Below are 72,089 nucleotides of genomic sequence, written 5' to 3'. Positions count from 1 at the left end.
AATGGCTTAGCCCCACCATGAAAAATGATGTTAAAGTAAGCTAAATAAAGTCTGCCAACTCGCGCGGAGTAAATTGCACAGACAGCAGTTAGTAAGATTGATTTCAGTAGCCACGGTTTTGAAAACTTTTGTCACGTAGTGATCGTCTTCTCAATAGAACATCTTTGATAACGGCGTGGTGTTGTTGCAGGAAGTCCCGACGGAGAATACTTTTGCTGTAGTAGGCTACAGGGGTGCACATAACTGGTACGCAGGTTATGTGCGTAATCTGAAATGCGTACCGTCACTTGTGTCACAAAGCGCATTTGCGTACCGACGTACTTGTGAAGCTTTTCCAGAAGGCGGTTAGATCACCGGACGACAGAGTCGGTCTCCGTGTGCACAGACAGGGCTGCTGTTAACATCGGTCTGTACAACGGAATTGTGCCAAAACTACGCCAACCGGCTGCGGAGGGAGACTCCCCCCCTTCACTGGAGAACTGCGCTAAAACAGCTGATCACAACGTTCACACTCTGTGGTCACGAAGTACTCCACTAGCCGCCCCCCCCCCTCTGTCGACTTTCCTGAAGTACTCCCCCATTGATATAAATCAACACGTAATGAATTAAGACCCCACGGTTTGATGATTGATAGGTGTGTGGGTTGTCTTTCATTTTGACACGCAGAAAAATGTTATAATAAACATAGATACTGTATGTTAAATGGATATATCCGCCTTCTTTCATTTATCTGTCCATTCCCACAACAATATACATAAATAAATGGCATATATTGGACATAGTTCGAATGGTGATTAATCATGATTAATTAATTTTTAAGCTGTGATTAATCTGATTACAATTTTTAATCGTTTGACAGCCCTAAAATAAATATGAGCACACATTATCTCACAAGCAAAAAAACCCTCCTTAAAACAACAGTCAAGTGTACAGTCCACTGTCAAAGACCCAGATGCCTCAACAGGCCATATCCAAATTGCATTGTCGGGCAAATGGATCTTTGATTGCTAACTGTCCGGAAGGTGGGGGCTCTCCATCTCCAGCTGCCGTGTTTGCTACCAGCTGGGAAAACGGAATGGGGTGGTTGTGTTTTAGGTGTAGTTTAAAATGCGTGGTATTGCCTGCTTTTGTCGCTACCTTTTTTAAACAAATGCGACACACCGCCCGGCTCATTCAAGTCAGTTGGTTCGCCTCGTTGATTTGGCTTGAATCCAAAATACTGCCACACCGGAGAATCGAGATGTGTAGTTAGGTTTTGTAACCAATTCCATTCAACTTTAAATTCCCCGCGAGTAAGTCACACGTTGTCTCCCGCTTGTCGCTATATTATTAATTTGGCTGCTGCACGTGCACGTGGAGTGTCCTGACCTGGCTGTGTGTCAACCCCGCCCCTCACAGCGCGCGTGGCCAGCAGCCACAGCGCTCCTAGCTAAAATGCTGGTCACATCGGTCACATCCTTATGTAAACGGCAATTTATCGAGCTCAGAAAAGTTATCGAGTCCATTTTTATTTATCGTACGATAAGTCAATTTATCGATTATCGTGACAGGCCTACTGACAACACAGACTTTTCCCAACAAAGACGGGAAGTTGCATCAGGTCGAGGTGAAGGTCATCGAACCAGGAGGGACTTCACTCTTTCTTAGGCCTGTTGCAGAGATGGTGCCTCTTCTCCCCCAGATCGTTAAGTAATGGAAGTGTTCTAGATTTGGGTGACGTGTATCACGCCAGACTGGACTATTCTTTGTGCCTATTGTGCCTAGTGTGGTCCCTTTAAGAATCAGGATGACATCATCAGATGGGTGGGTCAGGTGATCATTAGAGAGGAAATAGGCAAAGCATGGCTCTGTGAGCAATGTGCTATTGTTTGTAAGAAATCCAGCTACATCTGCATACGTCTTAATGCCTTTGATCGCATCGTATGTAAGTATTGTTTATGTTTATGTTATTAACAATTACAGGTGATTATTTTTAGAAAATATTGTATTCTGTGGTGTTTAATGCTGGAGATCTTCCGAGTTGTCTCAATATTGTACAAAGTTAATGCAAGGAGAGTTAAATGTACAAATGGTTGATTATATGTTTAAAATATGATGCCATTTATAACTGTTTAAGTTCTAGAATTACAATAAATACATTAAAAATCTTACGGTAAATATAACAAGGCAATTCAATTCATGTTAAAGCTGCGTTGATTTATATACATTGTGCATATTTGTGTATGTAGAAATGATCATAGAATTGATTATATTTTGTCTTGTTTATTTTAGTTTCACACCATCTTTATACCATTAAACCTGTGGGCAAAGGATTCACGTCTTCAGAGTCTTGGTGTACGGAGGGAGTTTATCTGGCTGTTAAGCTATATGCACTACATATACCGGGGACAGCACAATATGTATATATATATATATATATGTATATATACAGTGCAATAAGCTTCTCAGTGCAATAAGAAGCTACAGGGACGTTAATCTACGTCGGTAATATTAACTTTATTTAATACAACATTTACGGTACAAGATTTACATCATTACAGCCCATGTAGTATAATATTTTACAAATGATGAATTACAGCAAACATATGCAATATATCCATTATTACAGCTCCGTGGGATGGCAGTAAGGCGACATGGTCCGTTCTTATTGTGCATCCATGGGTAAAGATAAACTCATGTAGTATTGAACACGTAACATGAACGTGCCGGGCGGCGCGGTCCCGTGGGTTTGATGCGCGTTCATAATGCAGAGGGAAATAACACTCAGAATAACGTTATTAGCACATTTTACAACTTGAGGAACGAATGTTTTTAATAAGGGCTATACAAGTGTTCATACTGGGTAGTTTATTTAGTTTAAAATTATCCAACGAGTTACAGACCACTCTTTCCCCATGTAAGTCAATGGGAAAAAGTGTTTCCGGGCCTGGCAACCAAACGGAAGTGTAGTACCGCCGTTTGGCCACCACGAATATTTTCATCTGAGTCCCGTGCACTTCCTGGGGGCTTGGTGTCGGGGGGGAGTGTTGGCGCCGTCTGAAATCCACCACCATCATTAGAGATGAGGACAACAATGGCGGAGTCGTCAGAGAACTTCTGCAGGTGAGAGGTCGCAGTATTGTGGGTGAAGTCTGCAGTGTACAGGGTGAAGAGAAACTATATATAAACTGCATTTATTAACTGCTTTTGCAGTCTTTGAATACCTCAAAGCGTTTAGATGACAGGTCAGCATTCACACACATTCATACAGTGGCAGATACGGCTTTAAAAATGAACCTGCTCATGAGAACTGACCTCCACACACACTCACGCACTGTTGCCCATGCCGTAGGGAGATATTGGGGTTAAGTATGTTGCCCGAGGACAAATAATGTGACCTCAGGGGCTGGAGAGTTCATCCAGAACCTTCCAGTGAGACCACCACCATCTACTGAACTCTACTGAGTCTTTACACCTGCAACCAACAGCTGCTGGACTCCAGGATCCTCCCCCTCCTGCTTGGGGAATGTGGCCCTGAGACTGAGCAAGGCTTCTCCCTCCTCCTCACCCGCCCCCCCCCCCCCCCCCCCCCCCCCGTCCTCCTGCTGTTGTACTCTGCAGCTCCCAGGTGTGAGCGAGTGTAACCGTGTGAATGTGAATCAGAATGTTGTTGAGAAACACGGCACACGCTCGGATAAGCTTCCCGGCATGAATAAAAAAACTAAAGAGGGAGAAAAAAAAAACCTTAGGTGAGAGTCCCAGGAGAAATATCTGACTAGATTTCCTTGTCAAACCCCGGGGAATCCAATACTGCTTATTTTTGCCGCTGTATCTTCTTAAAATGTTCAACACATCCCCAGCTGTGTTAGCATGTACAGCAAGTCCTGAATCCTGCTGCTCCACTTTAAATTAGTTGGCACATCAGCGGTCGAAGCACCAAAGAGAAGCCGAGTGAAGGCGGCGTCTGTAAACACTGTTACATAACATGTCTGTGTCTTAATTGGCCGGTGGAACAACAGACTCAATTTCTCTCCGTGTCTCCATGTCAGACGCAGTCGGGACGCCAGCCGGAGACGGACAGAAATTCTCAGAAAGGCTTATGTAACTCGTCGTTGTGTAATTGCCTCTCCGCCTCCGTTCGGCCTGTAATTGGATGTTGGTTTCCTTCAGAGTCGTTGCATCACCTCTGCTTGTCCACAGCAGCGTGTCACAACCCCCCCCCCCCCCCAATAATCCCAATGCAGACTCCTCTAACAAAGCCGAAACAAAGGATGTTCTTTACTGCTCTATCTGGAAGCATTTGGCAGTAAAATGATACTGCTGTACTGTAAACATAAATATTATTTTTATGAGATAGAGGCAGTGTTGGTTTGTGTGCACAATTATTAGGCAAGTGAGTATTTTGACCATATCATCATTTTTATGCATATTTTCCAAATCCAAGCTGTATAAACTTGAATGCATAATGGATTTAGGCATATTAGGTGATGTGTATTTGTGTAATGGTGGAGGTTATGACCTGAGGAGATCAACACCCTATATCAATGTGTGCATGATCATTAGGCAGCTCCTTTTCCTCAGGCGAAATGGGCCAAAAAACTGATTTAACTAACTCTGAAAGTCAAATATTTTATTCAAGTATTTCAGAGAGATGCAGCACTCTTGAAATAATAGTTAACAGGGGTTGCAAGAAATGTGTTGAGAAAAAAAGACGCAAATTACGTGCCAAAGATTTGAGAAGAATCAAATGTGAAGCGACCAGGAACCCATTATTCAGCAGTGCTGTCATATTCCAGAACCGCAACCTGCCTGGAGGGCCCAGAAGTACCAGGTGTTCAGAGACATGGCCGAGCTGAGGAAGACACATGAGGTGAAAATCAAGACTGGTCCAAGAAATGTCTGAAGACAGATCTTTTAAAGGTTTTATGGACTGATGAGAGTGACTCTTGACGGACCAGATGGATGGATCAGAGCTCCACCTCGACTCAGACACCAGCAAGGTGGAGGTGGGGGTCTGGTATGGGCTGGTATTATTAAAGAGGATCTAGTTGGACCTTTTCAGGTTTTAAGATGGGCTCAAAAATCAACTCCAGAACCTACTGCCAGTTTTAATAAGACACTTTCTTCCATCAGTGGAACAGGAAAAAGTCTGCATCTTTCATGAAGACCATGATGAAGGACAATGCGCCATTGAATGCATCGAAGTACTCTACGCGTGGCTAAAGTCCTTAAAGATGAAATAAGGACTGGCCCCCTTCTCGTCTGACCTAAACCCTTTTGAGAAGTTGTGGGGCCTTCTTAACAGGGAGATTTACGGTGAAGGGAGACAGTACACCGCAGGTGAAAAGTGAGATGGGAACATTTTCGTTTTTCCTTTAGTTGCATAATAATTCTGCACACCAATAGTTGCCTAATAATTCTACACACATAGATATTTTCCTAAGAATGCCAAAACCTCACTTTTACTTTCTTATATATTCAGGTTTGAGGTTTATTAACATTTGGGATTGACCGGGAGCACTGTAGTTGTTTAATAATTAAATGAATCCTCAAAAATATAACTTGCCTACATCTGTTCACTCAGTGTAGAAGTACAAATATTATCGAATTAAAATACTAAACCATATTACTTAAGTTGAAGTACAAAAGTATCAGCATCAAAATGTACTTAAAGTACAAAAGGTAGAGTTCTCATTTTGCACAATGGCTCATTACAAAATATATAAAGTACAGAAGTATAATCTGATAAATGATCTTAACGTATCAAAAGTTAAAGTACTAGTTATGCAGAATGGATCTTTTCACAGTATATATATATATATATTATATTAATATGGTTCGTATCTTATCCTGTTTTTATAGGAGCATTTTAGTATGGTAGTTGGTCAATGTGGAGCAAATGTAGAAGTACTGTGTGGTTAGTACTACTGTACTGCGTTATACCAGGGGTCTGCAACCTTTACAATCAAAAGAGCCATTTTGCTTTCCTTCCAGTTTGGAAGAGTTTTTATTTTTCACTCCTGAACTTTAACCTTGATTTGGATTGCAAACATCCACATATGAAACACGGCAGCTTGATTTGTGGTCTAAATGCTTTCAAAGATATTTCAAATTCTGTGTGTACCACTGAAAAAAACGTGCTTCAGTCAAATGAACTGAGGAACGACATGTGCATGCTAAGTGGTAATGACTCATTTATAAAAAGATGAATGTTAATTTTTAGCCATCCTCCACACACAGCTCACACTGCGCAGAATAATAATCGGACATTTATCGATCCCTGTAGAGAAATTCTTCTTCTTGGGCATGGTCCACACAGAGGTCAGAGGTCAGGCTCAGCAGCCTTGGAGCTGGTTAGTCTCTTGTCTTTTTTTCCCCAGTATTGCAGCATCATAATTCAGCAGCAGATCCTGGGAGCTGCAGCCCAGAATAAGTGACCTTTCAGCCGTCCAGAGGCTCAGATGCACTGGTGTGTTCAAACAAGCGGTGAGATGTTATAAAGTACATTTACTCACGTATTGTGTTGAAAGAGGACATATTCTGCTCATATTCAGCTTCATATTTCTATTTATATATTTAGTGTCTCTACTGTGACATGTCTGCATGCATTAATGTTCAAAAAGTTCTTTATTTTTTTTCATACTGTGTTGTGCATCGGCAACTGTGTTAAATGTTTTATGTTAGTTTAATTTTTTATGTTCCACTTCCTGTTTTGTTTTGTTCCAGGTCACTTTACTTCCTGCCTTGGTTTTTTTCCCGCCATCGGCAGTGTCTGCCCCGCCCCTGATTGTTTCCACCTGTGCCCACTTACCTCTTGTATATTGTCCTGTCTCCCCTTGTCTTTTGCCAGATTGTCTTGTGTCTTATGCCGAGCTTTCCAGCGTTTACAGACTCAAGTTACCGTAATAGTCTTTGTCCGCGTTTAGAGTTATAGTAAGGTAAGATCAGGCAGTTGTATTTTTCTAGTTTTTGGTTAGGTAAGCATTAGTGTAGATTATTTATTGTATGTATTTTTCTGGATCTGCTGATCCTGTGATTTTGGGTTTCATCACTTATTTGTATCTGAAACTACATATCAAGTAAAGACTCTTTTTGTATTTGAATCCTGTGTCTGCCTCCGTGCTTTTGGGTCCACACCAGTGGTGTAGTGGGCGTTGGACGCGGGGGTACGCCATACCCCCACTTATTTGAAGCATGATTTTTTTAATAGTCTAATAAATATAAAATCATTGCCAGTGTTATCAGTTGCAAGTGTGTAGGCTATTTTTTGTAATAATGACGAAAACATAATAGGCAGATTTCACAGTAATTATAATAAAAACGTAGCTCAAGCATTTATGCAACTTGATTTAAAGCGTGTGTGTGTGTGTGTGTGTGTGTGTGTGTGTGTGTGTGTGTGTGTGTGTGTGTGTGTGTGTGTGTGTGTGTGTGTGGCTGGTGTGTGAGGGGCAGCACCATGTGCGTGTAGGGTGACCAGGTGTCCCGCTTTGTGCGGGACTGCACACACAGCATTTTTATTATTTGTCCCACGTCCCACAAATTGAGACCATGTCCCGCATTTGAGTGACAGTCGCGCAGAAATGCCGGATCGGTTCGCTGACGGCCAGCACCGCCCTTTATTATTATATTGTCTAAACGGCATCATGTAAGTTGCGCTGACAGGCGACACAGAGGTCCACAGTGTACCCCCCCGTTGACAGTTCACGAGCGCGTCCATAGTGTCTCCCGTCCAACAGGGAGGTGTTCCAGGCACGTCCAGCTGGGAAGAGGCCAAGGGGTACCACCTAAAAAACATTGCCAGAATCCGGCCTTCTCTCTCTGAATCTGTGGCAGAAACCCTGGTACACGCCTTCATTACATCCCGTCTGGACTATTGCAATGGAGTCCTGTCCGGGGTTCCCAGAAAAACCCTGGATAGGCTCCAATATGTCCAGAACTCTGCCGCCAGGCTTCTCACCCATACCAAGCCATGGCACCATATCATCCTCATCCACCTACATTGGCTGCCGGTCAAGTCCCGGATTCAATACAAAACACTCATCCTCACGTACAAGTCCCTCCATACCCTCGCCCCCCAGTACTTATCGGACCTCCTCCATCCCTACACCCCTACTCGGAGTCTGCGGTCCTCAGACACGGGCCTGCTCTCCATCCCCCGCTCTCGCCTCCGAACTGTTGGTGACAAGGCGTTCAGTGTTGCGGCCCCCACCCTCTGGAATGCACTTCCTGCCGAGATCCGTAATGCTGCCTCCCTGGACATCTTCAAATTATCACTAAAAACACACCTGTTCACCCTGGCCTTCGGGCCCTAGCCCTTTTCTGGTCCCCCGGCTTCCTTTATTTATTTATTAGGTTTGCCCGTTGATTGTCTGTTTGTTTTGTTTGTCCACCATGTACAGCGACCTTGGGTCCCTTGAAAGGCGCTATATAAATATCATTTATTATTATTATTATTAAGGGGTAGACCTAGGACCAGGTGGAGGGATTATATCTCTTCGCTGGCCTGGGAGCGCCTTGGGATCCCCCAGTCAGAGCTGGTTGATGTGGCCAGGGAAAGGAAAGTTTGGGGCTCTCTGCTGGAACTGCTACCCCCGAGATCCGACCACGGATAAGCGGTAGAAGATGGATGGACGGATGTCAAGATATTTCACATACCTGTATTCCGTAAATTGAAAGCAATAATATTAAGTTTCAATACAAATGTTTATGTTCAACTTAAAATTATTGCTTTCAATAACCCTAATACTGCTATGTGGAATTTGTTGACATAATACATTTAATTATAACATTAAATAACTTTTTTCAGCGTCTGAAACCAAAGGAAGCAAACAAAGGAGAATTAATCAAGAGGCAAGTATCATGAATTGTATGAAATAATTCCTCTTTTTTTCTCATCATGGGATAATAATTATTGATGAATAAATGTGTTTATGCTGCAAGTTTGTAAATTGTATTTAATCCTATGTCATCATATGTCTTGATTATATTCCTTATTAGTAATATGAATCTCAGAGTAACTTAATTTATCAAATACATGTAGGAAAGTATAAACGACAATATTTTCCTTTGAATTGTAATTGATAATAATAATATTATTATTAAAGCGCTTTACATTACATATTACACATATCCGACATGTAACAGTGAATACTGTGGACAATAGGAATAGAAGTACAAAGTAGCCGGAAATTAAAATACCCAAAGGAGAAAAGGTACCTCAAAATTGTACTTGAATGAGTATAAGTTACTTTTCATCAATGACCTGTTTCAAATATCCAATTGTTTTTAATTCCAAGAAGAATCTCTATATAAAGGCACCAATATGACTGTGTTTCAATGGTACAGAAGCCAAAGTGTTATTCCCCCACACCAGTGTTTGAATACAAATATTTGAAATACAAAATGAACTTGTTAATGTGGATTTGTGTAGCTTGAAGTCAAGCCTCTGTTGTTTGAAGGCATCATGGGAATTGTTCTCTTTAAGTTTACATTTTCCAGACTTATTCAGCTGTTTGAAGACGAACTGCGTGCTTGAAAAAATCCTTTTTGCTGCTCATGAGTCGGTAAAAAATACGCTTTTCTCTCCTAAAAAGGCTGATTGCCCTCTCCTTTTGAGTGTCTGCCTGGTGTTTACCTTGCAAGTATCACAGTATCTACATTAAAAAAACACATATCACCAGATAACTGAATCTAATATAAAAATATACAAAAGAGACAAGTTTTTCAAATATTTTGGGTCATAAAGGAAATTGAGAATAAAACGTCTTGTGCTCATAAACCTTGGATTTTTTAGGGATCTGTTAGGTAGAAGAACAATATCAGATGTCTCATATTCAGCTCACATGCAGCTGTTAGTGATGACTCATGTAATTAAAGATGCTGCTTTCTGTTGTGGTTATCTGCGGTGCAAGAGTGTTATGAGAAGTTTAATCACACGTTGATCATGTTTAATGGGCGGCTGTTCGTCAACAGAGAGGGCTTTAGTCCATCGAGGAGATATCGGGAAAACCTACGATGAGCCATCCTGCTGCACTTTATTATTTCTGAACCTTGGAGCGCAGGTTTGGAGATGCAGCACAATCCAAACAGCTCCACTCTGGGAAGCTCCCATTAAAACTACAGCTTGTAACTGGTCAGCACTGAGCAGATCCACCGGAGCAGCTATTAGGCTTCAGGAGTGAAACCCTCCATTACATCTAACCAAGCACAAACATTTACCCAGGAGGATCATACTTAGAAGCTCAGAAGTTTCTTTTCTTTCCACCAGATCTCACTGAAACGTGATATTTTAGAAAATAAATGTTTGGCATTCTTTTTGCAGATAGTTCAAATTATTATATGGATTGAACTACATTTTAAATAATTCAATAAAATAATTCATATAAACAAAACAAGTTAAAGTAAGATTGTGAGATAAAAATATATAAAAATAAAGATATTTTATAAACATAACAGTTTAAAGTAAAATGCCAATTAAAAGATCAAAATAAATCAGAATAAAATATTTCTGTAGGACCGCCGTATAGCTCACTTGGAAGAGCTGCAATCAGTGGTTGCCCAAAAAAAGTGAAAGTAAAAATGTGCACATTGTACCATAATATATAACGTGTATTACGTTAACATATAGTAGTCAAAGTATTAGTATTACTAAGAAATTATTGCTGTACCGCACAGTTTAGAAGTGTTTGGCTGCTGATGGTGAAGTTAGTCCTGTGCCCGCCCCTCCCTACACGCAGATCACGCAGACTGCGTGGGGCCTCATCTTGCGGAGGGGGCCTCATCTTCCGGAGGGGGCCTCATCTTGCGGAGGGGGCCTCATCTTGCGGAGGGGGCCTCATCTTCCGGAGGGGGCCTCATCTTGCGGAGGGGGCCTCATCTTCCGAGGGGGCCTCATCTTGCGGAGGGGGCCTCATCTTGCGGAGGGGGCCTCATCTTCCGAAGGGGGCCTCATCTTGCGGAGGGGGCCTCATCTTGCGGATGGGGCCTCATCTAATGTGGCAATGCGGCGCATTTCAGCCTATGCACACATACGGCGGAATTAAGCGCACCACAGTTTCGCCACTGCGAGGCTCCGGCGAGTTCACACGCGTGCTCCACTAGCATCCCCCCCCCCCGTCGACGCTCGCGACAGGGGCCTCATCACATAACTTTGCCCGGGGCCACAAGTTAGCCAGGGGCAGCCAGTCCCGTGCAAGTCTATTGACTGAGGAAGACTTTAAAGAGCCCCCACATTTTCATAGTGGTCAAACAGTGGTACTACAACTTCAGTGTCCGTCCGTGACGTGATTGGGCCCAAAAATACTTTTTTCCATTTATTGGGAAAGGTACATCTGTACACCAGCAGATAGATCATGTTTTCTTAACTAAATCAACCCAGTACGAACACTTAGCCCTTAATTAAATCCTTAGGATCTAAAGGTTGTAAAATGCACTAAAAGCAGAATCCAGATAATTGTCCTTTTGCTCTCAAGAGCAGGGGCAGATCTGCCGGGGTGGCAACTGCCACCCTAAAAAATGGCCTTGCCACCCCAGCTACCACCCCAGTTGGCAGCTTTGTTTTGAAATAAAAGTTGTGGCTCATCGGACATTTATGAGAGAAAATCCCTAATGTCCGAGTGCAAGTGAATGTAGCACAAGACGCGAGCCTTGTAACCTCTCCCCTGGCGCGAGCGTTGAAATGTGATTGGCGGCGATTTAATTTGAATGGGACACCGCAAAACGAGAAGCATTCGGACCCAAGCAGACGGAAGGAATGAGGTAGTTGCGGTCTACAATGACAGAGAAGAGACTGTCTAGTTTGGCTGTACTCAGCATTGAATCAAAACGCACTAAAGCTTTAGATCTTAATATGTTTGTGAGGTGTTTTGCTGAACAAAATGGTAATTGCCGCATTCAGCTATAATAGGCATGCCAACTTGATGCTCTGCTCACGGATGACTCGATGAGCATAACAAACTGTTAAGATGATGACCTTACGTGTGTACCAGTGACGTGCGGTGAGGTTCATGGCTGGTGAGGCACTGACTCTTTCAGAGTCAGATTTACAAATATTATATTCTGACCTTAATCGAAATATTCTGTTATTTTCAAAAGCTTTTTTGGTCTGATGTTTCGATTCATTTTAAACAGACCGTTCAACAAAAGGATACCCACAATCTAAATATTGGATTGTTCTTTCTTAGTAAGATCCCATTTTCATTACCAATGTGGTCTTACCCATACTGTATATATAAAGGGTCATACCTTGACTTGAAGATGAAGTCCATGCTATTCTTCTGGACAACAATCTCTATTACTTTTTTGTAAAAGTCCTCCTTATCTTCCTCTAGTTTCAAAAGTCTAGTTTGTTGTTCGGTCTATACCGTCTCTGCGTAGAATAACAGTAGCAACAAGGAACTGTGGGCTCACATGCGCCCCCTTCAGTGCGGCAGAGGTTATGGCTGCCTCCCCTGGTGCTTTTTTCATTGCCGTTGTACGGCGAGCCTAAATATCATATATACGTGAAATAAGTTATTTAGAGACTATGGATGGCGAGGATAAATGTAATAGAGAGATCTACAAACATTACATTGGTGACATACAGTGAGATGGTGCAGGCATGCGCTTAGTGCCCGCTTTCCAGCCAGTTTCTGTGAGGTGACGCATTTTGAGGTGAGGCAGAGCTCATCTGTATGAAGGGCCGTGTAGGCCAAAATTCAAACTCACCTCGCACACACACTACTGAAAACATCTGGCCTTGCACACACACTACTGAAATCCTCTCACATTCACTACTGAACACCTCACACACACACTACTGAAAACATCTGGCCTTGCACACACACTACTGAAATCCTCTCACATTCACTACTGAACACCTCACACACACACTACTGAAATCCTCTCACATTCACTACTGAACACCTCACACACACACTACTGAAATCCTCTCACATTCACTACTGAACACCTCACACACACACTACTGAAATCCTCTCACATTCACTACTGAACACCTCACACACACACTACTGAAAATTAAGCCTCACACACACACTACTGAAATCCTCTCACATTCACAACTGAACACCTCACACACACACTACTGAAAATTAACGTCACACACACACTCCTGAAAAACATTTTACTGAAAGGTTCTTAGTAGGGAATGTGCATGTGTTTCACCTATGTGTGTGTGAGGGGATTCTTGCTGTAACGGAAGTCATTCTTGCTGTAACGGAAGTCATTCTTGCTGTAACGGAAGTCATTCTAATGTAACGGAAGTCATCTGCTAGTGGTCTCTTTGCTATCCCCGTTAGCTTCATTAGCTCCAGGCTGCTACTCGGACGTGTTTGTTGTGTGGAGTATTCTTCTTCATTGAAATATCGCACTTATCTTATGGCTCTGCGGTTCAAACAGACCGTCCATGAATGCAGTTTATTCGGTAAGTAAAATTCAAGCACTTTATTTCTTACTTGTCTTTTTATTCAGCTAACAAGCGATACGAAGCTACATCTGTGCTAAATATGCTATCCGTAGCATACAAGTTAAAACATAATAGAGAAGTGTAACACATTAAGAATGATTATACTGTAAAACATAAGGCTTCTCGGTGAGGTTGGTAAAATAAGGTCATGCTTGTACATTAGTTAGTTTGCTAGTTAGGTAACTGTATGCATTGTTATTGTTAATTTAAAATAGCTATGCTCGACGATGCAGACAGCTAGCGTCACATTAGTGTTGAAGAGCAGAGTACTGTATGAGATTAACCCATAGATTAACCTCACTATAAGATCTGTGTATCTGAAAAATATGAATCTCACATTTCCAGTTGGTTCCAGAAATAACGTTAACGTAGATATTGCAATATGGTTTGTTGAGCTGTAGTTGATTATTGAAGCTTACTGGTTAACGTTCATCATATTAAACGAACGAACCCAAACGTTGTTGTTTTTATTAATATTATACCAATACTTACTTAGCATTTTATTATCATTACACTGGAGAAACCGACTTATTGTGGCAGCAGAACGTGAACATGTAACTTAATGCCTGCATTTGAGGACGAAAAATAGCTCAGTCAATGCTTTAGGGACAAGGAAATGATTTGTTTAAATATTAGATATGACGTTATGTGTGCTTCTGTGACAAGGAAGCTTATTCATTGCATTACATTTGTTGAAGATGTTTGTCTTTTACCCTTACGTGTGTGTTACAAATGAATGTGAATATGGTATAGGACAAATATTTAAATTGACTGTCTCATGAAAAACGATTCTAAAATAAAAAGGACCCCAACTATACAATAATACACAATCCAACTGATAAGATACAGTAAGGGCTTTGATATCCAGCACTTTTTTTAAGGATAACAAAAAGATTATCACATGACATTTGCATGTAAAAACAAGTCTGTGACCAACACATTGTTACTTTACATATATATCTGTTTGTTTAAAGTTTCCAGGTGATGCAGACAGACCAGAGGATGCTGACCACGAGAGACAGACCTATTCCTAACATCAGTGAACTTCAGCATGGACTCAAAGGTACAAAGACTCCTTTCATACTGTACAAAGAATCGAGAAACGTTCTGGTTTAAATAGATAAAGTAACAACTATAATCAGCTTTCACATTTCAATGTATTTAAGGCAATTATTATTTTACATTGTGAGAATTGCTACCATTTGTCTCTACATATTGTCTGTAAAAGACGTGGTAAAAGTGGTTCTTGCAGTGAGACAACCGAGCAGTTGAATATTATTTAATAAGATATTTTAATGTTGATTAACTGCAGACTGTTCATTCATAATCTGATTATCTTTGTAGTACAAAGTGCTGAATTAAAAAAACACATTAAAATTAAAAAAAATACATTATTTCTACAGCCGCTAAATAAACAAACCTTTCATAAATAACACACTTGCTCTGCAATAATGTCATATGTTTGTCATTTCTGTTAGGAAAGGACATACCTGAAGGACACAACTGCCTCACCGTTTTCTCAGAGGGGCAAGAAGAAAATGAAAAGCTGATTTCAGATTAAAGACCAATACAGGACATTCACTAAGAAACTACACTTTTATTGTGAACACAAAGTCAAACAGGACCATCATTTGTTTGTGACAGCTGAGCCCAGTATGTGCTCACAGATGCAGTTAGGTGGTTTCTTCATCAGGCCTGGTCCTCCTCCATCAGGCCTGGTCCTCCTCCCAGAGAAAGACCTCTCCACCTCAGTCCTCTCCAGCCAAACCCACAGACAGGACATCCGTCATGCTGAGGTTTCTCCCAAAGTCTCTGCACGCTGTCTCAATTGATCCACACTGTGAATATGAGGGGGAAATGTGTGTCATAAATGCTTTAGACAATAAGAAATATGAAGTTAACTGTAAGGAATGGCTCATTATTTTGTAAATAGACAAAACTATTACTGTATTTCTATATCTCATGTCTGAAAGTTTAATTTAAAAGAAGAAGAGGCCCCAAAAATAAAGATTGGTATATCAATAAATGTAGTTGATTTTGTCTTTTTAATTGTTTAAAGTAGATAGAACTGGTACTTAAGAGTTTGAATACAGTCTGGTTGCGGAGGAGGCACACAGAGAGCATATAGCTACCATCACATGTAACTAAGCTTGACTTGAATTTATTAAAAGTATAATTAAGTAACAGCAACAAATCAATAACAAAAATCATGCATGAATTTACCACATATTGTATGTTTTAGAAACCTTAAGGCATTTATAGATTTGTATGCAAGTAATATCCCAAAACGCAATAAATACCTTAGATTATTATTGAAAGTTTTGCTGAATAGTTTCATGTTCACTTACCTTAAGCAACGTAAAACGTGCAGACCGGGAGCAACAGAAGTAGCCGGCTAGCTGGAGTACAGAGGTTAGTCTTATATTTACTTACTGTTAACGAACTAATGCTAACATAACTGTCGGCTAGAAGTACACAGCTTAATCAACCATATTTAACAGGCCATTATCCTCTCAGCCTGAAATATCAATCACTTCAATAAATGATCAAACAAAAAAGGAAAGGTTCTGGCTCAAATTGGGTGTAGTTAGCTTGTTAGCTTATTGCAGCTTAACAACACTGACCTTTACAACAGGAAGTACATCTGCCTCCCAGCGAAACCAGAAAGTAATTATCCAAAACAAGTGCTCATAATCTGACCGTTTGTGACCTCAACAAACATGCTTTTTAAAACTATTTTTCTCCTTTTTCATATTCAGAATTTTGTATTTATTGCAAAGTGTAATGAGGAAGATATTGTAAACATTTTGAGAAGAACTCTACACTGTATTGATAGTATTAGAAGACAACGTGTGGGAGATGATTTTGAACAGGGGAGGCTTTATCGTGAGCTTGATCATCACACAAGGACATTATCAGAACTTCTCATGGAATCCCGAACTGGTAATGAGCCAATCCATGGACAATATTTTGTCATGATTGAGAGTTTATATGGATGTTTGCAATCTATTCTAACGGAATATGAAGCAACTCAGAGATACAGTGTTACAGCTAACAGTCGAATGATTCCACCTACTGTTAACACTAATTTGCATGGTCGTCCAGCTTATAGCATTACAAATGCTCAAATTTCACATTGCTTGTCAATGGGAATGAATTGGAGAGCAATCGCTAATTGCTTTGGGATCAGCTGCCGCACCCTGTACAGACACAGGCAAAACCTTGAGATCCAGGGTTTACAATACAGTGTTTTGACAAATCAAGAGTTGAACCAGATAATTACTGATGTACTACAGAGGACACCAAATGCTGGAGAGGCTTATATAACTGGAAGTCTCAGATCAAGGGGGTTAAGGATCCAAAGATGGCGTATAAGACAGAGTCTTCATGAAGTTGACCCTGTAGGAAGAGCAATTCGGAGGAGGCATGCTATCCGCCGACGCATTTATGATGTTCAGACGTCTAATGAACTGTGGTAAGAACATTACAACTTAATTTGATTAACTAATAGTATTTAAGAAATATTTACAGTATGTGTTAAGTGTTTTCTACCTCAATTATTTTATACTTTAATATATTTATTAATGTGTGCATGAGTAATTATTAGTATACAATTAAACATGTGTAGGCTTAATCTCGTGCATATTCACACAAGCGTCTAATTTTGCTGTTCTATGTCAAAAACATTTCATTTGTTTTAATATCCTACTAAATGTTCTGCAATTATACTTATGTTTTCCTTTTTATTCTATTTTACAGGCACTTTGACGGCAACCACAAGTTGGCACGATGGAGGATGGTTTTTCATGGCTGTGTCGATGGATTTAGTCGATCTATCATTTATCTTACCTGTCTGGATAATAACAGAGCATCGAGTGTATTGACATTGTTTGTGAGTGGAGTAGACAATTTTGGATTACCATCTAGAGTAAGATGTGATCATGGCATGGAGAATATATTGGTTGCCCGTTATATGCTTGAAAGAAGGGGACTTAATAGACATAGTGTCATTGCAGGGTCCTCGGTTCACAATCAACGCATTGAAAGGTTATGGGCTGAAGTTAATAGAGTAGTAAGTAGACATTTTATCAGTCTTTTCAATTACATGGAGTCCATCTATATACTAGATTCTCTAGATGAGTATCATTTGTTTTGTCTACATTATATTTTTATGCCTAGAATTAGAACAGCAACAATAGAGTTCATCAATCAGTGGAACCACCATGGACTCTCCACACAGGGGGGTCGTACTCCACTACAGCTCTGGCATGCAGGTATAATTAACTATATGGGACAGGGAAATACAGCTGTGGATCACATTTTTGACAACAATGACTATTATGGGATAAATGAAGAAGGACCTTTACCTGAAATACAGACAAATAATAATGTTATAATCCCTGCTATAGCTACTGTTAATGACACAATAGCTCAAGCAATACAGCAACAGTTTGATCCACTACATGATGATGGAAACTTAGGCATCAATTTATTTTCTTCTCTTTTGCTTTTTGTCCAGCAACACAGTACATAAGAGCAATTTTACAGAAGTCTGAACAAACAAGTGTATCAGTAGGCAGGAACAGCAGAGACCTAAAAAATTGCACATGGACAGTGCAAAGTGTTTTTTGTAGTAGGGCCTATTAAGTTATCAACATGACTTATAAGGCCTTGAACAGTTCACACAGAAGATGTGGGACATATAACATTTCAAATAGATGTAATTAAAATGTGCTCTCTAAGAGGTTTAGGGCCAAATGGTAACTATTTTGATTTCTGACCAAAAGTGAGCATTTCAGAATTTTGAGTTTAAAGTCAGAATTCTAAGGCGTCTAGGGGGTGCTAGGTGGAACAGTTGATTTTTGACCCAACAGAGACCAACCATGAGGAAAATCCATGGGACAAAAGTGGACTAAAGAAACGATAAAGAAAGGGTTATTTTTGTTTTTACATTGGCGATTAGTATTTTACATTTAATTAAAAGTGTCTTAATAATAGTTCACTTTTCTCCTGTGGATTGTCCTCTTGTTTGATCTCTCTCCATCGGGTCGAAAATCAACTGTTCCACTTAGCGCCCCATAGAGGCTTGGAGTACTTCTGTTGTGGTTTTCTTTAGCATTTGTTTTCTGACATCTTATAACAAAAAAAACAAAAAATGACAACATTAAAATACAATGTTGGTTGTTTTCCAATGAGATTATGTCACATTAACAGTGATACAACAACTTCCTTGCTTAATAACAAAGACAATGAAAACACTGTATTTTTTGTGTAACAACAATATTTTGTCTTGGACAATTTAAGCTCTGCCAAAGCCATGTGTATTGGCAAAGGCAAAGTCCAGTTTTGCCTTGAACACAGAGTATGAGCTGTGCAACGGCAGCTTGAGACAGTTTATGCATGTATTTGCAAGAGGGAGGTTTGACACAGCAGAGTCTCCATACTCCTCCTCGTGCAGGAAATCAATAGATGGCATAGGTTGGAAGCCAATTGGTGGGATCACTGTCGCTCCCGTGGCAAAGGCAAGGATTTGCTCAAGTTTGGAAGGACCCTCTTGATCTTAAAAAAATTAAAGCAAGATGTGTTTTTATGGCTGAAATGATTGTATTGAAAAGTACAAGTTCTAGAGGAGACAACATGGATCTATGTCAATAAACATTTCAACTTGTCATGTACTTTTTACAAACCAGAGCTATTACCTTCCGCATCAATTAGGTAGTCTCTCCAGTAGGGAACCACCATCTCCTCTGCTCTCCTCTTGTTGCTGCCTTGCGCAGATAGATGGATGGGGAACAAATCCTCCATTATCTCAGCAGTCAGTGCAGATTGCTGATGGCAGAATAGAGGGCGGAAGCTGTCTGGGCTCTTCTGGAGCTTTCCCAAAACTCCAAGGGTTTTAAGCCCCTCTTGGAACCTTTTTAATCGAAGAAAGACATATTTATTTCAGTGATGAGCACTCTCAATTCATAAAATGAAGGCTCTGACAGAAAACCAACATTCTGGGTACTCAGACATCAGAGGATTCTGCTAATTTAAAAAGTTTGACTGAATGTTTGCACGCTGCACTTTAGACCAGGCAAGCAAAAAAAAATACTAGGTAATTTCTAAATACTTTTTCCTTTTAACCTTTGTCAAATTATACCCCAGTATACGGTATTACAGCCGGGTAATATGTATTACTACGCTTATTTTTGCTAGCTCAACTTGTCGCTTGTTGTTTTAGTTTCACACTTAACACAACATTTTAGAAGATTACATTGAACCAGGAGTCGGCAACCTGCGGTTAGCGTTTAGTTATTACGCTCCACATAACTGGAACAAACTGCCAGAAAACTGCAGGTCCACTGCAACTCTCACTTCTTTTAAATCAAAGCTGAAGACTTTTCTATTTGCCACTGCCTTTTATTTAATCCAATGTTTTTATCTTACACTGCACTATAACTTTTATTCTTGTATTTTGAACAAAGTTAATTCCATTTAGGCTTGTTTTCTTTCAGGTTTTTATGACTGTTTTTAAAGGATTTCTTTAACGTAAATGTATGTTTTTCTGTTGCACTACATCTTGTAATGCTTTTAATTTGTTCTTTTGTAAAGCACTTTGAATTGCCTTGTGTTTAAATGTGCTATATAAATAAACTTGCCTTGCTAATATTTGTAATTGTTCTGATATAGACAATTACCGTATTAACCGCCCAACCCTAAGATAGACTTTCGTTTGAGAGAAAGCAAAAGAAAGAAAGAGAGAAACGGAAATACCTTTGGAATGGGGCTTCAACCCGGTGCACAACTTGAAACATGAGGATATCATGGACAAGCTGTTCCTTCTCCTGAACCCTTTTCAGCGGACGAAGACACCCTGCGTTGGCCAAATAATCCTGCATCTGTTGAGTTGCAGCAATGAGGTCCTCATATTTTGAACTCTCGGACACCTGAAATAAAATGGTAGTATTAAAAAGCTACTAAAAACAAATAAAACGTAATGGTTAATAAATGGTTCTAAATGGTACATCTTGAATTTGCTTTAGTTCAGCATACAGGAGCATAGTTTTACATTTCAAAGACTGAATTTGTTAATATGATAAGTTTTGAATAGCTGTGTTATGAGAAAAACCAACCCTTTTCACTTGATTGTAGATGTCTGTGTCTGCAATGTCCTTCAACACTGGCTTGGCTGTATGGCTGCCTGCAGCCAAGCAGTCAAATAGTGTTGTAGAGAGGAAACTAGGTGGTGGGCCTCCATGGACAAGACTGACAGCAATAGCTCTTCCAGCAAGGAAATAGCGGTCCTCTCTGTGTGCTGTAAAGTCAGTATGTGGTTGAAAAGATCTGAATAGCTCAGATAGCAACAATGACTTTTGTTATTGACCATAGTCAGTAGAATTTGAAATGTTATTTGAATTTACTGACTACACTTCTACAGTGGACAAACATTACCTGGAATATCAAGTGCCAGATTCTGACTATATTCTGACCCCTCAAACATGGAGCTCATCATCAGAGCTTCCATCAGAAGGCGTAGGAACTCCCTCCTTGGTCCTCCCAAATCCACTGCCTCCTCATTCCGTCCAAGATCATCGGAAAATTTGATGTTCATGGTGGCATTGGGGTCGTACGTGGCCCGATTGAAGCTCCGGAAGGCACCATCCAACACTGCCGAGCGGTTGATGTTGAATTTACAGCGACTATTTGCCGAGATTTTATCAGCCAACTCTGAGAGGATCTCCTGAACAGAGGCATGTTCAGTTGCCTGGGCTCTGAAAAAAACAGAACAATTACCAGAAATGGCACTTCATTATCTATTGTTTTACTGAAGGGACAATTTAACTTTTACATGTTTTGCATTACAATAAGATTCACTATATAAAATGTTTTAATGAACATGCAGTTGTATGTGTGTTATAGTATTTTTGATATTTTGGTTATGTCTATAACTATATGAAATGATAACTTACTGTTCAGTTTGAAGGCTAGCTTGTATTGCACGATTTAAATCCTCATCATCCGACGATAAATCAGAGACATCTCTCATTAAGGTCACATATGAAGAGTAGTCAGATGTGGGGGCAATGGTCGAGCTGGAAGCCGTGACAGAAGAGGTGACACTGGTAGTCACTGGAACGACAGAAGAGCTGAAGCTGGAGTTGGTGGTGTGAGGCAGAGAGCTTGTCGTGTGAAGATAGCTGTTGAGTGGCAGGCTGGAGGTAGCGGTTTCATCAAGAATTAAACCATCGCTGTGGCCCTCTTCGCTGCTATCTTCCCTGGGATGAGTTGCCCTTGACTTTGACCTTGTGCTGGGACCCTCCTGGATAGCACAGGACTGATCCTCAGTATCACTGTTGTAACCCTTATCAAGAGAAAAACAATTATATTTGGATTACAATGATATTAGGTCAATAAAAAAATTTAAACAAATGAGATCCAGGATCTAAAAAACAAGGGTAAACTTACAAGAATAGCAACTGATGGTTTTACATACAAGGCTTTTGACCTGAAGACCTTGTGAATCATGTGACCATCAAACTCTTGACCTTCTTTAAGTTTAGGTGTCACAAGTTTATTTCCACAAGCCATTAGAAACTGCAAGCTGAAGAGTTGACAGATAATAAGCATTACATGATTAATAAAACATTAACAGACACAGCATGCATGAATGATAGTTACAAAGAATGACTCATTACATAGCTGTTCCAAGACCAGAGTAACCACATCAAAAACGTCTTTACACATATTTTTTATATTGGGCAAATTAAGCCTACCTCACTTCCTCAGGAATTCTGGGCTTGAACTCATCCCGGATCTGTCGGAATAGGGTCAACTGGTTCCATGATTTATGGAACTCAAAAGCACTGAGTATGTGACCATTTGCATGCAAGAACTGTTTGGACTTTTGCTTGCACACAAACTCCCATGTTGGGTCAGGGAGTAGAATTACATCCTTGTTGAAATGGTCATGGTACTCCACAGAAGTGGGCCTGAAAAATAAGAGCCAACCAGTTAAACATTTAACATACTATGACACAATGGAATTTAATGACAATGTAATTTTTCCTTAATTCTCTCAAAACGTCAAGTAACAATAAGACCTTAACAACATGCTATAGCAACCTAATTTCATCTTATTGTGGTAGGTTAGGACTATATAATAGTAAACTACAAACTGCACGAAGCTGGTTCAAACTATTGCAGTGACTGTTGGATGAACTAGTAAGGCTCTGAATCATTTGTGTGCTACGCGCAATCTCAGGCATGAATAATAGTTTGGGATGAAAAAGGTGAGAAGTAAAAACCGACACCCACTAGATGGGTTCCAGGTGATTTTACTCTAGGGCTGGTGACAAGCTAACATAATTACAAGACTGTGCAAAATGCCCTGAAGTAACATCAGTCTCAGCCATTGCTTTTATTTGTATTTTGAAATAATTGAAGTCAATGGCGAGAGAAGGGTTAACTTTTAATGATTAAAATCATCACTGCTATTGGGCCCTAACGTGTGTTTACTAACACCGGTTACTCCTATAAACAAATAAACACTTAACCATATACATCTTACCTCCTCCTCCTGCTTCCAGAGGCCCACGAGTTGAAATTTTGCCTCACTCTTTGACGAGTTGATGGGGGCTGCTGTGGCCTTGAACTGCTCGGTTGTGTAGAGTTGGCCTGGCGAAAAAGAGTGGCGATCTCTCCATCTACCCGAGGAGAGGTTACTCCTGGCGGGGGGACGTAGACTGCTGCGCAGATGTTAATATGCTCGTTATTAACGCTGCTGCCTGATTGAGACGATCCGTGTGGTTAGCTTCCATTTTTCCACCAGGCATCAACACAACAAACACGTCCGAGTAGCAGCCTGGAGCTAATGAAGCTAACGGGGCTAGCAAAGAGACCACTAGCAGGTGACTTCCGTTACATTAGAATGACTTCCGTTACATTAGAATGACTTCCGTTACATCAAGAATCCCCTCACACACACATAGGTGAAACACATGCACATTCCCTACTGAGAACCTTTCAGTAAAATGTTTTTTCCGGAGTGTGTGTGTGAGGTTAATTTTCAGTAGTGTGTGTGTGAGGTGTTCAGTAGTGAATGTGAGAGGATTTCAGTAGTGTGTGTGTGAGGCTTAATTTTCAGTAGTGTGTGTGTGAGGTGTTCAGTAGTGTGTGTGCAAGGCCAGATGTTTTCAGTAGTGTGTGTGTGAGGTGTTCAGTAGTGAATGTGAGAGGATTTCAGTAGTGTGTGTGCAAGGCCAGATGTTTTCAGTATGTGTGTGTGTGAGGCTTAATTTTCAGTAGTGTGTGTGTGAGGTTAATTTTCAGTAGTGTATGTGTGAGGTGTTCAGTAGTGAATGTGAGAGTATTTCAGTAGTGTGTGTGCAAGGCCCGATGTGTTCAGTAGTGTGTGTGTGAGGTGTTCAGTAGTGAATGTGAGAGTATTTCAGTAGTGTGTGTGCAAGGCCAGATGTTTTCAGTAGTGTGTGTGTGAGGTGAGTTTGAATTTTGGCCTACACGGCCCCTCATACATCTGTGCCTCACCTCACCCCACAGTAACTGGCTTGAGCGCGCTCACAAAATAAGTGCCCGCGCTCCAGCCAGTTACTGTGGCCTTACGTGAGGCAGAGCTCGTCCCTGCCTCACTCCTCATCGCTCCCATGTAGTTGTAGCGGAGCTCGGCAAATTTGCTGATTTTGACTATAAAAAGCGATTGGAATCAAACATAAATCACATTTACAACACAGATCAGTGGAGACATTTTATTATTATTACTATTTAGTTTTTCTTTAGTTGTTTTTCCGTTACATTATAGTATGGCCAGTCTATGAGTATGACAGGTGAGGCTCTGCCTACCCTGCCTCCCCTGACTGCACGTCGCTGGTGTGTACATTTAAGTCCCGAGAAAGTCAAATAAGACAATAGTGTAAAACTATACTGCCCACCACTTTGATTGAACTAGGCCAGTAGGTAAGGACTTTCCACTGGATAATAACTTACTGCAGCGATGTTTATGTTTTAACCCTAACTGATGCAGTTAGTCACTTCTTTAATGTTTGTTCTTTCTGATGTAAAGTCAAGGTTGTGACTGTTTGCAGTAAAGTTGTGGGGCGCTGAACTGTTCTTTTGATTCTTTTGAATTTTGAAATATGATAGTAATTCCTTATCTTTCAAATTTGAAGGAGGGTGAGCAAGCATCTTGAGGAGCTTTCATCATTAACTCCTCCACAAAATATAGTTTATTCAATAATAAATGAATATGTGAATCATAACAGTGATTGACAGCTGATAGGAATAATATGATTGTTAATATTATCATATTCATACAGACAAACATCGATGAGACAGTTAATTCATGTACTTATTGCAGCAGTCTGCATACATTTGGTACCCCTGCTGGTCTAAGAGTGAAACAAACTAATTCAGTTAAAATTCATTACATTATGTCTGCCACCTTATATATTTATATGTAAGGCTTTACTGATGTGCCACAATAATGTCACCTATGTTATTGAGTTACAATATGAATATTGTGGCTTTCCAAGTTAACATTGATTGATATGACTGCGATTAAATCAGCATATACTTCTGCCAGGGGACGCCACCCCTCAAAATCTCTTTCACTGAAGGTACTATTGTACCTGAGCAGGTGAAAAAACTGAAACGTTGACTTTAATTAAATGTATTATGTTAACACATTTCACATACCTTTGTTAGGTAAGTTGAAAGCAATAATATTAAGTTGAACCTATTTAAACGTAATATTATTGCTTTCAACTAACCTAATACTAATATAAACCTAATTTGTTGACATAATACATTTAATTAAAGTAAACGTTTTAATGTGTTCAGTGTGGGGGGGACATTGTTTCAATGTGTTCAGTGTGGGGGGGACATTGTCTAAGACGTTCTGTGCCTTGGAAAGGACACGGCAGTCAAAGAGTCCAGACCACCCCCCCACACCCCCAACAACATCACAGGCCCTGCGGTTGGTTTGTTGAGTCTGCTCCACTGTTATTTAATACAAAACTGGAGTACTGGAGTCATTGCTCAGAAGAGGAGCCTTGTCTCTGGAGCTACAGGGTCCACCTTCTCAAATATGAGTCTTTTTCAGACTCTCAGCTCCACGCATCCAGCTGTAAGCTTCTCAGTACGACCAGTGTGATGTGCTGCTGTGGAGAGAGATATTAGATACTGATACATGATACTGACAGGCTCTCCTGGAAGACGCTCATGCTGTTGGCTGTTCACAAGGAAAGTGGCAGGAGAAGTGTGAAGTGTGAAGACGAGAAAGATTTAACACCACCCTATTTTCTCAGCTGCCCACATCTGGCCAATCACAGTGTGACGTGGGTGTGAAGGTTGGAACGTCGGTTTCACAAAGTGGAAGCAAAACAAAAAACGTCAGAGGTGTGAGGAGATGATGCTGATCCATCCTCCCACTTCACTTCAGCTGGAGCGCAACAAAGTCTTTAAAGATCAAATGCAAAGCTTCCAAATATGCTACATTTATATAGAAATGTTGTTTTTAAGACTGCCTGTATTTTTTATTTTATTTAAATCGAGATAATACACCCAAAAAAAAGCTTTTTATTGATCCAAAACTCGACCCAAAGCCGTCTGAATTTCTGACATGTAATTCCCAGCAGCCTCCGCGCGCGTGACGTAATAGTGGCCAAACAGTCTCTGGACCAAATATCCCGACTTGGCAGTCTCGGTCACATGTTTTTCTAAAAGAAAACTGAATTAATATGGGTTATTGTTGAGCTTTTTGTTGTACGAACGGTGCGGGATCTGGGAGAGTTTTACATGCATTTCCCAAAGACCAAATCATCCGCAAAAAATTGATTTTTTTAATGAATCGTGTTGGATGGCAACCGACAAAATGGAGCAAGTCGTGTTCTGACCACTTCGCGTGTGATGCATACGACGTTGATCCTGCTATCATGAAGTCTGTTGGTGGAGAAGCATTAATAGCACGTCGGAGGCTGAAACCCGGAGCCGTCCCCTCCATATTTCAGCACAAGAAACCACTGAAAGAACGAAAGAGCCGGGCGATGCAGAAACGCCAAATAATTGAGGTAAACAACTTTTGATTAGATTTCAAAGCGCACGGAGCACAGCAGATAACGCAGATAACGGAATTGCAGTTTTATTGCTTATAGAGGTGGGCACCGTTAGATTCTGTGTCTTTACGATCATAAACAATGTGTTGGATGTGGAGCTAGGATAAGTAATAAGGGCGCTAGGAGTGATAGGTTAGCATTTTTTCGCTCGGGGCTAATTCACTGTTAGCATTGTAGTTTATCTGCAGCTCATTCATCGCTCCTCCACTCATAACGGAAAATGTCGAACGTCCTACAGTCGGTGATGCAGACTTCTTCTCCCATCTCTTCCTTCACTTTCCCATAGTAGTTTTCTCGGCTTGTAGGCATGGTCTGGCAGTTTCCACATCTACACCAATTCTCAGCACCCTCGGCCTCTTCCTCAGATGGCGAACTTGAATCATCGCCATCAGCACTTTCATCGGTGATATCAGGTGACGTTTCCTTGTATTTCCTCTTCGACATCAGAGGCTCGTATAGATATGGTTGGATGTCGACAACATACCTCCAGATATTGGGTGGCCTCCGACTCAGAATCAGACATGATAGACAAAACTAAGTGTGTACTATCGGCGGAAGCCGCTGCGAGCATTTTTCGATCGGGGCTAATTCAGAGGCTCACTCAGAGCGCCTGGACTTTATTTTTTCTAAACCTCTCTAAAAAGGTCAATTTTCACTTGTTTTGCATCAATCTTGATACAGGGTACTTATTATATGTTATAGTTTGGATTCCTAAAGCTTTTAGTCTATAGTCTACTCAGAATCAGACATGATAGACGAAACTAGTTGTACTATCGGCGGAAGCCGCTGTGATTGATAAGCCAGGTGGAAATATGTTTGGCACATCTGACGTCACGCACCGCCATCTTGCAGAGGAGCGGCGGAGAAAATAAATCGTCGGACTTGGTGTTGGGGGTTGAACAAAATTAATATTGCGCATTGCCAGACTCATATTATCTCCGATTTTAATACTGCAATATCTTAGATAGTGTTGTAGCTATATGATTTCGATTGTACTGGCAATTATACAAAAAGCTTTGCATTTGATCTTTAAAAGGAGATCTAAGACTTCTCCAGTCAGTCTATGACTTACAGTAGGTAGCAGTCAGCATGACAACAGTTTGGAGAAAGACAGAGGTATCAATCAATTAAATCACACATTTGTGTCAGGGGGCTTTACAGTGTGTACAGCATACGACAACCCCTCTTTCCTTAGACCCTCGCTGTTACACGGAAAATCTCCCAAAGAAACCTGGGAAAAATGTAATAAAAGACTTGAAAGCAGCAAACAGAGGAGGGATCTCTCTCCCAGGACGGACGTGATAGATGTTGTGTGTATAGATTAAAAAAATAAAAAAATACTACAAAGACAATCCAAATGACCAAAATGATAACGTGAACATGTAAAAAATAGATGGAACCAGGTGCAGCCAAAATAAACTAATTGGGCGACAGGCAGGACCCCGACTCATGATCCTGACCTTTAGTACTGGCAACCTGCAAGGTGAGAGACACAAAACAACTCTGGAGATGATACCCCGGCTGCTGAGTTAGTCAAATGCATTTATGGGGAATAGGTGAAGAGTGATAGAGAGGACATGAGTGCATACAGTACAGATAAAGAGACAGAAAAAAGGAGAAGAGAGGAGAAAATGTAAAGTTCCCCAACAGTCTGAGCCTAGCAGCTTATCTGGTTCAAGGCAAGCCTGAGCCAGCGCTGACTAGAAGCTTTATCGAAAAGGTCTTAAATGATTCCAGCAGGAAGCTAAGCATGGACTGCTGCACAGCCTTAACCCTTAGATGCACGAGTGACTGGACCCTACACTCTTCCATAAGTGGGTCAAAACGGACCCGTATTAGAATAATATGTGTTTTTATACCATTTTTGTCATTTTGGTTAAGAAAAATCTATTTTTCACTATTTAACATTTTCGACATTTTTGTTACATTTTAGAAAAAAACGTTTTGAACATATTGATGCAAAGATCCAACCCTCTCTTACCTGCCCTGCAGCTGAACGACCTATCCGACCTTTATTTCCTCCCACCTTGACTACTGTAACTCACTTCTCTACGGCATCCGCTCCCCGTCCCTCGATAGACTCCAAATTGTAATAAACGTAGCCGCCCGACTCCTCACACACTTCAGGTCATGGCACCACATCACACCAGTCCTCAAAGACCTTCATTGACTTCCCGTCTCCCAACGCATCAACTACAAAATACTGGCACTCACCTATAGCCCTCCACCATCTGACCCCCCATCTCACTGGTCTTCTCACCTCCTACCAACCCCCGCGGTCCCTCAGATCCACCTCAGCCAGTCTCCTGTCCCTCCCCAAGTCCAAACTAGGCAGCTTTGGGGACAGAGTCTTTTCAGTGGTAGCTCCCAGGACCTGGAATTCCCTCCCCCAGGATCTCCGCTATTCTGAGACCCTCACAGTATTCCAGTCCCTTTTCAAAACTCATCTCTTCACCTCTGTCTACTCATAGCCTTTAGACCTTTTGAAAAGAAAAACCTACACAGGCTTTGGTGTTATTGTGTGATTGTAACAAACTCTTTACAATCATTTACCCAAGTCTGCTTCCTTCATTTGTTTGTTCATTTTGTAAAGCTTTTCTATCTTTCTTTACAAATCCAGTTCACAGAAATGTGTTTTTGATGCAAGCAATTGCTGCATGTTTTCATTTGACACAGTTTAATTAAACATAGGAGTTTCCATAGAGTAGCATGGAATTTAACTTCAAAACGGAGCAGTCTACCGAAGCACAATGCGACAGGTGATTACAATCAATGAATGGAAAGCATGGATATTCAGGTAGTGCCGTTTTTTTTTGTATACTTCTCTGCAAAAGACGCTGAGTGGTAAGAGTGGAACCAGAAAAGTAAAGTTGCAACTAGTCAGAAAACGTTTTGGTAAAACCTACTCAGCAAAGCCAAGGGGAGATTATTACATTACATGTCACTTGTTAGACACTTTTATCCAAAGCAACTGACATGCACTGAATACTGTGGACAGTGCCCTCAGGAGCAATTTAGATGGATGTGCCTTGCCCAAGGACACAGCGGCATGCTGACTGCAGTGGGGATTGAACTTGCTCTCCCCTGATCCAAAGACCATCACTAAAGCGCTGAGCCACATCCTTAAGATACATTTGATGACCTTTGCAACTTCATCACTACCTGAGACACACACGTTGTCCCAGTATTTTCACCCTGTCATTGCAACAGCTCCTTTCCTACTAATCCTTTTCTTCTTCTTTTCTTTTTTCCACTTTAAACTTACTAAACCAATGTTTGAACCAGCTGGTATAACAGGTTCCTAAACTATAGTTGCCTTCACACGAGAAGCACTGTATTAGCATCATGGAGCTGGAGTTCCTTTGTAGCACAAACCAAAATCACTTTTACCTCTAATATGTATATGTTCTCTATTTATCTGTACTACTTTCTGTCCTCATTCTACTACAACAACTTGATAAATGTGTTCCTTATGTTAATACGACATCCAAAACAGGTGTAAAGGTGATGTGGATATGACAAAATGATCAAATACCTCCCATTATTCGCTGAATGCTTTAAATAAATGATATGAAATGGGGAAAGAGAGTGGGAAGAGTCTGGATTTTCCATCTTCGAGAACCTGACAGAGGTGGAGCACATCAACAACCTAACACCCCCCCCCCCCTCAAGAGTTTGTGCTGTTTGTACAGATTTAACTCGACCTGTGAGATGTCACTCAGGAGCGCTGATGAGAAGCTGTTTGTCAAAGGAGCCTTTTCACACAAAAACCCAAAAAGAGTGTGAGCACCCATATGGGACCAAAGTGTTGCTGCATCTGCGGCGCTGCGGAAACACACACACACACACACACACACACACACACACACACACACACACACACACACACACACACACACACACACACACACACACACACACACACACACACACACACACACACACACACACACACACACACACACACACACACACACACACACACACACACACACACACACACACACACACACACACACACACACACACACACACACACACACACACACACACACACACACACACACACACACACATTCACAGCTTTTTGGGGGCAAAGCAGCATTCATTCCTGACTGCAGCTCTATATTGCACAGAATTGTGCAATTGTGTGATTTCACACTGAACTTTTCAACCCCTTTTTTCAGCAGAAGAAGAAAGACGAGAGGAGAAAACACACATCAGTATTTTTGGCAGCTGGTGAGTTAGGCGATGCTCCGACGTGGAATCCCTCCCCCTTCCTCCCCTCCTTGTTGTATTGTATTTATCATCTGAATTTGCCGAAACAAGTTTAATATTCTGAAAGCCAAGACTTTGTTTAATTGAAATCAGATGAAAACAAACTGTAACGGACCCTGCCGTGTTATTTATGATTACTCTACACTTACATTCATAATGTCAGCCGGAGGGAGGGGGGGCGGCGCTGCGGAAGAGCAGATTGCCTGTCATCTTCCCTTTACAAGCTTAAAGAATGTATTTATCGTGTGAGTTTGGAAATAACAGTTTCATATTCTGAAAGCCAAGACTTTGTTTGTTTAAATTTTGTTCCGGAGAAAACCAACAGTTTAAAGGGAAAAATGGGAGAAACCTCAGGGAGAGCAACAGAGGAGGGATCCCTCTCCCAGGACGGACAGACGTGCAATAGATGCCGTGTGTAATTGAAAGATAATACATTTGCAACATAGGTAGTCTAATGTTTGGAAATGCATGTGTGTATAATAGGAAGATGAATCCACAAGGATATCCATCCAGGACCTATGATCCAGGACCACAGCTACGACTCAAGATCCAGGGCTCGCGATTCAGGACACAGGACCGCAGGATCATCCATGACTCCGGATCCCGGCATATATAGACACCAAAAAGAAAGACATTTGGGGAAGCTGGGTTAATCGGAACATGAGAGTACACAGGTATAGACAGAGAGAAGGAAGAAGTAAGATGTCCCCGACAAACTAAGCCTATATCAGCAAAACTAGGGGCTGAAATCTAATCAGCCCTAACTATAAGCTTTATCAAAAAGGAAGGTCTTAAGCGCACTCTTAAAAACGGATAGGGTGTCTGCCGCCCGAACACAAACTGGAAGCTGATTCTACAAATGTGGAGCTTGATAAGAAAAGGCTCTGGCTCCCATTGTACTTTTAGAGACTCTAGGAACAACCAACAACCCTGCATTCTTGGAACGCAATGCCCTAGTAGGACAGCAGGGTATAATGAGTTCTTTTAGGTAAGATGGCGCCTGCCCATTTAGGGCTTTGTAGGCGAGAAGAAGAATTTTAAATTATATCCTGTGTTCTATAGGGAGCCAGTGTAAGGCAGCCAGAACAGGAGTAATGTGGTCCCTTTTCCTAACTCTGGTTAGTACACGAGCTGCAGCATTTTGAATCAGCTAAAGCGACTTGACTGACTTCTTGGTACACCCTGATAATAAGGAGTTACAATAATCCAGCCTTGAAGTAACAAATGCATGGACTAGTTTCTCTGCATCGTTTTGAGGCAAGATATGCCTGATTTTTGCAATGTTACGTAGATGGAAGTAGGCAGTCCTTGAAATTGATTTTATGTGGGCGTTAAAGGATAAATCCTGATCAAATATAACACCAAGATTCCTTACAGTCTCACTGGAGGCCAAATTAATGCCATCCATAGTTAGTATATCTTAGATAATTTGTTTCGTAGATTCTTCGGGCCAAGTACAAATAACTTCAGTTTTTGGTCGTGTTTAACATCAAAAAAGTTTAAGGTCATCCACGTTTTTAAGTCCTTAAGGCAGTCTTGAATTTTATTTAGATGATTAATTTCATCAGGCTTGATTGATAAATATAGTTGAGTATCATCCGCATAACAATGAAAGTTTACAGAATGATTCCTTATAATATTGCCTAACGGAAGCATATATAATGTGAACAAAATAGGTCCGAGCACTGAACCCTGTGGCACTCCATGGCTAACTTTGGTTTGCGTGGAAGATTCATCGTTAACACGTACAAACTGAGAGCGTTCAGATAGATAGGACCTAAACCAGCCTAAAGCAGTTCCTTGTATGCCAACTAAGTGCTCTAGTCTTTGCAATAGGATATCATTACATTACATTGCATTTAGCTGACGCTTTTATCCAAAGCGACTTACAATAAGTACATTCGACCAGGAAGACACAATCTTGAAGAAAACAGAATCATATAAGTACATCAGGTGTCATAGAGCCAAACATTTCAAGTGCTACTCAACTGGCTATAGATAAGCCAGTCTTTTATTAGTATGTAAGTGCTCTGTTAGCAGTTCTTTGTTAGTAATTCTATCGCTCGAAGTGGAGTCGAAAGAGATGAGTTTTCAGTCTGCGCCGGAAGATGTGCAGGCTTTCTGCTGTCCTGATATCAATGGGGAGCTCATTCCACCATTTTGGAGCCAGGATAGCAAACCCACGTGTTTTTGCTGATGGGAACTTGGGTTCCCCTCGCAGTGCGGGTGTACAGCGAGCTGTTTGGCTGATGCAGAGCGGAGGCAGTGCTGGGGTGTATAGTTTAACCATGTCCTGGATGTAGAAAGGCCCAGATCCATTCGCAGCATGGTAAGCAAGTTCCATTGTCTTGGAAGTGGAGTTCTAGCACGTTAACTGGAAGCCAGTGAAGGGAGCGGAGGAGCAGAGTGGTGTGGGAACATTTAGGAAGGTTGAAGACCAGACGAGCCGCTGCATTCTGGATGAGCTGCAGAGGTCGGATGGCACATGCAGGTAGACCAGCCAGGAGGGAGTTGCCTAGTCTAGGCGTGAGGTGACAAGAGCCTGGACCAGAACCCTGCGTGGCTTTCTGGGTCAGCTGGGGACGTATATCTTCTTTCCTGATGTTGTAAAGCATGTATCTGCAGCAATGGGTTGTAGCAAGCTATGTTTGCAGTGAAGGATAGTTTGTTATCTAGGATCATACCCAGATTCCTTGCAGTCTGAGTCGGGGAAAACAACAGAGGTGCCGATGTCAAGAGTAGGACAATATTTTCCCGGAAGGAAAAGCAGTTCAGTCTTGTCAAGGTTGAGCTTGAGGTGATGAGCAGACATCCACTGAGAGATGTCAGCTAGACAAGCAGAGATGCGTGCGACGACCTGGGTCTCTGAGCGGGGAAAGGACCAGAATTAATTGGGTGTCGTCAGCGTAGCAGTGGTATGAAAAACCATGCGGGCTAATGACTGATCCGAGCGAGTTTGTGTACAGGGAGAAGAGGAGGGGACCAAGAACAGAGCCCTGAGGGACCCCTGTAGTTAATTGACAAGGGTCGGACTCGGACCCTCTCCAAGTTACCCTGTAGGTACGGTCTTTGAGGTATGAGGTGAGGAGGGAAAGTGCAGAACCTGAAACTCCAAGTTTTTGGAGAGTGCGAAGGAGGATCTGATGGTTCACCGTGTCGAATGCAGCAGACAGGTCCAACAGGATGATGACAGAGGAGAGGGATGCTGCTTTGGCAGTGTGCAGTTCCTCAGTGACAGCAATGAGAGCAGTTTCTGTGGAGTGACCTGCCTTGAAACCAGACTGGTGCGGATCCAGAAGGTTGTTCTGATGGAGATAACAGGAGAGTTGTTTAAAGACAGCGCGTTCAAGTGTTTTAGACAGGAACGGTCGATCATGGTCGATAGTATCAAATGCAGCACTGAGATCGAGCAAAACAAGAATAGAGACAAGTCCCTTGTCTGAGGCTATTAGAATGTCATTTGTGACTTTAACCAGAGCTGTCTCTGTGCTATGATGTGTTCTAAAGCCAGACTGAAAATCTTCAAATAAATCATTGTTTTTTAAGTAATCACACAGCTGTTTTGCGACCGCTTTCTCAAGAATTTTTGAGAGGAACGGAAGATTAGAAATAGGTCTATAGTTGGCTAAAATTCTGGATTGAGGTTGTGCTTTTTAAGAAGCGGTTTTATCACTGCTACTTTGAATGATTGTGGAACATAGCCTGATAATAAAGACATATTCATAATATTTAATAAAGAAGTGCTAATTAATGGAAAACTTCCTTCAACAGCTTAGTTGGAATTGGGTCTAACATGCACGTTGACTGGTTTAGAAGAGAGAATCATTGAATTTAATTGTTCAAGGTTAAATGGCTGAAAAGCATTCTAGTTTACTATCTAGTGTAATATTAGAACTTACGTTTCCGGGAGCTGTTGATAACACTATACTGGTCAAAGGCAAGAGGTCATTAATTTTGTTTTCTAAGAGTAACAATTTTATCGTTTAAAAAGCACATAAAATCATTACTACTGAGTGCTATGGAATAGAAGGCTCAATCGAGCTGTGGCTCTCTGTCAGCCTGGCTACAGTGCTGACAATAAATCTTGCATTATTCTTATTCTCATCTATTAATGAAGAGTAGTAGGCTGCTCTCGCTTTACGCAGTGCTTTCTTATATTCATTGAGAGTAATATGCCAAATTAAACGAGATTCTTCAAGTTTAGTGGAACGCCATATCCTTTCAAGTTGTCTGGAACTTTTGCTTTATTTTGCGGGTTTCGGCCATTATGCCATGGAGCTAATCTATGTTTTATTTTCTTCTTTTTCAAAGGAGCAACAGAGTCTAATTTTATTCGCAGCGCATCTGTAGCACTATCAACAACATGATCAATTTGGGGTGGTGTACATTTTGTATAAGTTTCCTCCCTTACATGCAGACATGCTATCGAGTTAAGTATTGGTGGAATCTCTTCCTTAAAATTTGGCTATAGCACTAACCAGATAGGTTTCTGCTGCAGGAGCTTTTGACTAATGCTTTGTAGTCTCGTAATAGTACTTCAAAGTTACTAAGAAATGGTCGGATAAAGCAGGATTATGCGGTTCGACTAATAGTTGCTCAATTTCAATACCATAAGTCAGAACAAGGTCGAGAGTGTGATTATAGCAGTGAGTTGGTTTATTTACACTCTGACAGAAACCAACAGAATCTAATATAGAGTTAAATGCAACAGTAAGGCTATTTTTATCATCGTCAACATGAATATTAAAGTCACCTACGATAATTACTTTATCTGTTTTAAGAACCAAAGTTGATAAAAACTCAGAGAATTCTGATAAGAATTCTGAATAAGGACCTGGTGCACGGTACACTGTAACAAATAAGATTGGCTGCAAAGTTTTCCAGGTCGGATGCGTAAGACTAAAAACGAAGCTTTCAAAGGAGGTATAATTTAATTTTGGTTTAGTATTGATAAGTAAACTTGAGTCAAAGATTGCTGCAACTCCACCTCCTCGGCCTGTGCCTCGAGCAATATGAGTATTGATATGGCTGGGTGGAGTGGCCTCATTTATGCTGACAACCAAGTTTCAGTGAGATAGCATATATCAATATTATAATCTGATATTAAATAATTTACCAATATTGCTTTAGATGCTAGAGATCTTATGTTTAAGAGACCACATTTAATCTTCCTGTTTTGTTGCACTGTAGTAGTTGTTACATTTACTTTTATTAGGTTATTATGTATGACACCTCTATTAGATTTTACCTTAAATTGTCCTTGGGCAGACACACACACCGTTAATATTGGGTATTTTATTGGGTTCGGGATTCCTATGGATGACTGCCTAGGAGAGAGCGCAGAGAAGCGTGTAAGACTGCGACTCCGCCTCCTGGTCTCAACTCCAGTTTGTCATGGATTACGTCCACAAACCCCTGAAATGTTTGCCGAAATGAGATCTGCACCATCCAAAGTAGGATGAATGCGTCTCTCTTAATCAGACCAGGTTTTCCCCAGAAGGCTGTCCAATTATTTACGAAGCCCCACATTGTTTGCTGGGCACCACCAAGACAACCAGCGCTGAAATGATGACATGCGGCTATACATGTCATCATTGATCAGATTGGGGAGGGGACCAGAGAAGATTACGGTGTCCGACATTGTTTTAGCATAACTACACACCGACTCCACATTAAGTTTGGTGCATTCTGATTGGCGTAAACGAACATCATTACCACCGACGTGAATAACAATCCTACTGTATTTACGTTTATTTTTAGCCAGCAGTTTAAGAAGCGCCTCAACGTCGCCCGCTCTGGCCCCCGGAATGCATGTGACTGTGGAGGCTTCGGTCTCTAAATTCACGTGTCTCATAATAGAGCTACCAATAACCAGAGTTGGCTTCTCAGCGGGTGTCTCGCTGAGTGGGGAATATCTGTTAGATACGTCAACGGGTTGGTGGAGACCTGCGGGTTTCGCGTTATGCCCCTTCTGAACAGTCACCCAGTCTCCCTGCTGCTCGGGAGTTGCCTGGGGACGGCTAATAGGAGCTACCTTTTGCCGGTCCGCACTGGCTAACATGGGCTTTACTGTAGCTGAGTTACTTATGTGGACTTTGCGAGGGAGAAAATCCTCTTTGACAGGTGTTGTAGAGCTTGTAAAGCTGATGATATTACCTCAGTGTGTGAGCCGATGATGTTGGAGGAGTTTAAAAACTGTGTACCCGAGCGTACTGTAGTCTATTTGAATGAGCAAAAAGTATCTACCCTTCAGCAGGCTGCCACTCTAGCAGATGAGTTTGCACTGATACACAAAGAGCCTTTTTTTCAGCGTGATCCTCCTCAGCGAGGACACTTATCGTAGAGCTCCTGACACTTACGTCCCGTCCCTGTGCCAGTTTTCCAGATGTCAGATCCCAAGCTAGCAGAAACGTCTTGTTTTTTTTGTCAAGAACCTGGTCATTTCATAGCAGACTGTGCAGCTTGGAAGAGAAAGCAGACAGCAGATGGAAAGCTCCCAAAAGGGGTGGGATTGATTACCACAGTGTGTCATAGTGGACGGGGCCGCTTGTGCCCGCACCTCTTCACACGATCCAGGTCCAGTCTAAACTGGCTACTGGTTTTCTTTCCGGTTGCTGTGCTGCCCAAGTTTCCTGTCGACGGGAGTGGATTCATAATGGGTAACGATATAGCCGGGGGTAAAGTGTATCCTACTGCTGAGGTTGTAGACGTTTCAATCTCTGGTGCTGCAGGTGGTGACCTAGCTCAGACTCATCCAGAGGTGTTTGCAGGTTGTGTTTTGACCAGAACTCAAGGTCCCAAGAGATTGTGTTTCTTTTGTCTTGATCCTGGTCATCTAGTGGCAGGGTGTGTAGCTTGGAAGCAGCAGGTGGCAGCTTCCAAGCAGTCTACGGAAAAGTCAAAAGACCAGCACCCGGACTACAATATCGTCATCAAGCACAAGAGGGGAGTGGATAATGTGGTGGCCGTGGGTGAGATCCATCTGGTTAGACACACCCAATAATGTGTGTGTTTTGGTAACTGTGGCTAAACACATGTTTGGTTTTATGGAGGGGGGTGGTACGTGCCGCAGTGGGTGCTTGTGTGTGTGGGTGCTTTTGTGTGTGTGTTTCTCTCTCTCTCCCTGATTATCTCCAGGTGCAGCCTCTCCCCCAGGTGCTCCCAATCCCCAATCAGGGTCTCCTTAAAGGACCTGAGGAAGGCTGCAGTGGCTCTCTTCCTTCTCCTCTGGTCGCATGTGTGCAGTCTGTGTTACGTGCTGTAGTGTAGGGTCTGTGCATTGTTTAATGTTGGTCACTTTCTTTTGGAAGAAAGTTGTCCTTATTTACTTAAGTTTGTTTTGCAATTTGGCTGGTGAGCCTCTTTACTTTTGTATTCATTGAAACCTCACTTGTGGCTTCAGTGGACAGTTTCCTCTCCTTTTTCTTTCGCCCGGTTATTTTGGTGTTTTGTTACTTCCCTTTGTACCCCTAGTTAGGAGGGAACGTAACAAACAAGTGTCTCCTAAAGTGATTAGAAATCAGAAAATGGACAATTCCATGAAGCTTGTAGCAAAGATCATTTGATAAAATCCAAATCTCCTTAAAACTTCTTAATATCAGTTACTGAAATCACAAATATGACAAATCATAACAGACAAATCCTCAATCTGCCACAAATACGTCTAAAATGTACCTTAACGTTGGAAGAACAATATAGATAATCAGTATTAGATTAAATGTAATGTTCCCAATTCGGGTAATTGTTTGAGCGACATGTAAACCAGGCATTTCATGAGTTAAAAATAAAACAAAATAACAGAAATATATACATAGGCAGTAGAAATTAAATACACAATATAAATATACAGAATGATTACCTTACACTATAATAGACCAACCTACTACTATCAAATGCATTACATAGAATACTTCATACATTATACTTGTGTGAAAAATGGTTGCGGTTTTTAAATTGAAATACAGTGATATACACCCAGTTATATGAGATACCACACACAGCGCCACCCTTACACGAACAGGGGGGTCAGAGGTCACACAGATGAGGAGCTGTTTACTGAAACCAAAGCAGGAAACAGTGTTACTGTGAGAATGCTGTCCTATCTTTCAAAGGGCTGGACGACCTTGATAGTGTGTGTGTGTGTGTGTGTGTGTGTGTGTGTGTGTGTGTGTGTGTGTGTGTGTGTGTGTGTGTGTGTGTGTGTGTGTGTGAAACATAACAACGGCAACCTGCATGTGTAGGAGTATGTTGTTGAGGTGGAGCAGAGACTGGACACCCTTCCAGAAAAGACTAACACACACACACACACACACACACACACACACACACACACACACACACACACACACACACACACACACACACACACACACACACACACCACACACACACACACACACACACACACACACACACACACACACACACACACACACACACACACACACACAACCAGAGTTGGGTGTAACAAGTAATGCGTTACTGTAATAAATGCAGTAATCACACTATGTGTGTGTTTGTGTGTGTAGGCAAAAAATAAGAATGGAAAAATTAGAAATGTGTGTGTGAAAGACATGCAAAGTGTGACTGTGTGTGTGTGTGTGTGTGTGTGTGTGTGTGTGTGTGTGTGTGTGAGAGAGAGAGAAAGTGAGAGGAGTGAGTAAGAGTTTGTTCATGTTGTGAGATGAGAAAAATTGAAGCGTTTTGTGTGTGCATGTTTGTGTGTGTGTGTGTGTGTGTGTGTTGTGTGCATGTTTGTGTGTGTGTGTTGTGTGCATGTTTGTGTGTATGTTTGTGTGTGTGTGTTGTGTGCATGTTTGTGTGTGTGTAGTGTGCATGTGTGTGTGTGTGTGTTGTGTGCATGTTTGTGTGTGTGTGTGTGGTGTGCATGTTTGTGTGTGTGTGTGTGTGTGTGTGTGTGTGTGGTGTGCATGTGTGTGTGTGTGTGTGTGTGTGTGGTGTGCATGTTTGTGTGTGTTGTGTGCATGTTTGTGTGTGTGTGTGGTGTTCATGTTTGTGTGTGTGTATGTTTGTGTGTGTGTGTGTTGTGTGCATGTTTGTGTGTGTAGGCAAAAAAGAAGAATGTGTAAATGAGAAATGTGTGAATGTGTGTGTGAAAGACAGGCAAAGTGTGACTGAGTGCAGAGTGTGTGTGTGTGTGTGTGTGTGTGTGTGTGTGTGTGTGTGTGTGTGTGTGTGTGTGTGTGTGTGTGTGTGTGTGTGTGTGTGTGAGAGAGAGAGAAAGTGAGAGGAGTGAGTAAGAGTGTGTTCATGTTGTGAGATGAGAAACATTGAAGCGTTTGTGTGTGCATGTTTGTGTGTGTGTGTGTGTGTGTGTGTGTGTGTTGTGTGCATGTTTGTGTGTGTGTGTGTGTGTGTGTGTGTGTGTGTGTGTGTGTGTGTGTGGTGTGCATGTTTGTGTGTGTAGGCAAAAAAGAAGAATGTGAAAATGAGAAATGTGTGAATGTGTGTGTGAAAGACAGGCAAAGTGTGACTGGGTGCAGAGTGTGTGTGTGTGTGTGTGTGTGTGTGTGTGTGTGTGTGTGTGTGTGTGTGTGTGTGTGTGTACCCTCTGCCCTCTTCCAGCTGTTGTGTCTTCTTCTCTCAACAGTGGAAGAAATAAACCGTGCTGCAGCAGAAAAAAACTAAACTCCAACATGGCATCAAAAACACACATTTTTCTTTTTTAGTAAAGAAACTCTCAATTCTCCCCCAAAGCCCCCACACTGTCTACTGGAAACCAACACAGTTTCTCTGGAGACAGATGATGTGCAATTGTCTGCAGACAATACAAACTTGTAACATTGAAAATGATTAAGTTAACAAGATAAAACTAAAAGGAAAATGTCTTACATTTGTTTTTACACAAATGTATTTTTGAGAAAGACATATTTCGCCGTATGTTTATCCACACAAAATCAAAACAGATCACAGCACCATAAATCAAAAAATATTTGTTCTAGTGCAAACCAAACATTTAATTTGTTAACTTAAAATCAAATCAGATAGAGTTGTGAAATTAAGAACATTTTACTCAAAATAAGGAGCCGATAAAGCCTTGTCTTTGCAGCACAGTCACTTTGTCTTGTGTGCAAAGTGAGACCCATGAAATGAAGTGTTTAAACTGACAGTCATGTTCTCAAAGGAAATGAATAAATGTTGTGTTTTCTAATTCATTCCCATGTAAGCAACATGTTCAGCAAAACGTCAGTATTGGAGACAATCAGGTGGAAAGAGAGACACACAAACACCAGTTTGGCCACAGTTACCAAAACACACACATTATTGGGTGTGAATGAAGGGAGAAAAAAAACATATAACCAGATGGATCTCACCCACGGGACAGTACATCGGCCACCACATTATCCGCTCCCCAAATTTGGTACATTTTGTGCAATGAAAATATGACTTAAGAGGGGAGTTAAAAATGTTCTTAAAATATTGTACGAGAAAAACGTCTCATGCATTAATGTAAAAGCAGGGTGTTACTGATTTATTGTTTGAAATGGCTCTTATTTTGAAATATTAACTAATGATTACTTTCATCCTGGATTAATCTGCTGATTAGTGCGAATTCCACTATAGTTCTTCTTTTCTTTAATAATCTTCTTCTTCTTTTTCTTCTTCTTCTTTTTCTCATTTGTGCGAATGCTGTTTACATCATTACACTATAGTTCTTCTAATCTTTATTCTTCAGCTTCCCCTTCTTATTAAAGTGTGAATGCTGTGCAAGTTTACAGTTAAAATATTCTGCTGCTTTTCAAAGCCTTTTTACTTTCTTTTCTCATCTTAATACACATTCATTCTCTACTACTTACATTTAATATGTAACTCCTTCAGCCTACTTTCAGCTGCAGAAACCATTCAACTATTACATTATTCAGCTATTTCAGGACATTGAGGCTATACATGTTGTTGTGTATACCTTTTTCAAACCTTTTCTTTTAAATATTAAGCTTCTTCACTATTTTCCTCCTCTTCCAGTTTAACATTTCTCTTTCAAGTCTTCAACAAAGTCATTGCAATGCTTTTGAGCTGTAACAGTTTTGATTCAAATCATTTCACTTTTCTGCATTTCTCTGCTGAGTTCAGCAACACACTGACTTGGTTTCTGTAGCTAAAAGCAGCTACCATTCAGCTAATAACATATTCAGCTTTTTCTGCATTTTCAGCTAAATTCAGCAACAAATGTACACAGTTTACTGCATTCGCACGCATTTTCTGTAAATATCTTAATCATACTTATACATCAATGTTAAAATCATAATATATATCTTAGATATCTTGGTACAATGTGCATATGTTGACTTAAATATTCTTATAAATATATTTTATTCTATTTTACAATTTTTTGTATGTACTGTATGTTTGTATAAATATTTGTATATTATCTTCTTTTTCTGATAAGTGTACAAACTGGTAAGTTAGTTTGCCTCAATGAAAATAACATTCTAATTTGCCTGTCTTCACAAAGTAAGTCTGTGGAGAAATATGCTATCCCATCTTTCAACATCTGGTTAAGAATCTGTTGTTTGCATACACACTTGCTGTCTGTGTTATCAGATGGCCCTCTGCTCTCACCGGGTCACATGATGGGATCTAAAGTTCTTCATCAGTGGCTCTTGACCCTCGTTCATAGGTCTCTTACATTGGAAATAAACAACCCGGTCTCACGGCATTTCGTGTTATAGTCACGACATTTAATCTATTGATTCGTGTTCACCAACACGATTTTCCCCTTTTTTTTCGTGTCACACAGAACGATTTTAAAAGCAATGTATTTCTATTGGTAGTATGTTTCGTGCCTGCAGCACGTATTTTTCTCCGTTCGGGTCTTGGAAGACCGGAAGCTGTGTGGTTCATAAAAACATGTTCTTACTCAATATCAAGCCACCATTATTGTTGTTATTTTAAGTCGTATAATGTCTGACTTTTTTTTGCCGTCTGTGAGGAAAATAAATGGGGCTCAGAGCCTCAAAATACTGAAATCTGTATTTTTTAAATATTTTGTTCCTTTTAATTTGTTATTCTTTTCTAAATAACACACTGTTATTTACTCACCAATAGCACACAATTAACCTTGTTTTTATTTATTTGTTTAATTCTATAATCTCTGGCTTTTTTTGGCATCCGTCAGGAACTGAATTTCAAAATAAAGTCACTGTAAACAGATACACACCCACTGAACTGATTACCCAAGATCCTCAGCTATTGTTTAAGCTCGGTGATTGGATTGTTTAGCCGCAATGCACGTTGGGATATGGTGTTAACGCGATATGAAATCCGAAAAACATTTTAAAAAGAATGAAAATAATACTTTAATCCGAGTGTTCTTGCTTTTCTCTTTGGAAGTCATCACATAACGGCATTGTAATACACGGTTCGGCTGCATTAAATATTACATATCTGCCGTAGATATTTATTTATAGAGCCCTGATGAGAAGACTTCTGGACAAACTGGAAGAACTGCCACAGAAACTGAATACGTGACGTGGATCATAAATATATCAGCAATTAAACACATTTCTCTTCGCACAATACGTCTCCTTGCAGTATCAACATTAATTCGGCTGACTTTTATATTTGATCCAATTGGTAGATAGGTTATATTTACACCATAACGGTGCACAGCTGATAGAAAAGGACTTGTAGTTTTTAAAGATATTACTGATTTTCTTTGAATATCAGAATGTAAATACTGAGTTGAGAGAATACTCAGGGGATTTGGGTGATGGGAGACACATCTATGGAATCACAATTTCAATAGCTTACCATTAAATGACGGATATACCTTTCTGTCTGTGATGTTTTACAAATTAGATATTAATGTGTAGAAGTAAAACATGAGAAATAGTATAGCAATATCCTGTAAAATGATGTGAAAACATGAATAAAACTACACATCTTCAGATGTTGTACATACATAAGTGTCCTACATTAATAATACAAAGTGATTATGGCTGTGTGTACCTTGTGTGGTTAAGGCACGTTATTGAATTATTTTTTAATATGTTATATTTGATGATCCTGTCTGAAGAACCAGCACCTTATCATGGTAGAGAGGTTTGTGTGCCCTGATGAACCTGGGGGCTGTGTTGTCTGGAACCTTGTGTTCCTGGTAGGGTCTCCCATGGCAAATTGGTCTCAGGCAAGGGGCCAGACTAAGATTGGTTCAAAAGACCTCATGAAAGACGATACAAGAAGTGAGGATACCCGGCCCGGAGGAAGCCTGGGGTCCCCTTCTGGAGCCAGGCCCAGAAGGAGGACTCGTCGGCGAGCGTCTGGTGGCCGGGCTTGCCACGGAGCCCGGCCGGGCTTGCCACGGAGCCCGGCCGGGCCCAGCCCGAAAAGGCAACGTGGGCAACACCTCCGCTTCTCCGTCCCGCGGGCCCACCACCTACGGGAAACAGCGATGGGGTCGGGTGCGCTGCCAGAAGGGTGGCAGTGAAAGCGGAGGGTCTCGACGGACCAGACCCGGGCGACAGAAGCTAACTTTGGGGACGTGGAACATCACCTCTCTGGGGGGGAAGGAGCCGAAGCTTGTGCGGGAGGTGGAGCGTTACCAGTTGGAACTGGTTGGGCTCACCTCTACGCACAGCGTCGGCTCTGGAACCTTACTTCTGGATAGGGGTTGGACTCTATTCTTCTCCGGAGTTGCTCAAGGTGTGAGGCGCCGGGCGGGTGTGGGGATACTCACAAGTCCCCGGTTAGGTGCTTCGTTGTTGGAGTTTACCCCAGTGGACGAGAGGGTCGCCTCCCTACGCCTGCGGGATATGGGGGGGGAAACTCTGACTGTTGTGTGTGCTTATGCACCCAACAGCAGTTCAGAGTATACGGCCTTCTTGGAGACCCTGGAAAGAGTCCTGTATGGGGCTCCTGAAGGGGACTCTTTAATCTTGCTGGGAGACTTCAACACACATATGGGCATTGATGGAGATACTTGGAGCGGCGTGATTTGGAGGAACGGCCCCCTTGATCTGAACCGGAGTGGTGGTTTGTTACTGGACTTCTGTGCTAGTCATGGATTGGCCATAACAAACACCATATTCGAACATAAGAATGCTCATAAGTGTACGTGGTACCAGAGCACCCTAGGCAGAAGGTCCATGATCGATTTCGTTATCGTATCATCGGACCTGAGGCCGTATGTTTTGGACACTTGGGTAAAGAGAGGGGCGGAGTTGTCAACTGATCACCATCTGGTGGTGAGTTGGGTCGAGTGGCGGGGGAAGCCTCTGGATAGACCTGGTAAGCCCTAACGTGTAGTTCGGGTGAACTGGGAACGTCTGGAGGAGGCCCAAGTTCAGGAGGCCTTCAACTCACACCTCCGGCGGAGCTTTTCGGGCATTCCTGTGGAGGTTGGGGACATTGAACCAGAGTGGTCGGTGTTCAAAGCCTCTATTGCCGAAGCCGCGGCGGGGAGCTGTGGTCTCAAGGTCCTAGGTGCCTCAAGGGGCGGTAACCCTCAAACCTCCTGGTGGACACCGGTGATCAGGGAAGCCGTCCGACTGAAGAAGGAGGCCTTCAGGGATTTGTTATCCCGGGGGACTCCCGAGGCAGTTGCAAGGTACCGACAGGCACGAAGGGCAGCAGCCTCATCCGTGGCCGAGGCAAAGCAGCGGGTGTGGAGAAGTTTGGAGAAGACATGGAGAAGGACTTTCGGGGGGCACCAAAGTTGTTCTGGAAAACTGTCCGACACCTCAGGAGGGGGAAGCAGGGAACCATCCAAGCTGTGTACAGTAAGGATGGGACGTTGTTGACCTCAACTGATGGAGTGTTAGGGCGTTGGAAGGAACACTTTGAGGAACTCCTGAACCCGACAACTCCGCCCTCTATCTTAGAGGCAGAGCTGGAGTATGACGGGGGATCAACACCAATCTCCCGGGGGGAGGTTACTGAGGTCGTCAAACAACTCCACAGTGGCAAAGCCCCGGGGGTGGATGAGATCCGCCCGGAAATGCTGAAGGCTCTGGGTGTTGAGGGACTGTCATGGTTGACACGTCTCATCAACGTTGCGTGGAAGTCGGAAACAGTACCGAAGGAGTGGCAGACCGGGGTGGTGGTTCCCCTTTTTAAAAAGGGGGATCAGAGGGTGTGTGCCAATTACAGAGGCATCACACTACTCAGCCTCCCCGGGAAACTTTACTCTAAGGTACTCGAAAGGAGGGTCAGGCCGATTGTTGAACCTCAGATTGAGGAGGAACAATGCGGATTCCGTCCTGGTCGTGGAACGACGGATCAGCTTTTTACTCTCGCAAGGATCCTGGAGGGAGCCTGGGAGTACGCTTATCCGGTCCACATGTGTTTTGTAGACTTGGAGAAGGCGTATGACCGAGTTCCCAGGGAGTTACTGTGGGAGGTGCTGCGGGAGTATGGGGTGAGGGGGTCTCTACTCAGGGCCATCCAATCTCTGTACTCCCAAAGCGAGAGCTATGTCCGGGTCCTCGGCAGTAAGTCGGACCCATTTCCGGTGAGGGTTGGCCTCCGCCAGGGCTGCGCTTTGTCACCAATCCTGTTTGTAATATACATGGATCGGATTTCGAGGCGTAGTCATGGGGGAGGGGGTCTGCAGTACGGTGGACTAAGGATTGCACCACTGCTTTTTGCAGATGATGTGGTTCTAATGGCTTCATCGGTCTACGACCTTCAGCACTCACTGGATCGGTTCGCAACCAAGTGTGAAGCGGCTGGGATGAGGATCAGCACCTCCAAATCTGAGGCCATGGTTCTCAGCAGGAAACTGATGGACTGTCCACTCCAAGTAGGGAATGAGTCCTTACCCCAAGTGAAGGAGTTCAAGTATCTCAGGGTCTTGTTCTCGTGTGAGGGAACAATGGAGCATGAGATGGGCCGGAGAATCGGAGCAGCGGGAGCGGTACTGCAGTCACTTTACCGCACCGTTGTGACGAAAAGGGAGCTGAGCCAGAAGGCAAAGCTCTCTGTCTACCGGCCCATTTTCGTTCCTACCCTCACCTATGGTTATGAAGGATGGGTCATGACCGAAAGAACGAGATCGCGGATACAAGCGGCCGAGATGGGTTTTCTCCACAGGGTGGCTGGTGTCTCCCTTAGGGATAAGGTGAGAAGTTCGGTCATCAGGGAGGGACTCGGAGTTGAGCCGCTCCTCCTTCGCGTCGAAAGGAGCCAGTTGAGGTGGTTCGGGCACCTAGTTAGGATGCCACCTGGGCGCCTCCCTAGGGAGGTGTTCCAGGCACGTCCAGCTGGGAAGAGACCAAGGGGTAGACCTAGGACCAGGTGGAGGGATTATATCTCTTCGCTGGCCTGGGAGCGCCTTGGGAGCCCCCAGTCAGAGCTGGTTGGTGTCGCCAGGGAAAAGAAAGTTTGGGGCTCTCTGCTGGAACTGCTACCCCCACGACCCGACCACGGATAAGCGGGAGAAGATGGATGGATGGATGGTATTTGATGATAGAGCTGCATTTTCACCAGGCTGTTTCTACACGGACCACTATTGCGGTAAGCATGTTGTAACTTCCGGTTGTTGTTGTTGTTGTCATCTCTGGGTATCCCGTGTGCCTGTTCTGTTGCTGATAGCTTATTATCTTAATAGATCGTTTTAAAACTCTTGATCACGGCAACTGCCTGACGTTGTAATCACACGTTACTACAGCTTAAGCACTCACAACTCTCCTTCTCTTAGCGACTGTAACTCCACAGTTGCCTACACTCTTTTCGGGTTTGCTAACGGTAGCTACTTTAGCTTGATAACTAGCCATGGCTCTTTCCCCACCCTCGGGTGCTATTTCCTGCTCTAACTGTCTCATGTTTGGTTACTTCCCTACCTCCTTTACTGGTACCGATACATGTGTTAAATGTAGTATAGTTGTTAGGTTGGAGGCGGGAATCATAGCCATAGAAGCCCGGCTCCGCAGATACCAAGGTATTTGTAACAGGTAACCACTTCAAGTGTTATTCCTTGCGTAGTTACAATATCTAAAACAGGCTCTTGTGTCTTTTTAGCTTTAGAAAAGAGCATTACCTTGGTTTTCTCAACATTTAAAAGAAGCTTAAGCTCAGAGAGCTGAGTCTGAATAATGTTAAAAACAGTCTGTAATTTAACACCACCCTCCTTAATGGAGGGACCTGCACAGTACATCACGGTATCATCCGCATAAAAATGTAAAGTAGCTTCATCCACATTTTCACCTAAACTGTTGATGTAGATGGAGAATAAAAGTGGACCTAAAACAGAACCTTGGGGAACACCATTTGCAATGTTCAACCACTCAGAAGACAGCCCATCAAAATGAACACATTGGGACCTTTCAGAGAGGTAGTTTACAAACCACCCTACTGCATGACTGGACATGGCTAGCCTCTGCTTTAAAATATGATGATCGATGGTGTCAAGCGCTTTTGAAAGGTCAATAAATAGAGCTGCACAACTCTGCTTATTATCTAAAATACTCGTGTCACGGCTGCTGCTGCTGCTGTCTGCTCGTTAACCTGTCTAGGATTGTTTTCAGCTGTGTATGTAATATGTATATGAGATGCGCCGTTGCCCGGACGCCATTGGATGCCAGTTTCCTGTCCCTCCTCCGGTAGGCGTGACCGAAGATCTGGATTGGAGCAGGTCGGGCCCGACTCACCAATCCCTGCCCACACCTTCCGGGGACTCTTACAAGAGTGTGTGCATCTCAGTTAGACGGGAGAGGTCTGAATCTGTGTCAGACGTCTCTCGGTGCTCTCCTTATGTTCTGTGTAGCTTTGTGCTAGTTCTGTTATAGTGGTTAGTTAGGATGTGTGTTTTGTGTGTATTCTGTGAGTTGTGACGGCGTCAAACTTGTGATAATCTGTGGCCTTCGTTTTGTGTTGCAATATTTTGAACAGATAGCTGGTTTTAAGAGCCTGTATTTTTTGTTATATCATCTTTATTTTGAGTTTATTATTAAAATCAACCTCTTACCAAGAACACCTGGTTTCGTGTTGCTTCCCTTTTACCCTAAGCGAGCTGGGGACGTAACAACTCGCCACATCATTCACCACTTTCATTGTGGCAGTGATGGTGCTGTGTTGCTTTCTGAAGCCTGACTGATGTTTAGACAGGATGTCATTTGTACATAAAAACACCTTTACCTGTTCACTCACTAAGCGTTCAAGAACCTTAGCCAGCTTAGAGATTGGCCTATAGTTATTTAATAAGGTGGCCTCCCCTCCTTTTAGCAAAGGCAGGACATACGCTGACTTCCACAATTTTGGAATTGTGTTAGTGCTGAGGGAGAGGTTAAAAAGAGTAGTGGGAGGTGGAGCAATACAATCTGCAGCTATCTTTAAAAAGAAAGGTTCTACGTTGTCCGGGCCAGCCGGTTTCTTAGGATCTAACTTGGTTAAAGCTTCACGAACAACATCAACAGTAAAAGGGGTAAAACTAAAAGGGTTTTCCAACACACGTTTTTCAGAGTCACATACTGTAGTGTTCACAGAAGCAGAGTTAGTGACAGAATCAAATAGAGAACCACAGGACACAATATGCTCATTAAAACAATTTAGCATAGTAGCCCTGTCCGATATAGAGCCAGATGCTGTGGTAATGCACGGAGGTAGCTCATTACAGATATCGCCGGTGGATAACGATTTAATGGCTTTCCAATATTTTCCAGGATTATTCAGATTCTTTGTGGTTACTGACAGATAGTACTTTGATTTAGCACTTTTGATATGTGAAGTGAAGCCATTTCTTAGCTGCCTAAAATGCAGCCATTCTACCTCTGAGCCTGATTTCCTAGCCTTTGCCCAGGCCTTGTTTCTCTCATGAAGGAGACTGGACAGATTAGCAGAAAACCAAGGATTGTCTCATCCCTTTACTCTAAATTTACGCAGGGGTGCATGTCTATCAATGATCTCCATAAAACCAAGATAAAAATAAGACCATGCGGTTTCTACATCAGCACACAGATCGATTTTACCCCAATCAAAATCAAACAGATCATGTACAAAACCCTGCTCCACAAAATGTTTTTTGTCTCTCTTAATGATAATGCAAGGTTTAACCTTTTGGACCTTAGAGTCCCTAATTGTGGCTACAACACAGTGTTCACTCAGATCATTTGCAAATACTCCCACAGATGAATATTTATGGGGAACATTAGTTAAAATGAGATCAATTAGGGAGGATTTATTAGGGGACTTAATGTTAGGGCGAGTAGGACTGTCAACAATTTGAGTAACATTTAAAGAGATACAAAGGTTTTTTAAATCCTCTGACACTGTAGTTAACCAGTCCCAGTTAAAATCTCCAAGTAGCACTATTTCCTTGTAGTCTAGTTGCGATAAAAGATTTGCTAGTGAAGACAAGGAGTCTTTGACAGCTGAGGGAGGCCTGTAACAGCCCACCACCATGACCTGTTGACCCTTTGCCACTTCTATATTTATGGCTAAAAATTCAAATTGCTTACTGATCGATTTGGAAACTAATGTGGTTACACTGAACTTATTCTTAACATAAATGGCAACGCCACCACCTTTATTAGGCCGGTCGGAACGATACACATTAAAACCATTTAAGGCAATGTCAGAGGCCAAAATAGATTTGTTTAGCTATGTTTCTGATAAAACAATGACATCAGCGTCAGTCGAGCTCGCCCGGATACGGACAAAATCTAGTTTACCTAACAGACTGCGCACATTCAAGTGGATGAAACCCAACCCAGACCTAGCTTTAAAATCAGCAGGAGTAGCGATCTGACTACTACTACTGGGCGGACCAGGGTTAGGTTGTACATTTCCTGACAGTAATAACAACAAAAAAAACAGGCATCTTTTCCTCTTAAACGACACACATACATTGTCATCTAATTTAGAAACACCGGAAAAGTCTGCGAGAGTGTGATTTGAGCTTAAGAAGCAGTCCTGAAGAACCATCATCGCAGGAAAACAAAAAAGACAAACATATTTTGTCGAGCAGATTGTCTGTGACAAGGCAACCGGTAATTGTTTGAGCAACACATCCGAACCTTTGCAAGGGATGCCCACTGCGGGTGGCAGAACAGACCTGAATCCAGTAGACTTCTCAGAATGACTAGAGATCTTCTCGTAGTCCAAAACAGTTAACAGGCACAACAGAATCCCGATATGGGCCATTTTCCCAGACCAGCACACAGTATCCGCGATGTTCCTGGAGAAAAATCAGCACAGCAGCAAAGGACAGGCGAAAACAGCAGCGTGGAAGCGCTCCGGTCCCTCCGTGGTATCCCCGGGGTGAAAGCAGGCCTCTGCAACAGCAGAACCAGGACAGGTGGAAAGCAGGCCCCAGCGGTGGTAAAATCCTCCTCCGTACAGCAGCAGACGCCCGGTGGAAGCAGGCCAAGCCCGAAGCGTGGATCCACTCCGTCTTTCCGTAACGACTCCGGGGTAAAAACCTCTCCAGTACAGCCATATTCTACAGGTGGGAGCAGGCCTCCGTAGATCGCAGATCGCAGATCGCAGGCAGCAACAGGTGGAGCCGCTCTGTCTCTTCGCGACGAGCAGGCCTCCGTAAATCGCAGATCGCAGGCAGCAACAGGTGGAGCCGCTCCGTCTTTTCGCTCCGTCTCCGGAGGAAAAACACCTCAGTACAGCCGTACTCGACAGGTGGGAGTAGGCCTCCGCAGATCGCAGACAACTAAAACGAACATTCCGGGTTCTTCCAGGTGCAGGGTCAAGGGACTGGCCAGAGTGGTCTTCTGTCCACGCCGGAATATCGGAGAAGAGCTCCTAGCTATTTGGGTACTAACGGTGTTCTTAGGGGAACTCCTTTCTTATGGGGGGGGGGGGGGGGGGGGGGGTGACGACCCCTCCACACACGTGGGGTGCCGTCTGGGGTTGTGGGTGTGCTTTGTGGGTGTTCATGGCTGATGAGTCGCACCTGTGGGAGGATACCTGCCTGATGAGCTACACCTGGAAAGGAAAAAGGATATAGGAGGAGCCCAGCCGTTACCAGCTCTCACTCCTTTGGGCACTCACTCCGGGCCAGCTTCGGGGACCTGTTGCTGGTTCTCTTCACTTCATTGGTTATTGAGAATAAACAATTGTTATTTTCTTACTCTTCGTCTCGTCTCCCTGCTTTATGTTACAGCCCACGAGCCGGGTTGTAACAGTGGCCAGTCCTACTGTGTGTCAGCTAGACCGGTGTAGGAAGGTTGACTTGCGGTTAATTGCTGGCCACTATCACGTTTATGTCTCCACTGCTCTTGTTAAAAGTGAACTCAAGGCTACTTTGCTAAATGGACTAGTTGAACAGGGGGTTTTGAGTCTGCCTAAGTTAGTGGAATCTCCTGGCATGGTGGCCGGAGCTGTTGCAGCAGTATCTCCTAGTGGAGGCCACGTTGGTGTTACTCCTGGTGTTCAGAGTGCTAGTGAACAAGAGGGGAGCTGGAGATCAGGAAGTTGGAGGCAGACACTGCTGTCCAGATGCGTAAGCTAGAGCTCCAAGCAGCTGTGGTGGGTGACTCTGCTGTTACACAGTCTGGTCCTGCCGTGAGTCAGAAGTGGAGACCTACTTCGGTGCATTTGAGCGCATTGCTGCTGCTCTGCACTGGCCAGAAGATGTGTGGGCTATTCTTTTACAGTGCAAGCTAGTCGGCAAGGCCCAGGAGGCCTGCTATTCTCTTTCTGTCGAGGATAGTTTGGTGTATGAGAATGTTAAAGGTGCTATTCTCAGGGCATATGAGCTAGTGCCTGAGGCCTACAGGCAGCGTTTCCGCGGCCTGAAGAAAACTTCTGGCCAGACGTATGCTTGATGATTGTCTCACTTTTAAACTTCATGTCAATAACCTGCTTAAAAAGCTGAGGGTTAGACTAGGTTTCTTCTACAGGAACAAGTCCTGTTTCTCGCTTGAGGCCAGGAAAAGGCTAGTCACTGTGACCTTTTTACCTGTGCTGGACTATGGTGATTTGATGTATATGAATGCACCTGCTAATTGCCTGGTCAAGTTAGATGCTGCGTATCACAGTGCACTAAGATTTGTGACAAACTGTAAAGCATTAACCCATCACTGTACCCTGTATGCAAGGGCTGGTTTGCTTTCACTAACTGTACGGAGGCTTAGTCACTGGTACATTTTTATATACAAAGCCATGTTAGGGAAACTTCCATCTTATATCTGCTCCCTGATCTCACGGAAAATTGTAAGTGGCTACTGCCTGAGATCGAATGCTGTGGTTTTATTAAATGTGCCAACTGCTAGGACTGTCTTAGAGAAGACAGCTTTTAGATGCGCAGCTCCTCTGTCTTGGAATAGTCTGCAAATTAAATGGAAACTGAACAATCTGGTGCCGCTAAATGTTGGTAACAGCTGGGCTCCTCCTATATCCTTTTTCCGTTCCAGGTGCAACTCATCAGGCAGGTATCCTCCCACAGGTGCGACTCATCAGCCATGAACCTGTGAACACCCACAAAGCACACCCACAACCAGACGGCACCCCACGTGGTGAGGAGGGGTCGTCACACCACAAACTGCTCCAAAACAAAAGCCATACACGGCTACAAACATCTTTTTTTAACACAACAACCTATCACTACCGCTTCACAAACACTGACACCAGTCTTCCCAATAACACAACTTCCCTAGATCCTGCCTACCACAACTTACCTAACTATCTTCTGGAGCGTGCCGGGCTCGAGGCGACTTTAAAGGCAAACATCAGCGGCCGAAACCCTGAAACGCCTGCCCCCAACAGGGACCAAATCCCCACCCAGGATTACCCCGAAAATAAAAAAGGCAAAATAATAAATGAGTGCCTGAAGGAAGGACTGATTCAGCCCAGCTAGACACTCCCCTATCCAATCTGAGGAAGCTGTTAACAGTAAGACACTTCACAGCCAATGCTACACTTACACTACTGCTCACCACCAAACACAATATCAACACTATACAACAAACAATCAAAAACTCACTCCTTGTCTCAAAGATCCCGGACGAGTCCCCATTTGTTAATTTCTAATCACTTTAGGAGACATTTCTTCAAATTTAAAATAAGACATTTAGTAAGAGATTAGAGTTAGTTATTTGAACAACCTACAATAAATCCAATAGAACGATGTGGAGGTGATGGGTTTGCTTTAAAGGTGGGGTAGGTAATTTTGGAGAAACCAGCTCGAGTGCGCTAGAATTAGAAAATACACAGCCGGAAAAAATCTGCCACTTCCTTACAGAGCCCCTCCTCCAACACACACAAATGCGCACATGACCAATGAGGGCACGAGATAAGTGTGTGCACAGATGGAAGGCTGACAGGCAGGTAGGCCATCCAGTTATTTTAGCCGGGCCGGCTCAGATGATTGGTCGTGCTTTCTACAGTATTACGGCTTCCAGAGATGAAATTTTGTTATGGATTTTTTGTCAAAGCACTTCAGATATTCATTGCTAACAGGATGTTAAGAGCATTCCATGGAATATAACAAAAAGTGTATCTCGAGCCGGTTTCTCAAACGTACCTACCCCACCTTTAAATGTCTATTTTTGTTAATTAACACAAAACAGCTAAAAAAAAAAGACCTGGTAAAGAAAACAGAAAATAAAGCACTGGAGTGGAATCAATCCGCTGACATGTTTTTCTGTTCTTCTACCTGTAAAACAGCGGGAGAGAGGAATGAACAGATGTGTTCAGTCCTCAGACGTATACCGTGTCATTAGACAGCTTTTTATGAACTCATAATTTAAGAGTGTTGTCAGATCAGAGGAGCAGAGGGCCGCTGCGGCTCAGAATAACTTAAATCGTACAAACAACAAACTAAGTGACACTCACACTTTGTGTTTTTCAGTCGTTCTCACGGTTTGACTGTTTTATTGCTCCTTCTCTAAACTTTAATTAAATCAAACCCAATCCCAAATTCAAAGTGAAACGTGGAAATGAGACAACAGCAGCTGGAATTGTTCAGCGTGTGAAGTTTGATGAAACATTTACTCAGTTTCAGTCCCACGGAGGACGTCTTCAGCTCTCATTTCAAACCTGATCAGGCAGGAAACACAAAAGAAGGTTCCATCAATGCAAAACAACAAGAAAGCAATATAATCCTTAATTCAACTGTATTGCAACAAAACCACAGATGTAAGTAGTTTCTTTCCAGACGTCTTTTTTTTCCTTTTTTTTATTTTGTATTCACTTACTTTAAAACTGGCCTTTTATTTATATATATATATATAAATATATATATATATATATATATCATTTTGGGTATATTCTACACTTCCATTAGCTGAAAGGCGCTGAACTTTCAAAAACGATGCAAATATAAAAACACAAAGCACATGCAAATAAAGTAACATATTCACCAACTTGACAAAAACTAAATACACAAAATATTGCTTTTTAAATATGATCGACGATCACAGTTATGCAGAGCTGAGTTAATGTTAATTCTTAATTCAACATGGAATTAGAAGTTGTCTCCAAGGGGTAGGAAGTGAGGGATATGAACCTTGTTAGCTAATTCTTTGTTGTCTGATAAACGGTGAATTGATCAGATGAAGCGGCCCATTTGTTTTTTTGTTTGCTAGAGTAGACCTGACATTTCTTCAGCGTTGTTTAGATGGAGACGGCGAAGTTCTCTTTATATATCCATGAAGCAGTCGCGGGGAGCTACTGTACCTCAATACTTTCATCATGTGGAAGATGGTAAACGAATACATTGGGATTGGCCCTAAGGGGCTACATGGTGGCGGTATACTCACAACATCAGCATGCTAATGTGTACCAGGTATCATTTTTACAATGTTCGATATTGTAGTGTAGAAGGGAGTCGGAGGCGGTGCATCGAAGGTGCAAAGTTGTTTTTATTGAGCAGCAGAAAACCACATGTTGCCGGCTTGAAGTCCGGGAAGAGAAAGGAGGGCACACAGTAGGTACACAGGAGGTACAGTCAACATGTGTGTCTGTGCGGAACAATACCCCCAACCTGTAGTTCCATGAGTGAATTATGATAAACAGTGGTCACTACAATATCCATTTTCTTAGTGTGTTAGCATGCTAATGGCTAACTGTTGCTGGTTTATAAAGCATTGAATGGTTTAGGCCCAAAATACATTTGATCTTCTGCTAAATTATGAACCATTCAGATCTCTCAGGTCTTCAGGGACTGGTCAGCTTTCTGTCTCCAGAGTCAGAACTAAACATGGTAAAGCAGCGTTCAGTTATTATGCTCCAAATATCTGGAACAAACTCCCAGAAACCTGCAGGTCCGCTGCAATTCTTACTACTTTTAAATCCAGGCTGAAGACTCTTCTTGTTACCGCTGCTTTTAATTGATATATTCATATCTTAAACTGCACTGTAACTTGTATTCATGTATTTGGTACATTAGCTTCTTTTATGTTTTTTCTTTGCTTTTTAAGAACTGTTTTTAAATGCCATTTTATAATGTGTTTCTGCTGCACTATTTCTTAATGCTCTCAATGTCTTTCATTTTTGTAAAGCACTTTGAATTGCCTTGTGTTGAAAGGTGCCATATCAATTCAATTGCCTTGCCTTGCTCATAAGCAGTAAACACATACTGTACAGCTGAGGCTTCTGGGAATGGAAGGTCATGAACTCCGCAGGTATTTGGTCATAAATTAAAATGTATGACACATGAAAAATGTTGTACAGATGATGATGTTAAAAAACTGAAACTATCAACGACGTCAGTAGGATTTATCCTGAGGGTGACACATTTTTAACCAAAGTTAATAGAGATCCAATTTATACAGCTCTGGAAAAAATTAAGAGACCACTGCAAAATAATCAGTTTCTCTGTTTTTTACTATTTATATGTATTCTACTAACTACTGGCAATATTTCTCTGTGTTGGAATTCAACAGACACTGGAATGGAATGGCTGCCATACGTGTAGAGATTGAGATTTAAGAACAATTTGGAGTGGTCTCTTAATTAGGGCTTAACGATTAATCGATTTTAAATCGACATCGCGATTTGATATGCTATGTGTTTTCAACAGCACACTTAATCTAGCAAATTGTCAACTTTTGAAGGGATCAGCACAATTTCTATTAAAAAAATTGCAATATCGAGTATAGGTGAAAAAGACGAGGCATGGATTTAATTTAGGCAGCAGACACTGATCTGAGGTCCTTCTTGAGACAGTTGTTGAATGTTTTGTTTTATGGAAACGGTCAAATCCTAATAATGTGACAACTGGGTCAGCCAGGGGCGGCGGGTGCTGTAGGCTAGGGAAGGCTAAGCCTTCCCAAATATTTGTGTCACTGCATCCTGGTAAAATACAAATATAATGTCTGTGTCTTTGACATTAGCGCTGCTAGCCACCTGTGCCCTACGAAGCCAGTTCAACAGACCCTGGATATGTTTGAGTAACAAACAAACTAACAACAACAAACTAACAAACGAGATCTCGCTAAGCGGTCCTACGACGCTGGTTATCAACTCGGTAAATCAAGCCAGGGTTTCTCTCACCAGCTGAGAGCGCGTTCACGTGAAAGGGGCGGGGTTAGCTACATTTGACCAATCACAAACAGGGACAAGTGTGCTGACAGCGCAGCGTCATACTTCATTAATGAAAAGTAAACTAATATTAGACAAATATGAGCTTTAACTATCCATGACTCAAACATATAATCCAGGATACGAGCCACAGAGCTGCACCTGCAAGGTAAATACAGAACAACTGGTTAAAAAATAACTCAACGACCGAGTGTTTGAAAGCGTATAGGTTTATGATATCACTGCCCCATCTAAGACACGAGTGGATCTGACTTTAATTACATTTGACTCGAGTGTTTCGTCAACTTAATGTGTTGCTTAAAATAATACTTCTGCATACAGTATGTGACACTGTAAGTGTTGCACGGCCAGATACGGCTGGAGAAGCTGACTCAGATAAGGAAATATATGATATAATGATATAATGATATTATATGATCGATGATCTGATTGATGATGTAATATGAATGATAAGTGCGACACGTCGGCGTCTTCTCTGCATACGGCAGTTTATTTCCTTTATCCTGTAATATGACTTGAGAGATTTAAACTCTGCACACTGAGTTGATCTCTTTTCTATAGACGCCGGAGGCGGGCAGCGTCAGGTAAAACAAGTTATTTAGCCTTCCCAAACCTGAGCCTCACACGCCGCCTATGGGGTCAGGTCTGCTACTACAATCTGCCTCCATCTTTTCCTCTGCGTCTTAAATACTATGCGACCTTCATCAACCCAGATACGCCGCCACAGGAGGAGCAGAAATGTCAGAGGCAACTTGTCCTCACTTGACGAGTGGAGTCCACAATGGAGCCGTTGTCCTGCTGCTTCTCCGCTGCAGGCAGGTTGTCACCAGTAGTGGTGTCTGTACCATATGTGTTCGGGGTACCATATGTGTTCGGGGGCCGTCTCTTACCAATGACGTCACGCATTGTACGCATTGTGATTGGCTGTACGGTAATTTACCCAGGGGTGCTCGGGGGCAAATCACATCTACAGATCATGACGAACCGAATTGAAGTATTCCTATACTCCTAGCGTGTGAACATGTTTGTGAAAAACATGTAAAAAAACATGAAAACGGAGCAATGGCTATACGCCATTGGCTGTACGGCAACTCAAGAGGACCATCATACACGGTCAAATTCCGAACATTTAAACATACACTTAATTCTTTACTTTGTCCGTTATTATATGTAGAAAATATTGCTTTTTTCTATGTCATGTTGTTTCCATAGCAACAACTTAAAACAGGAAGTTAACCTGAATTACATTTAAGACACTGCAACGAAAGTAACAAAAACAATGTAAAATCCACAAATTGCGTTATTTACATAATTATGTTTATACTGTCGATTGTTATTTTTGGGGGACGCACGACACATCAAATCACATCTACAGACCAAGACGAAGCGAATGGAAGTACTCCCATACTCCTAGCATGTGAACATGTTTGTGAAAAACGTGTGCAAAGTCTCCGAAAACGGAGCAGTGGCTGCAATGCTAGCTTTGCGGCTAGCGGTTAGCATTTTCAATGGAAATATACATCGAAACATTATGTTTCAGTACAAACAAGGCCCCACTGATCATCTACTCTCTGAGACGATTCCAGGGATTTCTGACTTGAGTTTCTAGCACCAGGGAAAGTGGACAAAAGTGCCCCAGATCAGCCTCTTAATTTACCCAGGACCTAGTGCTTGGCTTTGGGCATGAAAATTCAGGAAACTCCCCTGAGTAATTTATTACATATCTCAACTTTGGAGAGGAGTTGGGGGACAAACGACACATCAAATCACATCTCCACATCAAGCCGAAGCTAATTAGAATATTGTTGACTGCCTAGACTGCGGGTAAATCGCAAAATCACAATGCATGACGTCATTGACGTCATTGGTAAGAGACGGACCCCGAACACATATGGTACCGACAGCGGCTGGTGGAAAATATTTTTGGTGGGGCTGTTGATATAGTGAGTAAACCCATTTTTTGGGAGAAATGACCCCTTAAATTAGGACTTCTGGTGATGTAATGGCGCGTTTCCACTGCAGCGCGCAGCTCGCTTTAAGCGTGCCGAGCCGTGCGGGGCCCGTTTTGGTTGGTTTCCACTTGGCCTAGTACCGGCTAGCGGGTCCTAATTCACAGTTTTTCTGGCCCCATAAAATCGTGGTTCTAGGGCCAGGAACAACCAGGCTGAGTCGGGCTGAGTATGCTAAACTAGAGAGAGAATCGCTGGCAAGGGGGCTACAACTACAACAAGATGCACATATTTGACCGTGATTTAATTGTAATACACGTTTCAAAATGATGCCGAAGTAACAACATACTGATACCGGTTAGTAAAAACCATGAATTAATGCTTTGACAAGTCTGCAGACAGACGGCAGGTGAAAAATCTTTTAAAATGCGTGTTTTCTAAATGGAGATTGGCTAAGCTAACGTTGTAAATGCTCCGACCGTCCACACTTACAACAACGGCCTATACAGACATAAATAAACCAGTGACTGTATTCGCCATGACACAGGCAGTCTGTGGTTTGTACTTGTTTAACTTTTGTCTAGTTTCTGAACAGATATGAAGAGCTGTGAGCTCAGAGGGCTAAGAGCTAACGGCTGTGTTGTTTTTTTGGGGCGCTCGTTGAAGATGACGTCACGGCTCCGCCTACACTGCGTTACTATAGTAAATACCCCAGTTCCTAAACTTTAATGCAGTCCAAAAGTTCATTTTGCACCGTCTTTGAGGTGCCTTTGAAAACGGTAGCCGTTTTTAGGTGCTCCTCCAACACGCTATCTAACGAGGCCAGTAGATTAACTAAACCCCGAAAAACGCCGGGGTTGTCGGATGTGTCAGTCTCGTCGTGGCCACGCAAAGCCAGGTCAAAGCCCCCACAAAATGTCACACAATCAATTATTTTAGACAAGACGTGCCAACCCAGTCTCATAAAAAAACGTGTAAGTAGTAGTACAAATGCCGCTTTCGTCTCATTAGTATGCAAGAAAAGTGACAGGTGGTGTGACAGGTCACACCTCTCCCTACTTATGTTAATGAGCTAAGTCCCGCCTCCCTTTGTTCGCGGTGGATGTCCCATCTAGGTTTGAATTCACACGTAGGTGTGAGATCCTTTGATGTGAGGGGTGTGAAATGCCCTCCTGTGTAGTGCCTTTGTTAGAGATCCTTTTGTGTCATGTGAAAAGCCCGGGGCTAGCGCTTTTGTTGTCTAATTCTTTGATGTGTTGATTAAGTCAACAGCAATTCCATTTACCCACCTTTTCAAAAAAGAAAAATGGCCAAGAGACGCCTCGAATGGGGGTTAATCAGTCAGCTTACCGCATCCGTCCGGAGCGTCAGTCAAACGAATGCATCAGCAGCAATGCGGGGGTCTCTGTGCACAAACTTATCTCGCGCCCTCTTTTGGTCATGCGCGTTCATGTGTGTTGGAGGAGGGGCTCTGTGAGGAAGTGACAGATTTCCCCCGGTTTGACTGCAAATTCTCCAAATGATCTAACCCCTACCTTAAAGAACAATTCACACACACACACACACACACACACACACACACACACACACACACACACACACACACACACACACACACACACACACATACGGGTTTTTGTGAACTAAAAGGACACTTTGACCCAAACACGTTTTTTCCTTCATTAGAAGGACACCCCTTTCCACTAGCTTTACAAAGATGTTTTGAATATCAAAAAATCTATTTTGAGCCATACAACACAAATCCCACTTCAAATGTCCAATACACACAGCACAACTCAAAATACAACAACCTGACACCATGCTTAATTATGAGGACAGCAGATAATGAGCTGCATAAGCCCCGCCCATGACAAAATTGTTATTTGTGAGGACAGTAGCTATACAACACACAAACATGTCACTGAAGTGTATTAAAGGGACAAACATGATTAAATGGAACATAACTTTACACAGACAAGTGTTGGATTGTGCATTACAAGAACAAACCTTTTATAAACGGACAAAATGTATACAGCATAGGAATACCTGATTTGTGATGTAATATTTTAATAGACAATATAGTGCACCATAGATATATAGCTTAAAAGTATGTTAATGTGTTTGGTTATTGCTTGCCTCCTGTTTGCAATCTGTTGTTTTCATGCAAATGTAGAACCACATTCTAATACTCTCCAGTGGTATACTACAAGCAGGTCTTCCGAGACGAATTAAATCCATTTGCAAGTAAATGCTTATATTTGCAGCACTGCTAATTGCAATTACATCATCGATATGAAAAGAACCGATAACCATTTTATAGCAAAGTGACCGAACTGGTTTATCACTAATACAAAATGCTATTTGCCCTACAAGACTGCTCATCTACTGGAGCATTACCTTTTAAAAGCTGATAGAAAAGGACACATGGCACATTGCACAGTGAACAATGAGCCAAATTTAATGGTTATTTTCACATAACATTTTCTCACATGAAAATTGAGCTAAGACTAAATATTTATTATTTTAAACATATAACTCTCCTTCCAGCATTACGTTGGTACGACAGAGGATTAGGGCCACACAAAAGAAAAGATAGAAGAATAAAGTCATAATTACGAGATTAAAGTCGCTATGTTCGGAGAATAAAGATGAAATTATCCCGGGGGCTGAGACGTCGTTGCAGCAGATCTTCAAGAAAGTTATATTGACAGATTGGAACTGGAACGGATCAATAACTCATAAACAAAACGTTGCTAAAACACAAACTAACTACCGTAATAAGGTAAACAACTATCCACAATCCAATTTAATCAAAACAACCTCACACCCGCCGCCCTCTGAGCTGGACACATCACACAGGTGTCTGTCTGCAGCCGAAGGAGAGAGGAGGGGTCAGGGACCGTCTACAAAGTGCAACACTGAAAAAAATACTGCAAATAAACTACTAAAACCACCTATTTTCGCAAAGTTGCATGTGTAGTTTAAGCAACAGTATATTATTGTGTGATTTAAAATGTGATGTTTTATAGCTTTATAACAGAGGAGTTATTGAGTATATCTTTATTCAGTGTTGCACTTCGTAGACGGTCCCTGACCCCTCCTCTCTCCTCCAGCTGCAGACAGAGGACACCTGTGTGATGTGTCCAGCTCAGAGGGCGGCGGGTGTGAACGGTAGTTAGTTTCTGTTTTAGCAACGTTTTGTTTATGAGTGTTTGATCCGTGAAGTTCCAATCCTTCAATATAACTATCTGCTGCAATGACCCCTCAGCCCCCGGAATGATTTCATCTTTATTCTCCTAACATAACAGCTTTAATCTCGTAATTATCCTTATAATAAAACATTGCTCCTACATGTAACATAATAATGAAGTTGAACTGTGAACTGTCCTCATTGCATGTTCGATTACATTTCATCATCATTTGTGTAGCAGTGCTTTTTTCTTCTGAGTCGTGCCTTGGCTCCTGACGAAGTCTCTAATATTTTGCAAAGAGCGACCAGCCAGAATAGGATGCTCTGCAGCTTTGCACTGTCTGCAGTCTATCATCGTGGCCACTTTCCCCTTGGTGTGCATTAAAGTGTCTCAAAACTGCTGCCACCTCTTTTGGAGACCACTTCTGTTTTTGCATCCTCCTGGGATTCCTCTCCACAGCATTTTCAAGAGACTCTACAAACAGAAAAAGAGGAAATCTTGTGGATGAAGAAGGACCAAGTTTAATCACTAGACATCCAGAGTAGTATACAAATGCTTTACTGGCTCTTGTTCTGAGTTAACAACACAATCAGGTAGAAAGACACTGATTATAGTATTTAATATCTAAAGAGTATGATCATTCAGTTTAACATTAAGAAGAAAAACAGCATTGACACACAGTCCTCTTAGTGTCTAAAGCGGTCCAGTAGAGTGATACACAGGACCTGTGTATCGAACCTCAGCATTCAAATCCAGTCTTCATGGTTTATAACTTGAAATAAATATGTAACTAATACCAACATTAGCCGCGTTCACACCAAGTACTTTGCCGTACTTAGTGCCGGCACCAAGTACTTTGCCGGCACTTAGTGCCGGCACCAAGTACTTTGCCGGCACTTAGTGCCCCGGCACTTAGTACAGATCGCGTTCACACCGGAATAAGTTCCCTGAGGGAAGATTACGCAAATGAGCCGCTGAAGTCACTTCGTCTTCTTCTGCCTTGGGTATACTGGCAGGCCGCAAACAGCTTCACGGCGTATACTGCCACCCGAAGTCCCCGGCCGGAAGTCCCCGGAGTTGGGGAAGGCTTCAGTAGAAGCTGCTGGGAGTCCCAGCAGCTTCTACTGAAGCGTTCCGAGTAAATCGCCAGAACGCCGACACCTCCTTATCTCCACCGCTCCCATGTTTTATTTTGTGTTTCCATAAGTTAATCTCTCTGCATTTGTGCGCTGGGCGAATGCTAATGCTAATAATGCTAATGCGAGGATAATAAAATGGCGGCTCTACAAAATATTTCAGAGTTTTACGGGGCGGGGTTTGCAATTCGCCCAGCCAATCAGAACTGGGGCACTTTTTTCCCCCAGGAAAGTACCATCTCTCAGCAGGCACTAAAAATGGGGGTAAAAGTTCCCGGCTTGAAGTACTCTTTTTGGTGTGAATGCAACATAAGCAGTAGTAACGGAACTAAACGTGAAAAGTATGGGGAAAAGTAGTCCGGTGTGAACGCAGCTATTGAGTTGTGGTTAACTCACCTGTTGAATGTCATCATAGTGGGACTCAGATGTCATGGCAGCATCTTCATGCAGAGTCTCTGCCTCAGTGGAAATATTGTGAATGAAGAAGGACCAAGTTTAATCACTAGACATCCAGAGTAGTATACAAATGCTTTACTGGCTCTTGTTCTGAGTTAACAACACAATCAGGTAGAAAGACACTGATTATAGTGTTTAATATTTAAAGAGTATGATCATTCAGTTTAACATTAAGAAGAAAAACAGCATTGACACACAGTCCTCTTAGTGTCTAAAGCGGTCCAGTAGAGTGATACACAGGACCCGTGTATCGAACCTCAGCATTCAAATCCAGTCTTCATGGTTTATAACTTGAAATAAACATGTAACTAATACCAACATTAGCTGTGTTCACACCAAGTACTTTGCCGTACTTAGTGCCGGCACCAAGTACTTTGCCGTACTTAGTACCGGCACTTAGTGCTCCGGCACTTAGTACCCCAGGGCACTAAGCTCTTGTTCTGAGTTAACAACACAATCAGGTAGAAAGACACTGATTATAGTATTTAATATCTAAAGAGTATGATCATTCAGTTTAACGTTAAGAAGAAAAACAGCATTGACACACAGTCCTCTTAGTGTCTAAAGCGGTCCAGTAGAGTGATACACAGGACCCGTGTATCGAACCTCACAATTCAAATCTAGTCTTCATGGTTTATAACTGGAAATAAATATGTAACTAATACCAACATTAGCCGTGTTCACACCAAGTACTTTGCCGTACTTAGTGCCGGCACTTAGTGCCCCGGCACTTAGTACAGATCGTGTTCACACCGGAATAAGTTCCCTGAGGGAAGATTACGCAAATGAGCCGCTGACGTAACTTCGTCTTCTTCTGCTTTGGGTTTACTGGCAGGCCGCAAACAGCTTCACGGCGTATACTGCCACCCGAAGTCCCCGGCCAGAAGTCTCCGGAGTTGGGGAAGGCTTCAGTAGAAGCTGCTGGGACTCCCAGCAGCTTCTACTGAAGCCTTCCGAGTAAATCGCCAGAACGCCGACACCTCCTCATCTCCACCGCTCCCATGTTTTATTTTGTGTTGCCATAAATTAGTCTCTCTGCATTTGTGCGCTGGGCTAATGCTAATCCTAATAATGCTAATGCGAGGATAATAAAATGGCGGCTCTAGAAAATGCTTTACTGGCTCTTGTTGTGAGTTAACAACACAATCAGGTAGAAAGACACTGATTATAGTATTTCATATCTAAAGAGTATGATCATTCAGTTTAACATTAAGAAGAAAAACAGCATTGACACACAGTCCTCTTAGTGTCTAAAGCGGTCCAGTAGAGTGATAAACAGGACCCGTGTATCGAACCTCAGCATTCAAATCCAGTCTTCATGGTGTATAACATGAAATAAACATGTAACTAATACCAACATTAGCCGCGTTCACACCAAGTACTTTGCCGTACTTAGTGCCGGCACCAAGTACTTTGCCGTACTTAGTGCCGGCACCAAGTACTTTGCCGTACTTAGTGCCGGCACTTAGTGCTCCGGGACCTAGTACCCCAGGGCACTAAGCTCTTGTTGTGAGTTAACAACACAATCAGGTAGAAAGACACTGATTATAGTATTTAATATCTAAAGAGTATGATCATTCAGTTTAACATTAAGAAGAAAAAACAGCATTGACACACAGTCCTCTTAGTGTCTAAAGCGGTCTAGTAGAGTGATACACAGGACCTGTGTATCGAACCTCACAATTCAAATCTAGTCTTCATGGTTTATAACTGGAAAGAAATATGTAACTAATACCAACATTAGCCGTGTTCACACCAAGTACTTTGCCGTACTTAGTGCCGGCACTTAGTGCCCCGGCACTTAGTACAGATCGCGTTCACACCGGAATAAGTTCCCTGAGGGAAGATTACGCAAATGAGCCGCTGACGTCACTTCGTCTTCTTCTGCTTTGGGTTTACTGGCAGGCTGCAAACAGCTTCACGGCGTATACTGCCACCCGAAGTCCCCGGCCGGAAGTCCCCGGAGTTGGGGAAGGCTTCAGTAGAAGCTGCTGGGACTCCCAGCAGCTTCTACTGAAGCCTTCCGAGTAAATCGCCAGAACGCCGACACCTCCTCATCCCCACCGCTCTCATGTTTTATTTTGTGTTGCCATAAATTAGTCTCTCTGCATTTGTGCGCTGGGCTAATGCTAATGCTAATAATGCTAATGCGAGGATAATAAAATGGCGGCTCTAGAAAATGCTTTACTGGCTCTTGTTGTGAGTTAACAACACAATCAGGTAGAAAGACACTGATTATAGTATTTAATATCTAAAGAGTATGATCATTCAGTTTAACGTTAAGAAGAAAAACAGCATTGACACACAGTCCTCTTAGTGTCTAAAGCGGTCCAGTAGAGTGATACACAGGACCCGTGTATCGAACCTCAGCATTCAAATCCAGTCTTCATGGTTTATAACTTGAAATAAACATGTAACTATTACGAACATTGAGTTGTGGTTAACTCACCTGTGTAATGTCATCATAGTGGGACTCAGATGTCATGGCAGCATTTTCATGCAGAGTCTCTGCCTCAGTGGAAATCTTGTGGATGAAGATTGCACTTGAAATGATTTGGCTCTATGAAACCTGATGTACTTATATGATTCTGTTTTTTTCAAGTTTGTAAGTAAGTCGCTTTGGATAAAAGCGTCAGCTAAATGCAATGTAATGTAATGTAACTATATAGCGAGTACGGAGAAAACAATACAGTTGCTACATAAGCAGTAGAGCCGATAACGCAGTGATTATAACACAACCCCACATATTAATGTACATATGTAGTAATGTTACGTAACATTAACCAGTACCCATACATTTTCCACCACATTTTAGCTGACTATCCGTTACTATCATTGACCGTCATAACAGCGGTACAAGCCGTTCTTCTGTTGTTGTTTTATACAGGCTTGTCTGATTATCAGCTGTTATTAATACTTAGGCTAAACATGTTGTTATATCAGAACAGCACAAGTTAGATTATATTGAAAATACGCCGGTACAGCAAAAGCAGCTTGTTATTAATCAGCGAGACGTCTGCGGTGGCTAAGCTATCACTGTCCAGAAACTCTTTTCAGTGCTATATTACCAAACAGTGTACATTTAAAGCTAACAAACATGTGAATGTATTGGGGAATATGTATAAGGGGACGTTGCTTGTGTGACAGTCAGACAGCGAATTATTCCTCTCCAGTTAGCAAACGGTAGCTGAAACGCCGGTGGAGCACGGCCGTCGGCAAATGCTACTTAAATAGTGGTAAACAATGTACCACGTCACTCTGGATAACAGTATTAAAGCATAAACTGTATGTACAAAGGTGCACAAGTTGTTCAATCATGCTTTGAATTAGGATTTATATATAAATGTCTCTATCTGCACAAATGTGGTTTATTTCTAAAAATGTTTTTGATCCACACAAGAATGTTTGTAATAGATATCCACAAGTATTTTAATTAAAGTGTTAGCAATTTTCATTAAAGATATATTTTGTGTTGTTACATTTATACATAAACTATTCAACCTGCATTCACAAACTCACCTTTTTTATGTATGAAATGCAGAGCACTTTATACATGAAAAGCAATAAATATTCATGTGTTGATAAAAAATTTGGATAATGTGGAATTTTTCAGATTTATATAAAACAATACACATTTATGTGTGCAATGATAGATATGTGTGCGGAGAGAGATATGTATATCCTGATTTTACATTTCTGATCCATATTGTGAGCATTTATTCATATTGAAGGACTAATTTGACTAAACAAAATCAACATTTTTACTAAGGGCACGAGGTAGAGTACTGTATGTTGGGCATGCATTTTTATATCCAATAACAATAAATAACAAATAAACAATTACATTTGACAATGGAAGTTATGTAATATCCCCGCAGTTAAGATCTTGAGCAGTCTTTGAATAAATTCAGCCTTCTCTAAGAACGAAACAATACAATGGTAAAATGCAGTCAATTCAAAGACAAGACCTCAAAAAAGTGGTCTTGAGACAAAGACCGATATGGACTCCTAAAACACTGAGTACCTTAAAGTATATTATCAGATAAAAGCTATAGTAAAGGTGCAATGAAATTATAGAAATATTAGACATAATGATATAATATAGTATTAAACAAAAGCCTGATAATTACATCTCTAAACTGCAATGAAATGTAGGTAGTATTAGACATAATAATAATAATAATAATAATATTAATAACATAATAATAATATTAATTATTATTACTATGTTATTCTTATTCTTATTACACACACAACATTTTTCACAGAAACATGAATTGTCAGGACCATCCGGCAGTCAGCCAATCAGAGCTCCTTCTGTGTGTTCATGAGTGGGTGCAATACCAAAAACCAGCTGTATGAGCGCTCTTCTGACACACAGAAAATACACAATTTCTGGGTTTTGTGTATAAAAAGGTCTTTTTTTTTTTGTGGGTATTTAAGCTTTCTACACCTATAGAAACACTTCTACGCTTTTAGAATTTTTATTTATTAGCAGGACACCGACCCTGTCCTGTTAATAAAAAATGTCTGGCTAATGTCGGTGTGTATTCATACCAAAAGTCCTCTTAATTAACAAAGGTGCACACACACACACACACACACACACACACACACACACACACACACACACACACACACACACACCACACACACACACACACACACACACACACACACACAACCATATGTTAATTAAGACACTCTCTGTGAGTTAGTTTAAAAAAAAGAAATAAACTCTAATTAAATAAAACAGCCATTAATTTTCACTCACCAAGACATCTAAAAACGTTAGAACTCAGGGTTTTGTTTTAAATGGTGTGTGAGGGGCTAAGGATGTTTCTTTTCAAGTTTTTGTGAAACTGCTAAAGAAGTATCTGTTTTGCAAAGAGGTTATTTTCAAAAGATCTTATTTAGGTTTTAATAGTGATACCTAAGGATATTCTCTTTTAGTATATGGATTTGTGAACTAATGTGTAATTACTTTTATTAACTATAATTGCACAGGATCATTCTAAGAAGAGTGAGAGGGCTAATGAGCCAGCACCATACCTCCTCTATGCATTTTCTTGACCTGTATCTGATCTTGAAAAACTTGACTCTTTTAAAAAAAGTATATTGTGTTGAAAATATCGCAAAAAGTCGTAATTTTGTATAATGTATTAGTTGCATGTTGTATTTTGCTAGAAATCACTATGTAGTTTTTCAAAAAATATAATGGAAAAAGGAGAGAAAGACAAAAACAAAATATCACAGTATGTTGAAAAATATGATAAAGTAATGTGTTCAAAATAATATGAAAGAAATCAAAGTAACGCTTCTAAAAAACATATATTTTAGAAAAGTAATGTTAATCATGTCAAGTTATCAAGACTGCTGTGTTTCATCGAAACAGTGTTAAAATCACAAACATAAAGAAAACGAATTCCTTACAAATTAATTAATATTTTACCCGGTTAAAAAGGTTTGCATCCATTAAAGTGTAACTAAAAGTATCTTAGTAACACAAGAAAAAGAGAATAAAGCATTAATGTCAACAAAACTGGATTGCTCCATTGAAATAGCGTTAAAATCAAAAAGTGCCTTTAAAGAAAATGTATTCAGATAAAGTATTTTATTTTCAGAAATGTTTAAGGTTTTTGCATACATAAAAAGTGTATCTTACAGTTCCTTTTGTGAGAGAATTACACACAAATCTGCAGAGTGTCACTAAAAAGTTTTACACAGGGACTGACATTCTGTATGGGGGTTTCACACGGACACAAAGTCTACTTCATTATCTACTTTTTCAGCTTTTATACACAAAAGTGTATCTTTCAGTAACTTTCTCAGAGAATTTAAGCATAAATCTGTCAAATGTTCAAAACAACCTTGTTTCACTGAAATAGCCTCAAAATCACAAACTGCCATTAAGTGTCAGATTCTTAACCAAATCTACTAATACAAAGTACTTAATTATCTACTTTTCAGCTTTTATACACAAAAATGTATCTTCCAGTAACTTTCTCAGAGAATTTAAGCATAAATCTGTCAAAGATTCTTAACGAAATCTACGGACACAAAGTACTTCATTATCTACTTTTTCAGCTTTTATACACAAAAGTGTATCTTTCAGTAACTTTCTCAGAGAATTTAAGCATAAATCTGCCAAATGTTTCAAAAAACAGCCTTGTTTCACTGAAATAGCCTCAAAATCACAAACTGCCATTTAGAGTCAGATGCTTTATGGAATCTACTAATACAAAGTACTTAATTATCTACTTTTCAGCTTTTTATACACAAAAGTGTATCTTTCAGTAACTTTCTCAGAGAATTTAAGCATAAATCTGTCAAAGATTCTTAACGAAATCTACGGACACAAAGTACTTCATTATCTACTTTTTCAGCTTTTATACACAAAAGTGTATCTTTCAGTAACTTACTCAGAGAATGTAAGCATAAATCTGCCAAATGTTTCAAAAAACAGCCTTGTTTCACTGAAATAGCCTCAAAATCACAAACTGCCATTTAGAGTCAGATGCTTTACGGAATCTATTAAAACAGAGTACTTTCATGGTAGTGGTCAGCTTTTAAAAAAGAAAAGTGTATCCTTCAGTAAAGTATAATGGAAAAAGGAGAGAAAGAGAAAAAACAAAATATCACAGTATGTTGAAAAAATATGAAAAAGTAATGTGTTCAAAATAACATGAAGAAATCAAAGTAACGCATCTAAAAAACATATATTTTAGAAAAGTAATGTTAGTCATGTCAAGTTATCAAGACTGCTGTGTTTTCATCGAAACAGTGTTAAAATCACAAACATAACGAAAACGAATTCCTTACAAATTAATGAATATTTTACCTGGTTAAAAAGGTTTGCATCCATTAAAGTGTAACTAAAAGTATCTTAATAACACAAGAAAAGAGTATAGAGCATTAATGTCAACAAAATGGATTGCACCATTGAAATAGTGTTAAAATCAAAAAGTGCCTCTAAAGAAAATGTATTCAGATAAAGTATTTTATTTTCAGAAATGTTTAAGGTTTTGCATACATAAAAAGTGTATCTTACAGTTCCTTTTGTGAGAGAATTACACACAAATCTGCAGAGTGTCACTAAAAAGTTTTACACAGGGACTGACATTCTGTATGGGGGTTTCACACAGACACAAAGTCTACTTCATTATCTACTTTTTCAGCTTTTATACACAAAAGTGTATAAAAGCTGAAAAAGTAGATAATTAAGTACTTTGTATCAGTAGATTTTGTTAAGAATCTGACTCTTAATGGCAGTTTGTGATTTTGAGACTTTTTACAGACACTCTGCAGATTTATGTGTAATTCTCTCACAAAGGAAACAGTAAGTCTCTTACTTTTTTTATATGTATGACAACTTGCAACTGGTAGAACGTTAGGTACTTTTTCTGACCAGATTTTCTTTAAGACTGTGACTCTTAACACACCATCCCCCGAGAGCCAAACATACTCACCCCCCTTTTCAACGCCCTCCCCCGCAGCAGCTCAGGTGTGAAACCCCCATACAGAATGTCAGTCCTTGTGTAAAACTTTTTAGTGACCGTCTGCAGATTTGTGTGTAATTCTCTCACAAGGAACTGTAAGATACACTTTTTATGTATGCAAAACCTTAAACATTTCTGAAAATAAAATACTTTATCTGAATACATTTTCTTTAGAGGCACTTTTTGATTTTAACACTATTTCAATGGAGCAATCCATGTTGTTGCCATCAATGCTTTATACTCTTTTCTTGTGTTACTAAGATACGTTTAGTTACACTTTAATGGATGCAAACCTTTTTAACCGGGTAAAATATTCATTAATTTGTAAGGAATTCGTTTTCGTTATGTTTGTGATTTTAACACTGTTTCGATGAAACACAGCAGTCTTGATAACTTGACATGACTAACATTACTTTTCTAAAATATATGTTTTTTAGAAGCGTTACTTTGATTTATTCATGTTATTTTGAACACACTACTTTTCATATTTTTTCAACATACTGTGATATTTTGTTTTTTGTCTTTCTCTCCTTTTCCATTATACTTTACTGAAGGATACACTTTTCTTTTTTAAAA

At 41.5% G+C, this 72,089-nt stretch overlaps 1 protein-coding gene across 1 annotated transcript; it reads right to left on the bottom strand.

Moving 5' to 3' along the window:
* Nucleotides 1–17,899: 17,899 nt before the first annotated feature.
* LOC117536476 lies at nt 17,900–58,188 on the bottom strand. Its single transcript, XM_034201363.1, has 11 exons — nt 58,045–58,188; nt 28,014–28,029; nt 22,995–23,172; nt 22,201–22,416; nt 21,893–22,028; nt 21,397–21,788; nt 20,879–21,198; nt 20,560–20,741; nt 20,201–20,373; nt 19,144–19,358; nt 17,900–19,003 (listed from the first exon to the last, which is right to left on the bottom strand). Exons 1-11 carry the CDS (start codon nt 58,186–58,188, stop codon nt 18,744–18,746), a joined length of 2,232 nt encoding a protein of 743 aa, XP_034057254.1. The 3' UTR covers nt 17,900–18,743.
* Between the last annotated feature and the right edge of the window lie 13,901 nt (nt 58,189–72,089).

Source organism: Gymnodraco acuticeps, unplaced genomic scaffold, assembly GCF_902827175.1.
Source record: "Gymnodraco acuticeps unplaced genomic scaffold, fGymAcu1.1, whole genome shotgun sequence".
NCBI lineage: Eukaryota > Metazoa > Chordata > Actinopteri > Perciformes > Bathydraconidae > Gymnodraco > Gymnodraco acuticeps.
Note: the sequence above shows the minus strand (reverse complement) of the source record. Positions and strands in the feature narration are given on the sequence as shown.

Coding starts and splice junctions, on each gene's coding strand:
- LOC117536476 (XM_034201363.1), bottom strand. CDS start 58,188: ATGCGTGACGTCATTGGTAAGAGACGGCCCCCGAACACATATGGTACC. Junction 21,789..21,892: donor AACCATCAGTTGCTATTCTT/GTAAGTTTACCC, acceptor TCTCTTGATAAG/GGTTACAACAGTGATACTGA. Junction 20,742..20,878: donor TCTGGCACTTGATATTCCAG/GTAATGTTTGTC, acceptor CTGACTTTACAG/CACACAGAGAGGACCGCTAT.